The sequence below is a fragment of the Lolium rigidum genome, chromosome 4 (genome assembly GCF_022539505.1).
Source record: "Lolium rigidum isolate FL_2022 chromosome 4, APGP_CSIRO_Lrig_0.1, whole genome shotgun sequence".
Lineage (NCBI taxonomy): Eukaryota > Viridiplantae > Streptophyta > Magnoliopsida > Poales > Poaceae > Lolium > Lolium rigidum.
Window position 1 is genome coordinate 205,909,525 of NC_061511.1, and position 72,089 is coordinate 205,981,613.

Sequence of the window (72,089 nt, forward strand, 5' to 3'; positions counted from 1 at the left end):
TGGAATCGGTTAGCCATGGTTTGTGAAAGAAAGGTTGGAAGGAGTGCCACCCCACTAAAATACATGTATAAACAAAAGAGAAGGGGGATGATCTACCACGGTGGTAGAAATAACGTCCTTCATGGGAGCCGCTCTTGAAAGTCTGGTTGATAAGGTAGTTAGAGTACCCGCTACCAGTCGTTGACAACAACAAACACCTCTCAAAATGTTACTTTTATCGTCTTTATATGATTTCAAAACTTGAAAAGCTCTAGCACATGATTTAATCCCTGCTTCCCTCTGCGAAGGGCCTGTCTTTTACTTTATGTTGAGTCAGTAAACCTATTTCCTTCCATCTCAAGCAAGCATTTGAGTTGTTGTGATCGAACCATTATATTGTGATTTGCTTCATCATGTCTTTTATTCTTTCTTGTTTAGTACAAGTTTTATCTGAATGAATATAGCTTTGAAAATTATCCATGATCATTATGATTAAGTATGCAATATGAGCCACGGAAGCTTCAATATGAGAGCGCTGCTCAATAGATAAATATAATTTGTTAACTGTTCTCTGACCAAGAACAAAGTTTGCCATCACCAATTATGATTTCTTATGCATCTCTATTTGTGATTACCTTATACTTGTTTCAAGTTGAGTTATATGAAGAAGTTGTTTACTATAATGTCTTGTGTGAATGAATGTGATGCTTCTTGTCCGTATTTTATTGATCGACTCTTCACTCCATAAACATGTGGTCTTGTTTACTGAGCTCAGTTTCGCTTGGGGACAAGCGAAGTCTAAGCTTGGGGGGAGTTGATACGTCCATTTTGCATCATCATTTTATATCATAATTTGCTGTTATTCATTGATATATTTCGTATTGGGACACAATACTTATGTTATTTCATCTATTTTGCATATTTCATGATTATTTGGAGATTGCGCACCGGAGCCAGGATTCTGCTGGAAAAAGCACCGTCGGGATGCGGTATTTCGGAAGATCAGCTCCGGAAGGAATTTATACCAAAAATCCTATTTTTCAAGATGACGAAGGAAGCCAGAAGGAGGGGCCAGGAGGACCCAGGGTGGGCCCACACCCTAGGGCGGCGCGGCCCATGCCCTGGCCGCGCCGCCATGTGGTGTGGGGCCCACACGACCCCTTTCGCCTCCTTTTCTTCGCGTACTCCTTCGTCCCGAAAACCTAAGCCACAGAGGGATCCTCACGAAGGGTTACAGCCGCCTCTGCGGGGCGGAGAACACCAGAGAGAAAAGAGCTCTCCGGCGGGCAGGAATCCGCCGGGAAATTCCCTCCGGGAGGGGAAATCGACGCCATCGTCATCGTCATCGAGCTGGACATCATCTCCATCACCATCATCATCATCTCCACCATCATCACCGACGTCTCCACCGCTGGACACCGTCACCGCCGTAGCAATTTGGGTTTGATCTTGATTGTTTGATAGGGGAAACTCTCCCGGTATCGATCTCTACTTGTTGTTGATGCTATTGAGTGAAACCATTGAACCAAGTTTATGTTCAGATTGTTATTCATCATCATATCACCTCTGATCATGTTCCATATGATGTCTCGTGAGTAGTTCGTTTAGTTCTTGAGGACATGGGTGAAGTCTAAATGTTAGTAGTGAATTATGGTTGAGTAATATTCAATGTTATGATATTTAAGTTGTGGTGTTATTCTTCTAGTGGTGTCATGTGAACGTCGACTACATGATACTTCACCATTTATGGGCCTAGGGGAATGCATCTTGTATTCGTTTGCTAATTGCGGGGTTGCCGGAGTGACAGAAACCTGAACCCCCGTTAGTATACCGATGCAGGAGGGATCGCAGGATCTCAGAGTTTAAGGCTGTGGTTAGATTTATCTTAATTACTTTCTTGTAGTTGCGGATGCTTGCAAGGGGTATAATCACAAGTATGTATTAGTCCTAGGAAGGGCGGTACATTAGCATAGGTTCACCCACACAACACTTATCAAAACAATGAAGATTATTTAGCTACATGAAGCGAAAGCACTAGACTAAATTCCCGTGTGTCCTCAAGAACGTTTGGTCATTATAAGTAAACAAACCGGCTTGTCCTTTGTGCTAAAAAGGATTGGGCCACTCGCTGCAATTATTTCTCTCGCACTTTACTTACTCGTACTTTATTCATCTGTTACATCAAAACCCCCCGAATACTTGTTTGTGAGCATTTACAGTGAATCCTTCATCGAAACTACTTGTCAACACCTTCTGCTCCTCGTTGGGATCGACATTCTTACTTATCGAAGATACTACGATACACCCCCTATACTTGTGGGTCATCAGTTAGTCTCGGAAAATGCATAAAAACATTATAAAGTATGACTAAAACATGTTGGTATTGTCATAAAACTAGCATGGAACATAAGAAATTATAGATACGTTGGAGACGTATCAAGCACCTGCTGATACACAGGACGACTACCTTCGCATGAGTGAGTCTACTTCCATTGAGTGCATGTACAAGTTTTGCCGAGCGGTGGTGGGAAATTTTGGCAAATACTATTTGAGAGGGCCAACTGAGGAAGAGACTGCAAGGATCATGGCATAAAATGCTGCCAGAGGATTCCCTGGAATGCTTGGAAGCATCGATTGCATGCGCTGGTCATGAAAGAACTGCTCGTTTGCTTGGCAAGGTATATATAAAGGACGTCATGGATATTGCAGTGTGGTGCTTGAAGTTGTGGCAGATTATGACCTATGGATTTGGCATTCTTTCTTTGGCATGGCGGGATCACACAATGACATCAACGTGTTGCAGTAGTCTTCGGTGTTCAGCAGACTAGTGGAAGGGCATGCTCCACCATGCAACTATGAGATCAATGGCCACCAATATACCAAAGGATATTATCTAGCCGATGGTACATATCCAACATGGGCCACTTTTGTCAAAACAATATCGGCTCCATCAGGTCAGAAGAATTTCCATTTTGCTGCGCGACAGGAGGCTTGCAGGAAGGATGTCGAGCGGGCATTTTAATTTGAAAACAAGCTTCGCAAACATAATTATTTGAATGGTATATTTTAATAAATGGTTGTGTTTTCAAAAACCTTTAAAAAAAGTTTGGGGGCGGTGTTTGGGGGACACGACTGGGGAGCGACGTCCCCCAAACGCGGCACGAACAAAACACGTCCCCCAAATGCTCAATCCGGCGCCCTTTGGGGGACGTTTTGAGGGACACGACTAGAGATGCTCTTAATTTACTAATATCTTTGTTTCTTTATTTTAACAAACAATACCACACATATTCATAGTAACAAATAGTACATGGTAGAGATATATAAGTTGACTCTAACAATTATAAAATCGTTTTTTCTTCCGTACGTACCCTCTCCGGACTCGCCAAGTGACAAGGGATTAACTTGTCAATACCTACAAGTTGTACACTTGGGTTTTCGTGGAAGTAGAGGGCAAGTAGATCCCGAAGGTTTCAGCCGAAAAGGTGCTCGACCACTAAAAAGCTAGGATTTGTTGACAATGAGATTGATCCCTTCTTTGTCCCTCGACTCCCTCTTATATAGGAGACGGAGCCGAGGGTTTCGTATTACACAAGTTACAAATCCCGGGAGACTCTCAGAGTTCGACCCGTAAAGTTACAAATCTCTATATTCCTATTCTATCTCTTCTTGCCATAGTCGACAGTTTACTAGCTTCCGGGCTTCATAATCTTCGGGTTATGGGCCTTCATTAAACCTCGGGTACTATCTTCGGCAGGCCCATTCGGGATGCCTATGTCAGTAGCCCCCGAGATTTTGCTTCATTCGTAGAGTCGAGTAAAATCTCCATCGTACAATTCATCCATACATTCTTCGAGTCATTTACAAATAATTTAATCAATACACACATATCTTGTACAGGGATAATGGTAGATGGGGCTGGTTCTTCTGATGGATCAGGTACCAGTTAACTGCTCTCGTGGCAAACCCGCAAAAACCTACTTCAAGATCAAGTCCCTGGACATGACCCCGGAATACTGGTGTAATTCGATATGTGCCGCTTTAGGACTTACTCATAAATCGAGTTCCAGTCATATTTATAAAATCCATAGCGCATCCGCCAGGAATAATTCTGCGCATCTGTTGATACGAAAAAAGTAGCAGAGCGCATTCGGGTGCGATACCATGCCACTCAGGACAAAACCTGGGGTCTTACCTTCGTAAAATTTTACGGCATCTAGAGATTTTATCGCGACGGACGCACTCTAGGAATATCCAATTTTCGGCTGCTGGAATAGCCAATTTTCGGCTGCTGGAATAGCCAATTTTCTCGAGTTATATCATGATAATATCTTGACGCTCCCGATGGGAGTACATGTCGAGTTATATATAACTCGAGGATGTACGACGATAATCGCTCGTCTTATATTTTGTCTTTGTCAATCTCTTCCTCTCCATATTTTATCGGGTGCGCGACCAGCGCTCCCGATGGGAGTAGCCCCCGAGGCTACAGTCAAGTGTTTATACTTGGTTGTAGTCTCAATTTGTATTGTTGACTCATTCTATTTTTGAAAATGACGACTTCTGCTCGATCTTTACTTTATCGGGTGCGCGACCAGCGCTCCCGATGGGAGTAGCCCCCGAGGCTACAGTCGAGTATTTATACTTGGCTGTAGGCTCAATTTGCATCTTCTTTGAACAACCCTATATTGTTGTCTTCATACTATCCTCTTATCAGAAGTTCAAGTAACGCTTCTAATAAGAGTAGCCCCCGAGCATTTTGAACAAATACTTGTATTTAGTCAAAGGCTCCCGAAGTTAATTATCTGTACCACCTGCATTCCTCTGTCGCCATTTTTCAAAGAAGTCCAGTCGAGATTTCCCTTATAGTGACATCAGTGCTGACGAAAGCCACGAACGTTGTATTGGGAAGGTGCGTGTTCTGTCATGTCGCTGACCTGTGGGTCCCAAATGCTACGCCGCTTGACACATCACGCAAGTGGGGGACACACGTCCTCCGCTTTTTCCGGCACGCGCGCTGTAACGCATGTCCAGTAACTTCATAGTGAATTTACATTTTTACCCCTTAGACACGTGTAGGGCGTAGGATCCATTTTCCTTCATCCAACGGCGCGACGGTTCGGTGACTTGCTATAAATTCTCTCTTCGTCCTTATTCATCCCCTTCGCTGCGCCGCTCACCTTTCCTTTCTCTCTCCAAAACCACCATTGTTGTTTCCAAGCTCTTGCGCTCTTGCTCTCCTCCATTCTCCCCAATCGTTCACTTTGATGCCACCGCGCACGAGACTCACCAAGCACACCGCGCCAGGAACCAACCCACTGATGGATCCTGATGTCTACGTTCCCCCTCCTTTCCTGTAGACAGTGTTGGGCCTCCAAGAGCAGAGGTTTGTAGAACAGCAGCAAGTTTTCCCTTAAGTGGATCACCCAAGGTTTATCGAACTCAGGGAGGAAGAGGTCAAAGATATCCCTCTCATGCAACCACCGCAACCACAAAGCAAGAAGTCTCTTGTGTCCCCAACACACCTAATAGGTGCACTAGTTCGGCGAAGAGATAGTGAAATACAGGTGGTATGAATATATATGAGCAGTAGCAACGGTGCCGAGAAAATAGCTTGTCTGGCGTGCGGTTGATGGTGGTAGTATTGCAGCGATAAACAAGCGGTAGTAACGCAGCGAGTAGTAACGCGATAAAACAGGTAACAAGCGGCGATAGCGATATTTAGGAACAAGGCCTAGGGATTAGACTTTCACTAGTGGACACTCTCAACTTTGATCACATAACAGAATAGATAATGCATACTCTACACTTTTGTTGGATGATGAACACATTGCGTAGGATTACACGAACCCTCAATGCCGGAGTTAACAAGCTCCACAATAATGCTCATATTTTAGTAACCTTTAGTGTAAGATAGATCAAAAGACTAAACCAAGTACTAGCATAGCATGCACACTTGTCACCTTCAAGCATATGTAGGAGGAATAGATCACATCAATATTATCATAGCAATAGTTAACTTCGCAATCTACAAGAGATCATGATCATAGCATAAACCAAGTACTAACACGGTGCACACACTGTCACCTTTACACACGTGCAGGAGGAATAGAACTACTTTAATAACTTTGCTAGAGTAGCACATAGATAAATTGTGATACGATGCACATTGCAATCATAAAGAGATATAAATAAGCACTTCACTACGCTCTTCATAACGAGTGAATAAGTACTTCGTGAAATATAGCCTAAGAGACCCACACGGTGCACACACTCGTCACCTTTACACACGTGGGACAAGGAGTCTCCGGAGATCACATAAGTAAAACTCACTTGACTAGCATAACGACATCTAGATTACAAGCATCATCATATGAATCTCAATCATGTAAGGCAGCTCATGAGATTATTGTATTGAACTACATAGGAGAGAGATGAACCACATAGCTACCGGTACAGCCCCGAGCCTCGATGGAGAACTACTCCCTCCTCATGGGAGCAGCAGCGGTGATGAAGATGGCGGTGGAGATGGCAGCGGTGTCGATGGAGAAGCCTTCCGGGGGCACTTCCCCGCTCCGGCAGGGTGCCGGAACAGAGACTCCTGTCCCCCAGATCTTGGCTTCGCGATGACGGCGGCTCTGGAAGGTTTCTGTGGGTTTCGTCGTACGCCTCAGGGTTTTCGATCCAGGGGCTTTATATAGGCGAAGAGGCGGCGCAGGAGGGCTTCTGGAGGGGCCACACCATAGGGCGGCGCGGCCCCCCCTCTGGCCGCGCCAGGGTATGGTGTGGGGCCCCCAGGGCTCCCCTCTGGCGGCTCTCGGGTGTTCTGGATGGTTCCGGGGAAAATAGGAACCTGGGCGTTGATTTCGTCCGATTCCGAGAATATTTCGTTACTAGGATTTCTGAAACCAAAAACAGCAGAAAACAGGAACTGGCACTTCGGCATCTTGTTAATAGGTTAGTTCCAGAAAATGCATAAATATGACATATAATGTGTATAAAACATGTAGATATCATCAATAAAGTAGCATGGAACATAAGAAATTATCGATACATCGGAGACGTATCAGCATCCCCAAGCTTAGTTCTGCTCGTCCCGAGCAGGTAAAACGATAACAAAGATAATTTCTGAAGTGACATGCCATCATAAACTTGATCATATTGTAAACATATGTAATGAATGCAGCGATCAAAACAATGGTAATGACATGAGTAAACAACTGAATCATAAAGCAATGACTTTTCATGAATAGCACTTTCAAGACAGGCATCAATAAGTCTTGCATAAGAGTTAACTCATAAATCAATAATTTAAAGTATAGACATCGAAGCAACATAATGGAAGATTAAGTTTCAGCAGTTGCTTTCAACTGGTAACATGTATATCTCATGGATAATTGTCAATGCAAAGCAATATAACAAATGCAATATGCAAGTATGTAGGAATCAATGCACAGTTCACACAAGTGTTTGCTTCTTGAGGTGGAGAGAAATAGGTGAACTGACTCAACATAAAAGTAAAAGAATGGTCCTTCAAAGAGGAAAGCATCGATTGCTATATTTGTGCTAGAGCTTTTATTTTGAAAACATGAAACAATTTTGTCAACGGTAGTAATAAAGCATATGAGTTATGTAAATTATATCTTACAAGTTGCAAGCCTCATGCATAGTATACTAATAGTGCCCGCACCTTGTCCTACTTAGCTTGGACTACCGGATCATCACAATGCACATGTTTTAACCAAGTGTCACAATGGGGTACCTCCATGCCGCTCGTACAAGGGTCTAAGGAGAAAGTTCGCATTGGATTTCTCGCTTTTGATCATTCTTCAACTTAGACACCCATACCGGGACAACATGAACAACAGATAATGGACTCCTCTTTAATGCATAAGCATGTAACAACAATTATTATTCTCACTTGGAGATTGAGGATATGTGTCCAAAACTGAAACTTCCACCATGATTCATGGCTTTAGTTAGCGGCCCAATGTTCTTCTCTAACAATATGCATGCTTAACCATATGGTGGTAGATCTCCCTTACTTCGGACAAGACGAACATGCATAGCAACTCACATGATATTCAACAAAGAGTAGTTGATGGCGTCCCCGGGAACATGGTTATCGCACAACAAGCAACTTAATAAGAGATAAAGTGCATAAGTACATATTCAATACCACAATAGTTTTTAAGGCTATTTTGTCCCATGAGCTATATATTGCAAAGGCGAATGATGGAAATTTAAAGGTAGCACTCAAGCAATTTACTTTGGAATGGCGGAGAAATACCATGTAATAGGTAGGTATGGTGGACACAAATGGCATAGTGGTTGGCTCAAGTATTTGGATGCATGAGAAGTATTCCCTCTCGATACAAGGTTTAGGCTAGCAAAGTTATTTGAAACAAACACAAGGATGAACCGGTGCAGCGAAACTCACATAAAAGACATATTGAAAACATTATAAGACTCTACACCGTCTTCCTTGTTGTTCAAAACTCAATACTAGATATTATCTAGACTCTAGAGAAACCAATTATGCAAACCAAATTTTAGCATGCTCTATGTATTTCTTCATTAATGGGTGCAAAGTATATGATGCAAGAGCTTAAACATGAGCACAACAATTGCCAAGTATCACATTACCCAAGACATTTTAGCAATTACTACATGTAGCATTTTCCAATTCCAACCATATAACAATTTAACGAAGAGGAAACTTCGCCATGAATATTATGAGCTAAGAACACATGTGTTCATACGAACCAGCAGAGCGTGTCTCTCTCCCACACAAGGATGAACTTATACAAAACAAAAACAAAAACAAAAGCAAACAGACGCTCCAAGTAAAGTACATAAGATGTGACCGAATAAAAATATAGTTTCAAGAGAAGAAACCTGATAAGTTGTCGATGAAGAAGGGGATGCCTTGGGCATCCCCAAGCTTAGATGCTTGAGTCTTCTTGAAATATGCAGGGATGAACCACCGGGGCATCCCCAAGCTTAGACTCTTCACTCTTCTTGATCATAGTATATCATCCTCCTCTCTTGACCCTTGAAAACTTCTTCCACACCAAACTTTAAGCAAACTCATTAGAGAGTTAGTGCATAATCAAAAACTCACATGTTCAGAGGTGACACAATCATTCTTAACACTTCTGGACATTGCTCAAAGCTACTGGAAGGTAATGGAACAAAGAAATCCACCCAACACAGCGAAAGAAGCAATGCGAAATAAAAGGCAGAATCTGTCAAAAACAGAACAGTCCGTAAAGACGAATTTTAAAATGGCACCAGACTTGCTCAAACGGAAAAACTCAAAACTAATGAAAGTTGCGTACATATCTGAGGATCACGCTCGTAAATTGGCAGATTTTTTAGAATTTTCTACAGAGAACTGTGCCCAGATTCGTGACAGACAGCAATGCTGTTTCTGCGCAGCGATCCCAAATATAACATCAACTTTGACATAGAAACTTTACTTGGCACAACAAAACACAAAACTAAGATAAGGAGAGGTTGCTACAGTAGTAAACAACTTCCAAGACACAAATATAAAACAAAGTACTGTAGCAAAATAACACATGGGTTATCTCCCAAGAAGTTCTTTCTTTATAGCCATTAAGATGGGCTCATCAGTTTTAATGATGCATTCGCAAGAAATAGTAGTTGAAGCAAAAGAGAGCATCAAGAAGCAAATTCAAAACACATTTAAGTCTAACATGCTTCCTATGCATAGGAATCTTGTAAATAAACAAGTTCATGAAGAGCAAAGTAACAAGCATAGGAAGATAAAACAAGTGCAGCTTCAAAAATTTCAGCATATAGAGAGGTGTTTTAGTAACATGAAAATTTCTACAACCATATTTTCCTCTCTCATAATAACTTTCAGTAGCAACATGAGCAAACTCAACAATATAACTATCACATAAAGCATTCTTATCATGAGTCTCATGCATAAAATTATTACTACTCCCAACATAAGCATAATCAGTTTTATTAGATGTAGTGGGAGCAAATTCAACGAAGTAGCTATCATTATTATTCTCATCATCAAATATAGGAGGTAAAGTATCATCAAAGTAAATTTCCTCCTCAATGCTTGGGGGACTAAAAATATCATGCTCATCAAAGCCAGCTTCCCCAAGCTTAGAATTTTCCATAGCATTAGCAACAATAGTGTTCAAAGCATTCATATTAATAACATTCCCATTAGTTTGCATATAAAGTTCCATGGGTTTTTTAATTCTCTCTTCAAACACATCATGTCCTAATTCAAGATAAAGTTCATAAAGATCTCTCATATTTTTGTTGTTTTCCATTATGCCTTACTAGTGTAAACAAGAAACCAAATGTCGCAATTGCAGAGTCTAAAGGAAATAGCTTCGAGTACTTACAACGGCGAAAATAGCTTAGTAGCCGAGATCCGGAGTGTGAGTACCTTTTACCTTTCCTCCCCGGCAACGGCGCCAGAAAATAGCTTGATGTCTACGTTCCCCCTCCTTTCCTGTAGACAGTGTTGGGCCTCCAAGAGCGAGAGGTTTGTAGAACAGCGAGCAAGTTTTCCCTTAAGTGGATCACCCAAGGTTTATCGAACTCGGGGAGGAAGAGGTCAAAGATATCCCTCTCATGCAACCCCGCAACCACAAAGCAAGAAGTCTCTTGTGTCCCCAACACACCTAATAGGTGCACTAGTTCGGCGAAGAGATAGTGAAATACAGGTGGTATGAATATATATGAGCAGTAGCAATGGTGCCAGAAAATAGCTTGCTGGCGTGCAGTTGATGGTGGTAGTATTGCAGCAGTAAACAAGCAGTAGTAACGCAGCAGTAGTAACGCAGTAAAACAGTAACAAGCAGCGATAGCAGTATTTAGGAACAAGGCCTAGGGATTAGACTTTCACTAGTGGACACTCTCAACTTTGATCACATAACAGAATAGATAATGCATACTCTACACTTTTGTTGGATGATGAACACATTGTGTAGGATTACACGAACCCTCAATGCCGGAGTTAACAAGCTCCACAATAATGCTCATATTTTAGTAACCTTTAGTGTAAGATAGATCAAAAGACTAAACCAAGTACTAGCATAGCATGCACACTTGTCACCTTCATGCATATGTAGGAGGAATAGATCACATCAATATTATCATAGCAATAGTTAACTTCGCAATCTACAAGAGATCATGATCATAGCATAAACCAAGTACTAACACGGTGCACACACTGTCACCTTTACACACGTGCAGGAGGAATAGAACTACTTTAATAACTTTGCTAGAGTAGCACATAGATAAATTGTGATACGATGCACATTGCAATCATAAAGAGATATAAATAAGCACTTCACTACGCTCTTCATAACAGTGAATAAGTACTTCGTGAAATATAGCCTAAGAGACCCACACGGTGCACACACTCGTCACCTTTACACACGTGGGACAAGGAGTCTCCGGAGATCACATAAGTAAAACTCACTTGACTAGCATAACGACATCTAGATTACAAGCATCATCATATGAATCTCAATCATGTAAGGCAGCTCATGAGATTATTGTATTGAACTACATAGGAGAGAGATGAACCACATAGCTACCGGTACAGCCCCGAGCCTCGATGGAGAACTACTCCCTCCTCATGGGAGCAGCAGCGGTGATGAAGATGGCGGTGGAGATGGCAGCGGTGTCGATGGAGAAGCCTTCCGGGGGCACTTCCCCGCTCCGGCAGGGTGCCGGAACAGAGACTCCTGTCCCCCAGATCTTGGCTTCGCGATGACGGCGGCTCTGGAAGGTTTTTGTGGGTTTCGTCGTACGCCTCAGGGTTTTCGATCCAGGGGCTTTATATAAGCGAAGAGGCGGCGCAGGAGGGCTTCTGGAGGGGCCACACCATAGGGCGGCGCGGCCCCCCCTCTGGCCGCGCCAGGGTATGGTGTGGGGCCCCCGAGGCTCCCTCCGGCGGCTCTCGGGTGTTCTGGATGGTTCCGGGAAAATAGGAACCCGGGCGTTGATTTCGTCCGATTCCGAGAATATTTCGTTACTAGGATTTCTGAAACCAAAAACAGCAGAAAACAGAACTGGCACTTCGGCATCTTGTTAATAGGTTAGTTCCAGAAAATGCATAAATATGACATATAATGTGTATAAAACATGTAGATATCATCAATAAAGTAGCATGGAACATAAGAAATTATCGATACGTCGGAGACGTATCAGATCCTACGGAGATTTCTGGGTGGGAGAGATCCAAAATCTCCACACGGGAGAGCGGGTGAGGAACAAAATCGACTAGACCAGTATCGATATATTTACCTCTGTCCATCGCGTTGCTTTCCACCGAAGATGTTGACGATGTTGCCGAAGATGTTGACGATGCCATCGAGATCAATTCCTTGTCGCCTCTAGATCCCACATATGGCACCAACTGACAAGGGATTAACTTGTCAATGCCTACAAGTTGTAGACTTGGGTTTTCGTGGAAGTAGAGGGCAAGTAGATCTCGAAGGTTTCAGCCTAAAAGGTGCTCGACTGCTAAAAAGCTAGGGTTTGTTGACAATGAGATTGATCATTTCTTTGTCCCTCGGCTCCCCCTTATATAGGAGGCGGAGTCGAGGGTTTCATATTACACAAGTTACAAATCCCGGGAGACTCTCAGAGTTCGACCCGTAAAGTTACAAATCTCTAAATTCCTATTCTATCTCTTCTTGTCATAGTCGACACTTTACTGGGCTTTCGGGCTTCATAATCTTTGGGTTATAGGCCTTCATTAAACCTCGGGTACTATCTTCGGCAGGTCCATCCGGGATGCCTATGTCACCAAGTCGTCAAAACACATGAACGGTCAGGATGCAGCGATACCGGGTCGGGTCTGGGGGCGGGATCATCCTCCGGAAAAATACTGCGGGTTTGGGTGGGTTCCTATGGCCCACGTAGAAGCCCGTATGACGCGAAACGTTGTGTATTATACGCGTACGTCTACACGCGGCCACGACCGAACCGCCGCTCCTATATATTACTTTTTCCCCTGTCCTCTTAAGTCGAAACCACTCCCTACCAAATCAATCCCCAAATCGGGAAAAAACCCTAGGTCATGATCAGTAGAGCACTCTCTCTTGCTTTCGCTCTCGCTCGCGCTCGCGGTCGTCAATGCAGAAGGGGCAGGCGGAGAAGGGGAAGGGGAAGGAGGCGCCGTCTGAGGAGACGAAGTGGGCCGCACCATCGGCGGCTGGAGCTGCCGCAGATCTGAGCTCCTCTTGGGGCCCATCGCGATTTGGCTCCGCAGTGGCTGCCCTGGCCAAGAAGAAGCGTTCGTACGAGACGGAGGCGCAGATCCGCCGTCGCAAGAAGAAGAACATGAAGAACCGGGAGAGGCAGGAGAGGAAGGCTGCGGGGCTGAATATCAACAGCCCGGACGACGTGCCGATGTTCGACAAATCAGACTCTGACAATAGGTCCGATGACAAGGTATTAACTTGTCAATGCCTACGGATTGTAGACTAGGGTTTAGTTGGATGTAGAGGGCAAGTAGATCTCGAAGGTTTCAGCTGAAAAGTACTCGACGAATATGAAACTAGGGTTGTGTTGACAGTAAATTCGATCCTTTCTTTGTCCCTCGACTCCCCCTTATATAGGAGGTGGAGCCGAGGGTCTCGTAATACACAAGTTTACAGAGTCCGGGAGGGTTTCTAACCCGTCCCGCAAGATTACAAGTATCCTTTCCTAATACAACTCTAGCTTTCCTTAACAGTATCTTGGGTTTCCGAATCTTCTTATCCTTCGGGTCGTGGGCTTTCAGTAAACCCCGGGTACCATCTTCGGCAGGCCCATTGGGGATGCCTATGTCAGTAGCCCCCGAGATTTTTCTTGAATCGTAGAGTCAGGGAAAATCTCCAACTTTATATTCGTTCAATACATTTGCCGAATTTTATCACATATCTTTTAAATATGCAATTCTATATTGCACAGGGATAATGGTAGTTGGGGCTAGTTCATCTGACGGATCAGGTACTAGTTAACTGCTCTAGTGGCAATCCGCAAAAACCTACTTCAAGATCACGTCCCTGGACATGATCTCGGGATACTGGTGTAAACTTTGACAGGTGCCGCTTAAGGTCTTACCATTCTGTCGAGTCCCAGTCATATTTTATCGGGTACCTAACGCGTCCGTTAGGATTTTTCTTCGCATTTGTTGATACGGAAAAAAGTAGCAAACCGACGTCAGAGACGGCGCTACGCCACTCAAAACGGATCTGGGGTCTTACCTTCGCAATGTTTTGCAGCATTCAGAGATTATTCGCTACTTTGGCGCTCTGAGAATATATTGTCGAGTGCTTTTTCGGCTGCTGGAATAGCACATTTTGTCGAGTCAATGTATGACTTATTTTGTCTTCCCGATGGGAGTATATGTCGAGTTATTTGTATAACTCGAAATATGCTCACTTCTTCTTTTTTCTTCTTTCTCTCTCTTTTTTTTATAATTTCATCGGGCACGCGAACAGCGTTCCCGATGGGAGTAGCCCCCGAGGCTACAGCCAAGGACTTGTACTTGGTTGTAGGCTCAACACTTTATTGCCTTATGTCAATATATTTTCATTTTGTCTCAAACTTTTCATATTTATCGGGTGCGCGACCAGCGCTCCCGATGGGAGTAGCCCCCGAGGTTATGAACAAATGCTTGTATTTGGTCATAGGCTCTCGACATTTCTATTTTGTCATACTCGAATTTTTCTTTTTTCCAGAGTAGCCCCCGAGCATTTGGGCAAAAACTTGTATTTGTTCAAAAGCTCCCAAAACAATCTTCTCATTGTCGCCATTCTTACAAACTGTCGTATCCGAGATTTTCTCTTACCAAGGTGACATCATTGCTGACGATAGCCACGATCAATGTATCAGGAAAACGCGAGAACCTCTCTCTCTCTGGCTTGTGGGCCCAAATTTCGCGCCAGTTTGACACGTCGCGCAAGTGGGGGACACACGTCCTCCGCTTTTCCTGGCGCACGTACTGTAGCTGCTGCACTTTCTCGTCTATATGAAATTACCGTTTACCCCTTGTCCACGTGTACACCATCTGTCCCGCAATCTTTCAATCCAACGGCGTGACTTCACCGCACCTCTATATAAGGGCGTCGTCTTCCTCCTCTAGTCCTTTCGCTCGCGCCGCACTTCTGCTTCTTCTCTGTAAGATCCTCCATTGCTCTCCCTACTTCAAGCGCTCAACTACACTTCGCACTTTGCTCCGGCGCCGTTGTTGATGCCTCCGCGCAGACTCACTAGACATAGCATGCCCGAGTCGAAGATGGCGATCGAAGATCTGGGGAACACGGAGTGGGAGAGATCCAAAATCTCCCCTCAAGACATCAACCTGCTGAAGAAACTGGGGATCAGCAAGAAGCAGGACGCGCTTCGCTTCCCTAGCGAAGAAAGTTATCCAACCCCTCCGATGGAGTACCGGGTTAGTTTTGTCGACCACCTCATCCGTGGTCTTTCTGCCCCCATCCACAATTTCTTACGGGGGTTGCTTTTCATGTACGGACTGCAACTTCACCACCTTACTCCCAATTCCATCCTCCATATCTCCATCTTCATCACGCTTTGCGAAGCTTTCCTTGGAGTCCAGCCTAACTGGGCTCTATGGAAACGCATTTTCTTTTGTCGACGTAATGGCTCTGCCAATGTTTCTTATAACATTGGTGGCGTTGTTATCTGTGTCCGCCCCGACGTTAAGTACTTTGATGTCAAATTCCCTGACTCAGTACAAGGGTGGCGCAAAAAGTGGTTGTACATTCATGAGGAGAATCATGGCTCTGTTGAAGACAACATCCCTCCTTTTGATGGTACCGAGAAAATTTGTCGCCGTCGTTCCTGGGACGCAGAGGCTACCGATGAAGAAAAAGCGGCGACAGAGGCCTTGATGACGCGCATCCATCAGCTCCAAAACACCCGAGGACAAGAATTGTCGGGTGTCCAAATCACGGCGTACTTCCTTAGGATCAGGGTGCAGCCTCTGCAAGCCCGAAAAAATCCCCTTTGGATGTATGCTGGCAACGAAGATGTAGATCGCTTGTCGACAGATTTATCGGTCAAGGACTTAGAGAAAGTTGTCCGAAAAATCTCGTCGCTGAACAAGAAAGACACCGTTCCTTCAACTTGCCGCGTGACGCCATACAACGCCACCAACGCACTCCCTCAGGTGATATATTTTTGTCACATGTTTATTTATGGACTCCTTCTTTTTCCCCTTTGGTACTGCCAGTTCTTGGATTGCTATTACTGATATGAATCTATGTCGACATATTTATATTTTGTGCAGAACCATGACACTACATCACCTCTTCCTCCCCTTCCTGAAGGTGGAGATGTCGAAGAACGGGCCGTTGTCACCGACGACAACCAAGGTACTTCTCGCCTTGAGAGTGAAGTCGCGGGTTCTCGAAAATCCGCGGCATCCTCTGAAAAAGAGATTGAAACTGAGGCCACCGCATCAACACGCTCTTCTCTCCCAGCTGCTTCCCCGAAGAACAAGAGGAAAAGGGATGACGTTGTTGATTCCGGCACCTCCGAAGCCGGTGCTGCACGTGCCAAAGAACCTGCACCTGATGCTGGAAAGAGAGCCTTTGACCCTTACGAGGCTGCTCTTATCAGCTCGTAAGTTTTTGATACACTATACTTGTTTGTTTTTGATAATGCTCTCTTTTGTTTCTTATCTTGTCGCTTTATTTTTGTAGTGGCGACGAAGATGAGAATACACCTATTGACGCGACTGCTCGAACGAGCACGTCCCGTACTTTAGTTGTTTCTGAATCTCGACCCGATGGGGACGAAACTTCGCCTCCCCAACAAAACACCGAACATCCAACACCAGTTGAGAGCCCCCGAGCTTCTTCTCCAAAGAGAGCGAGGGTCGAGCCATCCAAGGAACCTATCCAATTCCCTGGTAGCTCTTCGACACCTTCATTGGATGATGTAAGTTCCAAGCCTTTCAATGCTTCCATATCCCTTTTGTTTTTTGCTAAGTGTTGTCGAATTTATACTAGCTATATTGACTTCCTTTCTCCCTTGGTCGTCTCTTCAGCCTTTGATGAAGGAATTTATTCGTCTCGGTACTCAATTCGTCGGGTACCGTGACCATACCAAAAAGCTGGAAGGTATTACTTTTATTCTCCTCTGTTGCATGTGTACCATTATTTTGTCATGATTTTTGACTGTCGTCTATTTTGCTAGGAGATCTTGTGGAGGCCAACAAGCGTACTGACGCTCTTGCTACCAAGTTAGAGCAAAGCGAGAAGTCCCGCAAGAAAGCTGAAGAGGATGCCAAGAAGGCCAAGGAAGATGCCGCCACTGTCGAAGAACTCCGAAAAAGACTTCACGAGGCGGAAACTTCTCTGAGTGAGAACATAACTCAACAGTCTGCTCGTGAACAAGAAATCATTACTCGCTTGGAGTCACAATGTCGACGTTTTATTAGTAAGTGCTCAGATCCTTGCTGTTTCCTTGTGTCGTTTTTGTTCCCTTTTTCATTTGACCAACTCTTTTTCACTTTATTCAGGGAGAACCGGTCAAGAATATGAGCTAGAAGGTGCCGAAGGTGACCAACTCCTTGACGCGCTTTCTCTTCTTGAGATCCATTGTGATGAGGCCCGTGATGGCCTTACTGAAGCGAAGATTGGCCTGTCGCGGCTTTTTCCATACTTTTTCAAGAAGAAGGAAGTGCCCGCGACTTTTGTCGCTCTCGCTAAGTGCTTCAGTTCTCAAGAAAACCTTGGACTCCAACTTCGCCAAGAGGGGTTAAAAGTTGGCGTTGAAGGTACCATTGCCTTGGTTGCTGACAGCCAGCAAGACGTCGACTGGGCAAAAGTTGGCGACACGGAGGAAATGGAGACGAAGAAGTGGCAGGCACTGATTAAGGCTGCCAAGCCCAACTCGAAGAAGATCCTTGCCTATCTTGGATACGATCCAGCTCCTGCTCCTAGCTCGTCGAAGCCGGAGGTCAAGTAGACCAACTTGCCTTTGCTTCTAGTTTTAACTCTCTTTTGGCGCTATTGCCTTACTATGTTTGGCGACAACTGCCTCAGTAGTTCACTAGGAATCCTTCTTTTGTAATAGCTATGTATATATTTTTAAGAATTAATGGAAATCTATCTTTGCTTGATGATTGATGTCAAGAATCTTTATTTTTCAGTTGATTTTTGACAACTATACTGCGACTCCTCCTTCCGATACGTTTCCTGCATCTTGTTTGAAGAAGAAACTTGTGGCTGTCGAGCATTTTGAAGATTCATCGAGTAAAGGTTTGGCACAAGACTTGGAAGAACTTCGCCAACAACTTCAATCTGTGAAGAAACAATCGCTTATGATAATGGAACAATCTCGAAAATCTTCCGAGAGGGAAAAAATTGCGCTTCAACAAGCTCGAGATGCTATAGCCGCTAAAGAAGCCGCCGTTTCTGAAGCTGAAAAGGCAACCACTCGAGAGAATTTTATGCTCAATTTGATGAATGAAGCCAGTGCAGATATGTCAGGTATGCTGTCTGATATCAAAACTTCTTCTGTTTTCCTGCTACGCCCTTTTATGTTGAGATTCCTGTGCCGTCGCCAAATAGGTTCCTTTCTCGACGCTGCTGCAGAAGACGAGAGGGTAAACACAAGGACCAATCTTCTTTTTAACCTTTCTCTTGACCATGGTTCTCTTTTCTGGGCCACCCCAGAACGTACTCAACAAATTGTCAGGTTTCAAGATCGCGCCTGTCCGGTTCGTGAGTTCCTTGATCTCTGCACCAGGACCTTGTCCCTGGTTTATAAGACGATGTTTCCTCGGAACGAGGCACCCGATACTCTTCTTGGTCTCATAGAAAAATTTCGGGATGCTCCTCGTATTCATAACTTTGTGCGAGCTCAACTGTCTGCTGGAGCAAGATTCGCCATGATTATGATACAGATCTGCTACCGAAAATTAGACCTGACGACGATTGTCTCCAAGTGCCTGGCCAAGCAATCGAAAAGAAAAAGGAACATCGACAAGATCAATGATATTGTGACTCCTGTAGCCGAAGAAATGATGGACGAGCTTCTTCAGATGGATTCTGAATTCTTTGTCAAAGGGAGTTATGCTGAACATACAACAACTGCTGGGAATAACAGAGGGCTATCCATAGATAGTATACTAGGAAGAAATTGATATTTCTTCTTGTAGCTTGTCGAACTTTCTCAAGAATTGCATCTTGTATGTTGTAATCATATTCTATATTGTAAAGCCAACAAATATATTTATTTTTCTTCATCAAGCCCCCGAGTGTTTCAATGGTGGAACTCTTTATTGTATATGCGAGGTTTTTAAACCAAGGAAATCGAATTATTATTGATTATACTATATTTGCGGGTATTAGCCCCTGAATGTTTTGCTCTGTTTTGATTGCTATTTTGTACCTTCCTTATCTGGCGAGGTATTTGGTACTAAGGCGAAATATCTTGGTCAGTTAGATTCATCTATATTGTATATATATATCGTAACCTCGAGGCGTAAATCCCCGAGCGTGTCGATGAAAAAATATATATCTCCACTATCTTTATTATATTGCAGCACCGCGAGCCCGCCTCATTAAAAACCTTTTCCGGCCCCACTCGGTGCCCCGAAAAAGGAAAAGAGTGCGTCTGAAAACTCGCGGGCGTTTCAGTACATTGTATTTTTACAAGGAGAGCTATATTTCGGCACTAAGCGTAGAAACGCCTTAGCTGCGCCACGTTCCAGGGGTTTTTCTCGAGAACCCCTGTCTTCTTACCTTTGATCCTGTATGCTCCTCCTTCGATTACTTCTGTGACGACGTAAGGGCCAAGCCATGGCGACTCGAGTTTTTCAGTACGATCTTGATTGAGTCGCAGAACTAAGTCTCCCGCCTGAAAGGACCTTGGTCGCAATCGTCGACTGTGGTAATTTTTCAGGTCTTGCTGATATTTAGTGACCCTTGACAATACTTCGTCTCGAGCTTCGTCGAGTGCGTCGACGTCGTCTTCCAATGCTTTCCTGGAAGCTTCTTCATTGTATTCCGTGACTCTCGGAGAGTCGTGCTCTATTTCTATCGGCAGCACTGCCTCTGCTCCATGGACCAGGAAAAACGGAGTCTCCTGTGTCGCTATATTTGGTGTTGCTCGGATACTCCATAGCACACTCGGCAGCTCCTCTGGCCAAGTATGTCGAGCTTTTTTCCAATGGCCCTAACAAACGCTTCTTGATGCCATTGCAGATGATACCGTTGGCTTTCTCGACTTGGCCATTGGTTTGAGGATGTGCGACTGACGCGAAGTGCAATTTGATACCTACCGCTGCACAATATGCCTTGAATTCCTTGGATGTGAAGTTACTGCCATTGTCCGTGACGATGCTATGAGGTACTCCAAATCGAAAAACAATGCTCTTCACGAATTTTATGGCTGACACTGCATCTGGTGAATTTATCGGCTTCGCTTCTATCCACTTGGTGAATTTGTCGACAGCGACGAGCATATAATCGTATCCTCCTGGCGAAGCTTTGTGTAACTTTCCCACCATGTCGAGACCCCACTGAGCAAAGGGCCAAGATAAGGGTATTGGCATCAGCTCTGCTGCCGGAGAGTGAGGTTTTGCGGCAAATCTCTGGCACGCATCACAAGTTCGCACTATCTCCTTCGCGTCCTCAATTGCTGTCAGCCAGTAGAATCCTGCTCTGAAAACCTTGGTTGCGATAGCTCGACTGCTTGCATGATGACCGCATACTCCTTCATGTACTTCCTTCAGAATTACCCTTCCTTCTTCGGGTGTAACGCATCTTTGTAACACACCCGAAATACTTCGTTTGTACAGCTCTCCTTTGATCACAGTGAAGGCTTTGGAACGTCTAATAACTCGCCTTGCTTCAACTGGATCGTCGGGTATTGTTTTCCTTAGGATATATGATATGTACGCCTGCATCCATGGGATTTGTACCATTAGTACTAGATCATGTTCCTCTTCTTCTTCCAGTGTTTCTTGCATAGCCCCCGAGGATTTTTCATCCTTCTCCTTCTTTTTTGATTTCTTCGGCTTTGTGGATCTCTTTGTTATCTCCTCCCAAAACACACCTGGAGGAATCGCGAGACACTGCGACCCGATGTTTGCAAGAACATCGGCTTCGTCATTGCTTAACCTGCTGATGTGGTTCACCTCGCATCCATCAAACAGTTTCTCCAGCTCGTTATACATTTCCTTGTATGCCACCATGCTATCATTGACTGCATCACATTGGTTCATGACTTCTTGGGCCACCAATTGTGAGTCGCCGAAGATTTTCAGTCGAGTTGCACCACAAGCCTTCGCCATCTTCATCCCATGTATAAGAGCTTCGTATTCCGCCTCGTTGTTGGACGCGTTTGGGAACGTCATCCGTAAGACATACTTTAATTTGTCGCCTTCAGGTGATATGAGAATCACGCCTGCTCCAGCTCCCTCTAACCTCTTGTATCCATCGAAGTTCATGGTCCAAGTTCTCGATAAGTCCGGAGGTCCTGTATTTTGCAACTCCATCCACTCGGCGATGAAATCTGGAAAAATTTGCGACTTTATTGCTTTTCTTTTTTCATACGTGATGTCCCGAGGGGAAAGCTCTATTCCCCAAAGGGAGACACGGCCTGTAGCTTCTGGATTGTTTAGTATATTGGATAGAGGCGCCTCGTTGACCACTATTATCGGATGCGCCGAAAAATAGTGTCGCAATTTTCTTGCGGTTGTAAACACTCCGTATGCTAGCTTCTGGTACTGCGGGTACCGCTGTTTTGAAGGAGATAAAACTTCACTGATGAAGTATACCTGTCTCTGCACTCCATGGAGTTTTCCTTCTTCTTCTCTTTCGACAACTAGCGCCGTGCTGACCACCTGGGGTGTAGCCGCAATGTACAACAGGAGTGGTTCCTTCTCTTTTGGCGCCACCAAGATTGGTGATGTCGAAATTGTCCGTTTGAGATCCTCGAAGGCCCTATCTGCCTCTTCGTTCCACTGGAACTTCTCTCCTTGTTTGATTAAGGCGTAGAACGGTAGCGCCTTTTCTCCCAGCCTGGCGACGAATCTGCTTAAGGCTGCGACTCGCCCAGTTAATTGCTGTATTTCCTTCAACTTTGTTGGCTTCCTCATTGTTACGATAGCTTGTATTTTTTCGGAATTTGCTTTAATCCCTCTTGCTGAGACTAGGAACCCAAGAAGTTCTCCTGCAGGGACGCCAAAAGAACACTTCGTCGGATTTAGCTTGAGACAAAACTTGTCGAGGTTGTCGAAGGTTTCCTTCAAGTCTTCGATTAACGTTGCCCCCTTTTTTGATGTTATGACGATATCGTCAATGTATACTTGTACGTTTTTTCCAATCTGTGTTGCTAAGCACTTCTGCATCATCCGCTGATATGTTGCTCCCGCATTTTTCAGACCAAAAGGCATTGTTCTGTAACAAAACACGCCATACGGTGTGGTGAACGCTGTCTTGGCTTTGTCATCTTCTTTTAATCTGATCTGGTTGTAACCAGAATATGCGTCCAAGAAGGAAAGATGTTCGCATCCTGCCGTGGAATCGATAATTTGATCGATCCTTGGGAGGGGAAAGTGATCCTTTGGACAATGTTTATTGAGGCACGTAAAGTCGACACACATGCGAAGGACTTTCGTGTTTTTCTTCGGCACCATCACTCGGGTTAGCTACCCGGGTGGCTTCTGTAGATATCTCTTTAATGAAACCAGCTTCTCCGAGTCGATCAATTTCGACGAGCATAGCTTTGCGGTTTGGTTCCGAAAACGCCGCAAAGGTTGTTTGATTGGTCTCGCTATTGGATCCAAGTTTAGGTGGTGCTCGGCAAGTTCCCTGGGTACTCCTGGCATGTCAGCTGGACACCATGCGAAGATTTTCCAGTGCTCACGGAGGAACTCGATGAGCGCGCTTTCCTATGCGAGGTCCATGTTTGTCGCGATGGACGTCGTTTTCTTCGGATCTGTCGGGTGGATCTGCACTTCCTTGGAGTCTTTTGTCGTGTTAAAGGTCGATTCTTTGTTAAATCTCCCTACATCTGGTAGCACATCATAATCAGTCATGAGTCTTGACGCCGTGTACTCTGCTTGCATCCCGAAGGTTTCTGATAGTCGATGAAAATCTTTGTCACATTTATCGACTAGCGCGAAGCTTCCTTTAACTGTGATTGGTCCCTTAGGTCCAGGTAACCTCCATAGCAGATATGTGTAATGTGGTACCGCCATAAACCTTGCATATGCTGGTCGCCCCAACAAGGCGTGATATTGCAAAGGAAAATCCACAACTTCAAACTCCAACCTTTCTATCCTGTAATTTTCTCGGGTTCCAAACTGAACGTCGAGATGAATCCTTCCCAACGGATAACTCGGCTTCTCTGGTGCGATTCCATGGAAACGCGTATCAGTTGGTTTTAGATTTGCCAGTGATATGTTCATCTTCCTCAATGTATCTGCATACATAACGTTTAAACTGCTGCCTCCGTCTATGAAAACTCGAGATACGTCGAATCCTGCGATCACCGCTGGCAAGATGAGTGCTGATTGCCCTGGTCGAGGAACTTGCTGCGGGTGATCCGCAATTGTGAAGCCAATGTCCTGTCCCGACCAATTTAGGTACTCTATTGTTGGTGGAGGCATCTTCTCTGCCATGAACACTTGTCGCGATATTACCTTCTGAGCCCTGTTAGATGGTCTAGCTTTCTGAATCATCGAGACCGCGCCATTGGAGTTAGGATCAACATACGGAGGTGGGTGTGGTGCTGCTGCTATTCTGAGCTGGTGTCGATTTTCGTCCGTGATCGCGGGAGGAGGTGGTAGGTGAATCTCACTCCTAGGCCCTTGTGGGTTTCTACTTGCTGCTTGAGCATTGGCTATCCCTGCTACTCGTAGCATTGCTTGAAAATTTCGGCAGTCCTTCTGCAGATGTCCCGACTGCCTTCTTCCATTGTTGTCGAGATAAAAATGCATCTGGCATGGCCCGTTCATCATATCTTCGGGAGTTACAAAAGGTCTTTGAAACCTTGACCCGCTATTTTTCCTGTTATTTCGGGAATCATCTCTATTGTCACTTCGCTGCTCATTACTTCTTTGATATTCATCTCTATTGTTTCCTCCATTGTTTCCCCGAAAACCAGCCGATATTTGGCCAGGAGCATCGTAATTCGAGAACTGCCGAGAAAATCGCCTTCTATTTTGAAAGTTTCGGCTACGGTCCTCCTCTGGTGACCTGTGTTGCTTATTGTGAACAGCATCTTCTCCGTCTGCCCATCTGTTTGCTATCTCCATCAATGCTGACACTGTCCTGGGGTTAGTTCTCCCCAAGTCCTCGACGAAATCTCCTCGCCGAATTCCTGCCACGAACGCATCTATTGCTCTTTCGTCAGATATGTTCTCTGCCGAGTTTTTGATGATGTTCCACCTTTGGATGTACTTTCTCATCGATTCATCATGTTTTTGTTGACACGACCTCAGCTCTTCAAGTGATGCTGGTTTTTTGCAGGTTGATCGGAAGTTCTTGACGAACACATCCTCAAAACTGTCCCAGCTGTCGATGGATCCCGGAGGAAGTTTTTTTATCCAAGATCTTGCGGCTCCGCTTAGGTGTATCAGAATACTCTGCATTGTTGTTGCCCTGGTACCACCTATCAATTTCACCGTCTCTAGATAATCGACTAACCAATCCTCAGGATCTTGCAGGCCGTCAAATTTCTTGAAACTATCGGGTAACTTGAACCCTGACGGGACTCGAGTTTTTCGAACCCATCTCGTAAAACATGGGAGTCCACACATATCTTCCTCGGCAACTTCTGGTGAATGCCGATGTTCTCTTCTTTCTTGTCGCGCTCTATCCACTCTGGCCTGAGTCGTTGTGTCTCTAGCTCCACTTGCTCTCGGTGGATCTTGCACTGCTGTAGTAGGTCTCGGACTATTTTGCCTTGGAGTTCCTTCGGGAGGTGTAGCTGCGAACGCTGCTCCCATGGCGCCACATCCTGCCATGGCCATGTTATACAACGCTTCTCTTGGATCTCCGGGAGGTGGTTTGGACGCTAGGATGAAAGCTTGCGTCGCCATATACCCTGCTTCCGGTGTTTTTGGAATAATATTCCCCCTCGTGTCGATTGACATAAAGGACATGTCGAGGTTTTGGATTAGAGTTTCTCTTTCTGCTTCAGGTATGTTTTGCAGCCGAGATCTTGCTCTCCTACGAGCTTCTCTATGACTATCTCCCGAAGTTCCTGACTGTCGACTTAGCTCCGCTCTTCGCCTGCTTGATGCGGAAGCTGCCTCCCTTCTTCTGTTCAAAGCAGCTGTCTGTTTTTTCAATTCCCTTCCTGCTCTGGCGAGCCTATATTGATATGCTTGCAGTTCTTCCACCGTAGCAGTTGTCTCCATTGGTTCAGAACCATCCATAGCTTTCGCAGCTCTATCCCATGCGGCTTGTGGAAGTTGAACTCTGACGCGTGGTGTAGGCCCGACATATTTAGTGCCCAAACCTCGCCTTAGGTCCGAGGGATCGACATATGGATTTCCCAAATCGTCGAAAGCCTCTGATGTTTCCTCCTGATCACGACTTGCTTCTCCAATGTCATAAACTTGATGATATTTTGGATTTTTTACTTTATTGGGTTTGGTGACACCATCATATAGATTGGTGAAGACCTTGCCTACAGATATGGATCTGTCGATGAAGTTGAAGCTGTCGACGCTACTCGAGTCATCGCTTATATCTGAGTCCGCGGATGACCCGAAGGATATGTCGCTGAAGATCTTGGCGAGTTTTTCACTTGCCCTGGTGCTGATGAAGCGTGGCGACGAAATTTCTTCATCGCTTGATTCTGTTGACGATGTTGAGTTTGAAATATCGGGATCGACCGCCGATAATCCCGACGAGATCGGAATTTCGAGACGATATGATCCTTCCTTCTCGACGCAGAAGTGGAACTCTCCAAACGTCATCTCCATGGGCTCCTCCAGATACGCATATGCATCCAAATGGGAGGGCGAGTGAGGAACAAAATCAACGAGACTAGTTTCGATCTGTTTACCTCTGTCCATGATGTTGCTTGCTACCGACGAAGTCGACGATCTTGAACATGCCATCGAGATCAGCTCCTTGTCGCCTCTAAATCCCACAGACGGCGCCAATTGACAAGGTATTAACTTGTCAATGCCTACGGATTGTAGACTAGGGTTTAGTTGGATGTAGAGGGCAAGTAGATCTCGAAGGTTTCAGCCGAAAAGTACTCGACGAATATGAAACTAGGGTTGTGTTGACAGTAAATTCGATCCTTTCTTTGTCCCTCGACTCCCCCTTATATAGGAGGTGGAGCCGAGGGTCTCGTAATACACAAGTTTAGAGAGTCCGGGAGGGTTTCTAACCTGTCCCGCAAGATTACAAGTATCCTTTCCTAATACAACTCTAGCTTTCCTTAACAATATCTTGGGCTTCCGAATCTTCTTATCCTTCGGGTCGTGGGCTTTCAGTAAACCCCGGGTACCATCTTCGGCAGGCCCATTGGGGATGCCTATGTCATCCGAGGCATATTTCTCAACTTCTCAACCAATTTTTTTCTTTAGATCTCAACTGTCTTGTCATGGGGAGGTTTTTTTTAGATCCACCGGAGTGATCAAACCGGTTCCATTTCGTGCTTGGTTGGTTCGTCTTAGCGTTTTTTTGCTCTTGTGCGTTTTAGTTTAGGGGACGACCACGGTGCGGTATGTTGGAGAATTTATTTGGATGCGGCTTGGATTGTTTTGTGATGTTGCTGATGTAGAAATGAACTAGCTTCTGTTAAATGAAATTGCGGTGCATCCCTTTTCATCAAACTTATCATGAGGGCTTCTGCTGCATGTATGCAAGGGGTTAGCATTAGGTAAAAATTTATGTAACCATGTGAGCCCTTTTTTCCCCTTGCATAAGGTTTAAAATTGTTGGCCGTGAGCATGGATACTGAATTTGCTAGGTTTGATCAGACAGAGTTGAGCAACAGGGTTGTCATAATAAGGCACTGCTCCATTGTTTAACACTGTCATGATATGTATAAAAGAATCTTGCTAATTTTGCTCACTTGAACTTTCTGTTTATGATATTCTTGATAGTTGTATTAATTGTTCAACTGAATAACCGTGTTTACTGCGGCCATTAGTTGGTATATGATTTTCAAAAGGAATGTTAATGAATTTATTTAACCATGTGATTAAGAGATGCTTCTCATATTAATTTAACACTTATTTCCATCAATTCGAACAACAGTTGTTAACTGGTTAATTCACATTATTGCTATAATGTTTTATTATACAAGTTTTATATTGCAGATGCTATCTGCAGTTAGTAACTAATGTGCATTATTGCTTTACTTACTTATTTATAAGATTTAAATTAGATATGCTATCTATAGTTAGTAACTAATGTGCATTTCTACAAATAATTACTTTGCATTGTTTTCATTCCATTTCTATTTAAAGTCATTACATTGTTTGTATGCAATAGCAGCTAATTAACCTACTTTACTTCATTTAACAGGAGGATCCTTCGGATGATGTTTGTTCTGACCGGGAGGATAACCCCCCCCCCCTAGGATGAGGTGGGGAGTCACCCCGGAGATGTACCATGCAGCCGTTGCCACATCCAGGATAGCATCCAAGGCATCGACTGCGAAGTCGAAAAGAATTGGGGAGAGGGGGTCTCACTGATGCACCCGTCGCCCATTCCGGAAGAAGTTACCTACTTCTCCGTTGATGGCAATGGTTGTCTGGCCCCTCGAGACCAGAACCATCACCCTGTGAACCCAACCGGGATCTAAGCCTTTGCGGAGCAGGACCTCCCGAAGAAAGCCCTAGTCCACTTTGTCATAGGCTTTTTTGAAATCCAGCTTCAGGAAGACTCCCCGAAGTCTCCTAGCTTTGGTCTCATGAATGATCTCTTGAAGAGATACAACTCCTTCATGGATAGTCCTGCCTTTGATGAAGGCAGATTGCGCTCTACTGATCGCGCGGTGCGCTATCGGTGAAATCCGGATCGCACAAGCCTTCGCGACGAATGTAAAGATAACATTGATAAGCGCAATAGGTCTATACTGCCTAATGTCATCCACCCCTTGGACCTTCGGAATGAGAGTCACTATGCCAAAATTCAGCCTCGCCACGTCTACTCTCCCCAAAGCGTAGCCGTTCAGGATGGCCAGGATGTACGGTTTAGTGAGCGCCCAAAACCGCTTGAAGAAGATCATGGGAAGACCATCCGGCCTAGGCGACATGTCTACCTTCATGCTAGCAAGCACCTCGTCAAGCTCCTTGGGACTGAAGGTAAGCATGAGGTAGGCATTATCGACCTCTGTCACACGCCCCGACGTGTGCCAGACCCCAGCGTCAAGATGGAACCACCGTGGCTCGCTTGCAGCCCCCATAAGGCCCCGGTAGAACTCATAGACGTGGTGTTGGATGAGTTTGGGATCCGTAATCACACCCCCCTCCGAGTTCAGCCAAGAAATCGCACACTTCCTTCGTCTGCCATTCGCCATGGTGTGGAAGAAAGCCGTGTTGGCATCACTCTGGACCAACCAGTTTTGCCTACTGCGTTGTCTCCAGTAAAGCTCTTCGACCTTCGCAAGGTGGGTGAGCTGGTGGTCCGGGTGATAATGGAGGGCCCATCCCTCATCGTCTAATCCCTGGGAATCCGCTTGAAGATCAAGCGTCTGAATCTGGGAGAGAATGTTTTTCCTTGATCTCGCGTTCATTTTACCTAGGTTGGCCCCCAGCCTTTGAGGAATTGTCGCAAGCCTCCACAGACAAACTGCCACGCGTCGATTGAGTCGAAGAAGACGCCCTGATGTCTACGGGTGCTTCTATTCTTGTAGACAGTGTTGGGCCTCCAAGAGCAGAGGTTTGTAGAACAGCAGCAAGTTTCCCTTAAGTGGATCACCCAAGGTTTATCGAACTCAGGGAGGAAGAGGTCAAAGATATCCCTCTCAAGCAACCCTGCAATCATGATACAAGAAGTCTCTTGTGTCCCCAACACACCTAATACACTTGTCAGATGTATAGGTGCACTAGTTCGGCGAAGAGATAGTGAAATACAAGTAGTATGGATGTGTATGAGTCGTAATAGCAATCTGAATAAAATATGGCAGCGAGTAAACATGCAACAGAACAGTAAATAAGCGGTGTTTGCAGTATTGGAAACAAGGCCTAGGGATCATACTTTCACTAGTGGACACTCTCAACATTGATCACATAAATAAATAAGTTCTCTTCCTTTGTGCTACATATACTCTTGTTTGATAATGAACACCATTCGTTGTGTAGGGCTACAAGAGCACCTCAATGCCGGAGTTAACAAGCTCCACAACATTCGGTATTCATATTTAAGTAACCTTAGAGCATAATAGATCTTTGCAATTTAAACCGAGTACTAACATAGCATACACACTCGTCACCTTTACACTATGAAGGGGGAATAGATCACATCAATACTATCATAGTAATAATTAACTCCATAACCTACAAGAGATTATGATCATAACCTACGCCAAGTACTTCACGATGCACACACCTGTCACCATTACACCGTGAAGGAGGAATAGACTACTTTAATAACATCACAAGAGTAGCACATAGACTAATAGTGATACAAAGCTCATATGAATCTCAATAATGTAAGGCAGCTCATGAGATCATTGTATTGAAGTACATAGGAGAGAGATTAACCACATAGCTACCGGTACAGCCCTTAGCCTCGATGGAGAACTACTCCCTCCTCATGGGAGACAGCAGCGTTGATGAAGATGGCGGTGGTGTCGATGGAGAAGCCTTTCGGGGGCACTTCCTCGTCCCGGCAGCGTGCCGGAACAGAGACTTCTGTCCCCCAGATCTTGGCTTCACGATGGCGGCGGCTTTGGAAGGTTTCTCGTACGTGGCTTTTCCGTCTCGAAGATTTAGGTCAGGGACCTTTAAATAGGCGAAGAGGCGGCCTCGGAGGAGCCAGGGGGTGGCCCCCCATAGGCTGGCGCGCCCAGGGTCCAGGCCGCGCCGCCCTGTGGGGTGGGGCCCTAGGGCTCCCCTCTGGTGCCTCTCTGACTCTCTGGATGCTTCCGGGGAAAATAAGGTCCTGGGCGTTGATTTCGTCCAATTCCGAGAATATTTCCTTACTAGGATTTCTGAAACCAAAAACAGCAGAAAACGAGAACCGGCACTTCGGCATCTCGTCAATAGGTTAGTTCCGGAAAACGCATCAAAACGATATAAAGTGTGAACAAAACATGTAGGTATTGTCATAAAACTAGCATGGAACATAAGAAATTATAGATACGTTTGAGACGTATCAAGCATCCCCAAGCTTAGTTCCTACTCGCCCTCGAGTAGGTAAACGATAACAATGATAATTTCTTAAGTGACATCCTACCAACATAATCTTGATCAACATTATTGTAAAGCATATGAGATGAATGCAGCGATTCAAAGCAATGATGAAGACAATGAGTAAACAATTGAATCATATAGCAAAGACTTTTCATGAATAGTACTTTCAAGACAAGCATCAATAAGTCTTGCATAACAGTTAACTCATAAGCAATAATTTCTTAGTAGAAGGCATTGAAGCAACACAAAGGATGATTAAGTTTCAGCAATTGCTTTCAACTTGTAACATGTATATCTCATGGATAATTGTCAACATAAATCAATATAACAAGTGCAATAGGTAAACATGTAAAAATCAATGCACACAGTTGACACAAGTGTTTGCTTCTAAGATAGAAAGAATAGGTAAACTGACTCAACATAAAGTAAAAGATAGGCCCTTCGCAGAGGGAAGCAGGGATTAAATCATGTGCTAGAGCTTTTTAAGTTTTGAAATCATATAGAGAGTATAAAAGTAAAGTTTTGAGAGGTGTTTGTTGTTGTCAACGAATGGTAGCGGGTACTCTAACTACCTTATCAACCAGACTTTCAAGAGCGGCTCCCATGAAGGACGTTATCTCTACCAGCAAGGTAGATCATCCCTCTTCTCTTTTGTTTACACATGTACTTTAGTTTAGTTTTTCTTTATTTATGGATGACACTCCTCCCAACCTTTGCTTTCTCAAGCCATGGCTAACCGAATCCTCGGGTGCCTTCCAACATTCACATACCATGGAGGAGTGTCTATTTGCAAAATTAAGTTGCTTACTGATAGATCAGGGCAAAGCATGTGAAGAGAATTATTAATGAAAGTTAATTAATTGGGGCTGGGAACCCCATTGCCAGCTCTTTTTGCAAAATTATTGGATAAGCGGATGAAGCCACTAGTCCATTGTGAAAGTCTGTCCGAAGTAAATGACAAGGTTGAAAGATAAACACCACATACTTCCTCATGAGCTATAAAACATTGACACAAATAAGAGATAATAGATTTTGAATTGTTTAAAGGTAGCACATGAAGTATTTGCTTGGAATGGCAGAGAAATACCATGTAGTAGGTAGGTATGGTGGACACAAATGGCATAGTGTTTTGGCTCAAGGATTTGGATGCACGAGAAGTATTCCCTCTCAGTACAAGGCTAGGCTAGCAAGGTTGTTTGAAGAAAACTCAAGTATAAAACGGTGCAGCAAGACTCACATATGAACATATTGTAAGCATTATAAGACTTTACATCGTCTTCCTTGTTGTTCAAACACCTTTACCAGAAAATATCTAGACTTAGAGAGACCAATCATGCAAACCAAATTTTAACAAGCTCTATGTAGTTCTTCATTAATAAGTGCAAGGTACATGATGCAAGAGCTTAAACATAATCTATATGAGCACAACAATTGCCAAGTATCAAATTATTCAAGACATTATACCAATTACCACATGCAGCATTTTCTGTTTCCAACCATATAACAATTAACGAAGCAGTTTCAACCTTCGCCATGAACATTAAAAGCTAAGAACACATGTGTTCATATGAACCAGCGGAGCGTGTCTCTCTCCCACACAAGCATTTATTCAGAGAATGAAAATAACAAAATGAAAATAAAAGCACACAGACGCTCCAAGTAAAGTACATAAGATGTGACCGAATAAAAATATAGTTTCAAGAAAAGAAACTTGATAAATTGTTGATGAAGAAGGGGATGCCTTGGGCATCCCCAAGCTTAGACGCTTGAGTCTTCTTGAAATATGCAGGGATGAACCACGGGGGCATCCCCAAGCTTAGACTTTTCACTCTTCTTGATCATAGTATATCATCCTCCTCTCTTGACCCTTGAAAACTTCCTCCACACCAAACTCGAAACAAACTCATTAGAGGGTTAGTGCATAATCAAAAATTTCACATGTTCGTAGGTGACACAATCATTCTTAACACTTCTGGACATTGCACAAAGCTACGGGAAGTCAATGGAACAAAGAAATCCATCCAACACAGCAAAAGAGGCAATGCAAAATAAAAGGCAGAATCTGTCAAAAGAGAACAGTCCGTAAAGACGAATTTTTTAGAGGCACTGGACTTGCTCAGATGAAAATGCTCAAATTGAATGAAAGTTGCGTACATATCTGAGGATCACGCACGTAAATTGGCAGATTTTTCTGAGTTACGTACAGAGAACCCCGCCCAAATTCGTGATGTACGTAAATCTGTTTCGCGCAAGTAATCCAAATCTAGTATCAACCTTGCTATCAAAGACTTTACTTGGCACAACAATGCAATAAAATAAAGATAAGGAGAGGTTGCTACAGTAGTAACAACTTCCAAGACACAACAAAACAAGTAGCAAAATAAAGACATGGGTTATCTCCCAAGAAGTTCTTTCTTTATAGCCATTAAGATGGGCTCATCAATTTTAATGATGCACTCGCAAGAAATAAGAGTTGAAGCAAAAGAGAGCATCAAGAAGCAAATTCAAAATACATTTAAGTCTAACATGCTTCCTATGCAAAGGAATCTTGTAAATAAACAAGTTCATGAAGAGCAAAGTAACAAGCATAGGAAGATAAAACCAGTGTAACTTCAAAAATTTCAGCATATAGAGAGGTGTTTTAGTAACATGAAAATTTCTACAATCATATTTTCCTCTCTCATAATAACTTTCAGAGGCATCATGAACAAACTCAACAATATAAGTATCACATAAAGCATTCTTATTCACATGCATAAAAGTATCATTACTCTCCACATAAGCATAATCAATATTATTAGTTGTAGTGGGAGCAAATTCAACAAAGTAGCTATCATTATTATTCTCATCATCAAATATAGGAGGTATAGTATCATCATAATAAACTTTATCCTCCATAGTATGCGGCACCAAAAGACCACTATCATTATAATCATCATATATGGGAGGCATATCATAATCAACATAAACTTTGTCCTCAATACCCGGAGGGCTAAAGAGATCATTTTCATCAATACCGACCTCCCCAAGCTTAAATTCTTCCATAGCATTAGCAACAATGGTGTTCAAAGCATTCATACTAATAACATTCCCATTAGCATGCATAAGTTCCATGGGTTTTTTAATTTTCTCTTCAAACACATCATGTCCTAATTCAAGATAAAGTTCATAAAGATCTCTCATTTTGTTGTTGTCTTCCATTAAGCCTTACTAGTGTTTAACAAGAAACAAAAAGATGCAATTGCAGGATCTAAAGGAAATATCTTCGAGCACACACACAACGGCAACAGAAAAGTACTTAGTTACCTGGGACTGGAGTATGAGTGCCTTTTACCTTTCCTCCCCGGCAACGGCGCCGTAAAAGTGCTTGATGTCTACGGGTGCTTCTATTCTTGTAGACAGTGTTGGGCCTCCAAGAGCAGAGGTTTGTAGAACAAGCAGCAAGTTTCCCTTAAGTGGATCACCCAAGGTTTATCGAACTCGGGGAGGAAGAGGTCAAAGATATCCCTCTCAAGCAACCCTGCAATCACGATACAAGAAGTCTCTTGTGTCCCCAACACACCTAATACACTTGTCAGATGTATAGGTGCACTAGTTCGGCGAAGAGATAGTGAAATACAAGTAGTATGGATGTGTATGAGTCGTAATAGCAATCTGAATAAAATATGGCAGCGAGTAAACATGCAACAGAACAAGTAAATAAGCGGTGTTTGCAGTATTGGAAACAAGGCCTAGGGATCATACTTTCACTAGTGGACACTCTCAACATTGATCACATAAATAAATAAGTTCTCTTCCTTTGTGCTACATATACTCTTGTTTGATAATGAACACCATTCGTTGTGTAGGGCTACAAGAGCACCTCAATGCCGGAGTTAACAAGCTCCACAACATTCGGCATTCATATTTAAGTAACCTTAGAGCATAATAGATCTTTGCAATTTAAACCGAGTACTAACATAGCATACACACTGTCACCTTTACACTATGAAGGGGGAATAGATCACATCAATACTATCATAGTAATAATTAACTCCATAACCTACAAGAGATTATGATCATAACCTACGCCAAGTACTTCACGATGCACACACTGTCACCATTACACCGTGAAGGAGGAATAGACTACTTTAATAACATCACAAGAGTAGCACATAGACTAATAGTGATACAAAGCTCATATGAATCTCAATCATGTAAGGCAGCTCATGAGATCATTGTATTGAAGTACATAGGAGAGAGATTAACCACATAGCTACCGGTACAGCCCTTAGCCTCGATGGAGAACTACTCCCTCCTCATGGGAGACAGCAGCGTTGATGAAGATGGCGGTGGTGTCGATGGAGAAGCCTTTCGGGGCACTTCCCCGTCCCGGCAGCGTGCCGGAACAGAGACTTCTGTCCCCCAGATCTTGGCTTCGCGATGGCGGCGGCTCTGGAAGGTTTCTCGTACCGTGGCTTTTCCGTCTCGAAGATTTAGGTCAGGGACCTTTAAATAGGCGAAGAGGCGGCCTCGGAGGAGCCAGGGGGTGGCCCCCCATAGGCTGGCGCGCCCAGGGTCCAGGCCGCGCCGCTCTGTGGGGTGGGGCCCCCAGGGCTCCCCTCTGGTGCCTCTCTGACTCTCTGGATGCTTCCGGGGAAAATAAGGTCTTGGGCGTTGATTTCGTCCAATTCCGAGAATATTTCCTTGCTAGGATTTCTGAAACCAAAAATAGCAGAAAACAGGAACTGGCACTTCGGCATCTCGTCAATAGGTTAGTTCCGGAAAACGCATCAAAACGATATAAAGTGTGAACAAAACATGTAGGTATTGTCATAAAACTAGCATGGAACATAAGAAATTATAGATACGTTTGAGACGTATCACGCCCCCAAGCTCCTCTCAATCACGCCACTTGAGATGAACTAGGTCAGTAAACTCCGGTCTCTCAAGACACACTTTCTCAAAAAAGAAACGAGGGCTACGCCTCCTGAGTTCCTCCCCAGAGGATAACACAAGAGGGGCATGGTCCGAACCAATAATTGTCTCCGCGACCAGGGAGCACAATGGGAAGAGGGCTTCCCAATCAGCCGAGACGAAAACCCTATCGAGCACACATCGAACCGGGTTAAGCTGCTTGATGGTCCAAGTGAACCTAGATCCGCCCCGACGAATCTCACGGAGAGCCAGACCCGCAATGCATACATTGAAGGTGTGAACTCCTGGCCAACAAATAGTGGCATTGTTCTTGTCCGCAGCGCCCCTCAACAAATTAAAGTCTCCTCCAACCACAAGAGGGAAGGGGTACGCCTCCACTGCCTGTGAGAGCTCCTCCAAGAACTCCAATGCCCTGCGATGGTCGGCCGGGCCATAGACGACAATGAAGGACCATTTCTTCAAATTGTCGAGTTGCTGCACATCCACTCGGATGAAGAACTGGCCGGAGATCCACTCCAGAACCTCAAAGGTATCTTCATTAACCCCGAGTATCATGCCTCCCGACCGACCCGGCGCCGGGGTGAAGTGCCAAGCAAACTTGCCTCGCGGGTCCACCCCCAGTAGATCCGCAGTGGTAAAGGATGTCATCATGTTCTCCTGTAAGCCCACAAAGTCCAGGTGTTCCTTCTGCATCAGCTCAAGGACTTGGGTCCGACGCTGGCGGTACCCGCGAATGTTCCAGATGCCAGCCCCCATCGCGTCGCGCCGCTGCGACTCCGTCCACGACGGGATGCCACTACGCTCGTCGATCTACCCTAGTAGTAGCGCGAGGGGCAACAGCCTGCGACAAACTCGGACCCGACTCAGGGTCCGGAGGGGGTTGTGCTGATACGACCCCAACCATATCAGCACCCGCGGTCTCATCCTGCTCCGCCGCACGGCGGAGCAACTCCACCTTATGAAAGGCCGCACTGGCCAGCACCTCTTGCGCTTCCTCCTTCGCTCTAACCAACGAAAGGATATCCGACATCGATCCAACCTCATGAGAGAACGCAAGACCAGAGTTGTGCGCCACCGAAGCAAGGTGGGCGTCTTGACAGTTCTTCAGAACCACAAAACCGTCAAGACAAGAAGAAGGCGGGACGGAAACCGTACCTGGGTCCTCAAGGTTCTTCACCGCCGTGTGGGACTGCGCCCGCTCCAACACCGGCATGGCCGCCTGCTGCCCGTGAAACCTCGAGCTCTTGCGTGCCGGCGTGGTCGGGACGGTCTTCGTGCGCTTGCCCTTCGGGACAGGTGTGGAACCCATCTCCAGGTCCGCCGCGACCGATGATGCCGCCCTCGGCAGCAACTCCTCCCGAGCTGCGAGAGTGGCCTCCCCCGTCGCCTCCTCCTCCCGACAAGTAACGACTTGATCAACTGACAAGTCCAGCCAAGCAATACAGTTGCAATTAGGGGGCACCCGGCACTTTCAGATGCAGGGCAGCTTTAGCTTCTGGTGTGTGTCGACGAGGCGCAGGAGCTGTTCTTGGGCGCACGCATTGGGAGGCAGATGCTGCGCGCACGGCCGTGGCGAACCGGGCACCGTCAAGGCAAGCACGCCCATTCTCGAACGAAGACTTGAGGACGGGTTATACGGCCGGCCGTACGTGTCCGGTTGGTTAGTTGGGACGGGTTATACGGGCTAGCTCACCCGGAACCGCTTTGTATGCCTCGTCGTCTTGGCCTTCTTAAGGATTCCACAAGACGCTCGGCAGCTCCCACGGCGTGACGCCGCCGGCCGGGCACCAGGTGTTGGCCTTCTCCACGGACACACCATATATTATTGTATTGTGATTTAAATTTATTTTAAAAGGAGGCTAATTGTTTACGACCGAAGCGAGGACGCCTGCGAAGGGGGGCGCGGGCAGTAGCCCCCGCGGTACGGGTGCCACCGTCTATATATACTTCTTGTAAGCTGCGGGCTACGGTTGATCAGATTTGAACCCACGACGGTTGTAAACACTCACTCGATATAGTAAAGTTTTGCTGGCTATCGTCCGTGGTTATTTACTTCTCTTTGTTGCAGAGGATTTTCCACGTTAAAATCTTGTGTCCACTGCGTATATTCTTGTTTCGTTCTTCGTTATTTGCGTGTCTCGTTTATAATATATATCCAGTTCTCGTTCGCGCCCACGGCAGACGACCATCTCGCTCGTCCGCGTCTGGTTCGATCAACCTCCCCAAGGCACATTGGCGGCTGTGGGACCTTCAAACTTTCACAAACTTGTTGTGATGCCTAACCTCTTAGGAGACGCGGAGTTTCCAAGAGTAAGAAGCAGATCTTTTTGGCTACAACATGCTCTTGTTTGGCGCTCTACCGAATTTACTCAACTCTCGGAGAATGTTGCTCAAGATATATAGGCTAATGTTGATTCCGAGATCCGTGACCGGATTACCAAACTACACAAATGTTTAAAGGATCTTGGGGGGTAAGGCTCCACTTGGTGATCCCTCGGTTAACTCCTACGTTGGAATGTGTTCCCTGGAAATTTTAGATAGATCAAATATGGAATACCTAGATATTACAACTAGCAAGCCGTTAGAACCGGGTGAGGTTGGCAATGTGGATCCCGCTCAAACGAGTGGGAACTCAAAGCCTCCGGATCTTTATAGTCAATTTCCTTTACCTACCCTAAGTCTAATCCATTCATACCAGATAATATTTATTACATCAAGGCTTCGAGCTGGCTTGCAAGTTTCAACGAGCAGGCTTGTTAAGACTCGATCCTAGGTCAGAAGGTTTAGGCTTAGCTTGTTCGACCTCCGAGCCAAGACGAGCCTGAGCTGAGCCTCGAGCCTTGAGCTTCCAGTCCACCCCTGTGCAAGGTTCATAGATAAGGATAACTATGTTCTTATACAAAGACACACTTGGTCTGAGCCGAGAGAACAGGGTGAAACATTGGCACATTCTCTAAAAGGGGGTAAACAAGGTACCGTTAAATAGGCTAATTAGTATCAAACTATGAGATAAGAAACAATCGAGTTCACTTTAAAAATTGATTTGAGTACGAATGGAAGTACGCGACAGCCAACCACAACAAGGTACTGCTCAACACGTGTTGTGAAATTTGACATGCAGAGCTACCTGGAAATTATAACATCCATCCATCAAATGATTTTACCGGTAGAACAAGGTAGCAAACGCTAGTCAAAACGCTAGTCAAAACATAAACAAACTAACAACGATAGCACCCATACGACTTCCTCTATCGAGGCATTGGAGGTTCCATTAAGTCGACAAACCAAAACATTCAGATATTGACTTCCTCTATCGAGGCATTGGAGGTTCCATTAAGTCGACAAACCAAAACATCAGATATTCTAGGAGCTAGAAGATTCTCAACATGTTCTCTAGCAAATGAAAAATCCTAGTTTCTAAGGACTAGGATGATTCTTGATCATGGCATCAGGACGTTGGTGTGGATTCTTTGGCCTTCCCAACAATGTTTTCAATGATTGTACTTTTAGTATGTCTGTACTCGTGTTTCAACTAATAAATTTTTCTATCTTTAGTGTATTTGATGCAGTTTTTTCCCTTTACTCGGTACTGCACTCGCTCGTGTGCGTGAACCTGTACTTAGCACACGACTGTACCTGCTCGTGTGCGACATTATACTTATGTACATGTATCTGCTCGTGTACATGACTGTACCTACTCGTGTGCGCCACTATAGTTGTACTCGTCCGTGTGTTCAACTGTACTCGTGTGTGTGCACGACTGTACATGCTCGTGTGTATGATTACTTGTACTCGCCAGTTCAACTTTACTCGGGTGTTGTACGCAAGTGTACGCGTATGCATGGTTCGCGCGAGAGTACTAATCATGGCGCGCGGGGCGAGCACGCGGGCCCGAACGTGCTGGCACGTGTCATTATGTGGTGGTCTAATTTTACCTCGGCGAAGATCGGTCTTTATCTAGCCTCTAGCCGTGGCCGGGATTGCATCGTTTATACTCTAAGATTAGAAGATGACCGCTACTATGCAAAATGGAATAATTACGTCAATGGAGTTTCTAAAAAAGAACTGAATAGAAATTGAAACGGGCCGTGGGCTTTGTTTCCGCGGAGCCCGTTATGGTACAATTGGCCAGCTTCTCCAGAACCCTATCTGACCAGTCGGCGACGAAGAAACCTTTAGGATGGCGGCGGCGCTCCGGAGACTCGCGGGAAGCTCGTCGCTGGCGGCGGCGCGTGGACTGGCCTCCGGTAGCCGCGGGACCCACCCACCGGCGGCGGTTTCCAGGATCCAGGCGCAGCGCCTCCGCTCCGAGGCACGACACCCATCTCCAAACCCGGCAACTTCAGAGACCCCTTTTACTGCCTGTGAGAGCTCCCCCCAAGAACTCCAACTGACTGTCTCTCTCCCGATGCAGGCCACGCCGAAGAGCCCCCTCGTCCAGATCGCCGAGACCAAGGAGGAGCTCTACCGTCTCATGACCGACAACGCCGAGCTGATCGGCCGCGAGAACCTGGGCCTTGTCAAGCAGCTCGCTCTTCACGTCGAGCCGAAACCCCATGACCCCACCTGGTACAATCTTGGCTCCGAGCTAGCTCTCCCTCTGTTCTAGCCATGAACTTTTCCCATTTTGGTACTGTGCTGTACATGAATTCCAATCTTTCTGAATTTACCCTGCAGGCGCTTCTATCGCAGAGCAAAGATGGTCAACACGACTTTGTTCTATTCCTGCTTCTTGTTTGGTGGCGTCATTTCTGCGTATCACCGGTCCGAGGAGTAAGCTTAGGCTGCGAGCAAGCGAGAGTTGGCTGATCGGCACCTTTTCTGACAGAGACGACTACTGATAATCCCCTATGTGTATTATGTCCCCCATCCATCCATCCATGTGTTGATTTAGTGCTCTATCTGGACCTTCTTTGACTGCTTGGTAAGACTAGATTATCTGGGATGCTGGCTCAAGTGGCATGCTATATGCGTTTGCTGCCCCCTGGTCTGTTGTATGTTTTGTCAAGGATATGTGGGAATCATGATGAATCGTTGGAACACATGCAGTTTGTTCGATCGTGTTTTTTTCTTCTTCTGTCAACTGAAATTCTCGTGTTCGTCGACAGAACTTAGTCTGCTTTCGTGACTCTAGGGGTTCGTGTGGTTCGTTTCCAGGCATCAGGCGTCTGAACTTTGATATACACTCCAGGAAAGTCAATCCTCGTGAATCAAACCTACTTTTTTCCCAAATCTGTTTTCCTAATTGGAATTGCAACCAACAAAGTGTTCCAAATTCAGATTGCAGCGCCCGAATCCTTTGATAGCCTTATTATCCGTTGCAAAGCATTATTTCTTTCTACCGGGATAATAAACCATGACTAAGACAACTGTGGCTGTATCAGAGATACTCTATGGTTAGATTAAGTTGACTGTAAAAACTAAATAAACAATGATTGCCATGGACTTTTTTAAAATGAATCTGGTTAGCTGTATCAAATTATTCTTAAATGTAATAAGTTGCGAATTTTATGTTTATAAATATAGGTTGGCAATACCAAAAAAATTGAATATCAGTTAGGTTTCTATTACAGGGAAAACTTTTTAATTGAGAAAAAGAGGTGTACAGATAAACAAAAGCTAAAAGAGTTAGTACATCAAGAAGGAAAGAATGGATCAAAGAATAAAAAAACATTGGGGTTACACAAAAAAAATGGAATTGTGGGGTCCAAGAGAGGTTCGCGCACTCTGTACCCGCCTTGCTTCCCGCCAACTCGCGCCCATCCGGCGCCCTCGCTAGCCTTTCCGAGTTTGGGTTCAGCTTGGGGGCACCGAATAAGTTGTTGGATCGCGCCAGCACCAAAATGAAATTGTGGTTCAGTTAGGCTCGATTTTTTTCATCAGCACCCTCGTTGCTCTTTAGGGAGCCTTTAGGGCCCCCCGAGTGGAGATGCCCTGAAAGGGGTAGGGTGGTCATCAGTCACAGTTGGAGGAAAGGACAATGGAGTCGGGGTGTTTGCTGCGGGCGACCGGACGCATCCCCAAGACAATCTGATCTATGAGATGCTTGACTTGATTTATTTCAGAGTTAGAGTGGCTCCCCTTGTACCTGATCATATGGATCAGTGTCTGAACTGGAGCCGATGGTTAACAGTTAGCTGACCAAGTGATCAGTTTCAGAACATTGGCTTCGAAGGAAAAAAATCACAGAAGTCTGCATGACGAGCACTAATGGGGTGGCTTAATATTTATGCTTCTGTCTTAGAAGTATTCTAGTAGTATAATTATATGTGGCTTTGATCTAGAAACAACTCTTGAGAAGATGGCTGATTGCCTGTAATAAATATGTAGGAGGCAAGTTTTCTCATCGAAGCTTCAGCATACAGGCATGTACTGGACATCAACCATCCAAGGTCCAAGTTTCCATAATACTGGACACAAGGTCCAAATGGACTATGAAAATCGACAGCATGCATTCGTGCATGCTGCACAAGCCACAAGCCAGCAACCACAACCCTTTGCCTAAAAAAAGGCACCAAACTGCACGGGCAGAACATTTGACTGCATGTACAGGCTGCAGCCAGCCGTTATAGAATACATAATAATTGGAGCACCCTCCAAGGGATTTCTAAACAAAACAACATCTCATACTATATAAAAAAGAATGCACCATCTGCTCATTACCAAAAACGACAATAATCAGTCATACCACATACTTCTAAATTTGACGGCTCCAGCAACACCCAGTTATACATATTATGGTAAATGACTGCAAGAAGTAACATCCAAGATAGTGAATTTTCGATAAATGCTAACTGAAGATACATGACAACACAGGACTACAGAATCTTGCGCGCCATTGTTGTTGAAATGTGCCGACACCATCTTTCAAGAATAATAGCTCCTGCTGTTTCAGAAAACTAGATAAATGCTAACTGAAGATACATGACAACACAGGACTACAGAATCTTGCGCGCCATTGTTGTTGAAATGTGCCGACACCATCTTTCAAGAATAATAGCTCCTGTTGTTTCAGAAAACTAGATATAAGCAAGTGAACTAATAAGACTGCGACTCCTAGTTAGTTAGTTCACGAACAAGCTGTTAATTTAACAGATAAAATTCACACGAAATAATCATGGGACTTGGAACACAACCAGGGAGGTATTTTCTAGTTTATTCTAACAAGGGTTCAGTTACCAACGTGATGAACTAAACATTGGTATTAAATGACCAGCTCGGATGTCCAATATTAAGGTTCCTCAATTAAACAAGATCATTGTGCAAAAGAGTAGATGATGAGAAAACTATTTTCATAGCCTTAAATCATTAAATTAGTTTTTTCAATGAGCATACTAACTGTGAAACTACTGAAAATATGAGCAAGAATGTAGCAGAGCAGACATACATATGCGGCTAATTCTCTTCTCCACGCAATCTGTCCCTGGTGGTTTTGAAGACGATCCAACTCCCATAGAGAGTCACCACAGGACTGGCGCACATACATGCAACATATGCTGTATGTGTTAATCGAAGAAAGCACCTGAAAAGATATAAAAAGTTACACTTCTCGGTCTACAAAAACAATATCACAAACGAGATGTTATGTTTATATACCAAGCAAGATCGCTGGGCCTAGGCTTGACTTGTGCGGAGAGATGACGCAGGAGCTCAATGTTTGGCAGGCATATCTTGCCATTGACCTCACAGCCGTGTTCGCAGATAAGGTTGTAGAGCAATTCCTTCTTCTGCTGCACTTGCATCAATAGATTGGCCTTTTCGCTGCCGTGGGATTGGAAGTTCTGCAGCACAGCAGGGGAGGCAGGGGTGGCGTCAGCACGGCACAGATTTGTTGCTGCAAACTGAATAGAACTAGGAAACTGAATGTGTTTAGGAGGAACACCTGGGTGAAATCTGGGCGGCCGAGACCGGCAGGGGTAGTAGACACAGGCCGGCTGGGCTCCTGTGCAAGCCGGCCACCGCCGACGAGCCTCCTTCCCGCATGCCGAATAGTGGCCATCGCTGCCATCTCTGCTGGATTCCAGGGGAGTTGCTCAATTTTAGACCATCGCGAATGAAAAAAAGAACAAAAAGGGAAACACTTCATGACAAGCTTTTGAGACTAGATGCCCGCACACGCAACGCCGACGAGCTCCCGCAGCTTCATCTCATCGGAGCCGCGAGCTCCCGGAGCTCCGTCGCGGACAGCGGCCACACCAAGAAAACCTAGGGAGGAGGAGAAAAGGGGCGGAGGCGCGAGGACTCACCGGGGACTAGCCGCCGGAGGAGGATCTCTTCGGCGCCTTTTTGATTTGCTCCTTCTTTCCCCGCCGTCGTCTCCTTTCCCCGCCGCCGCCGTCTCCTGTCGCCGCCGGTCGCATGCTCTCTCCCTACGCGAGGGTGAACCGGTGAAGGTTAGCGGATCGGGAAGTTCGTGGATGGGCCGGAAAATTCCCCACAAATACCTGAGAAGTAAATGGGCCGTTCAGTAACTTTCGGCATTGGTTGTGGGCCAGAAATTTTCCCTCCCAACCCCCAAAAAACCTGAGAAGTAAATAAGACCTTAACGAAACGACGGTAGGAAACGCACAGTACCCAGCAGTTTCCGCTCTTTACACCTCCTCAGGGGTTTTTTAGAAAAAAAAATAAGAACCCTTCTCCGGCGGCAGCTGTGGCACACGGCGGCTACGGAGATGAGCACATGGAACTACGTCGTCACAGCGCACAAGGCCACCAGCGTCAACCACTCCTGTGCCGGCCACTTCACCGGCCCCCGGCAGCTCAACCTCATCATCGCGTATGCATACTCCCTCTCCCCTCCTGTGTCTCGGATCATCGGGATTAAATAATATGTATTATATGTTAATTAAACAAATTAATATTAAATATATATATTTATTGATAAAAATGTGCATCCCACCTTAATGTGCCTCTCTGAGAGAGGCCCACTAAGTGGCTACCCCCTAGGGTTTTATGGGGGTGGCTAGGGTTTGAGCTGGGGGCAGGTGGGCCTTAAGGGGCCCATCCAACCAATCCTAAAGAGGTCCCAGCCAGCCACCCCCTCCCTTGCCCCTCTTTTAGTCCCACATTGCCTAGCCAAGGCCTCCACTCATACCCTTGCCCCTATATATAGTGGAGGGATTTGGAGGAGAGCAACACACAACCAGAATTAGGGTTTGGGAGAAAAAGGAGCCCATTTGAACGCCTCATCTACTCTTCCCTTCTCTCTCTCTTGTTCTCTCTCCACCCGTGGCTCCTCGAATACATGTGCACGGAGGGAGTACTCCACCAGGTGCGCGGGAGCGCTGCCGAGATTCGGATCCAGAAGATCTTCTTCCGTAATCTTGGATGGATCTGAGGCCGAGAGCGTCGTTGAGTATCGTATGTGTGCGAAACTACGAGGTGTTGCACTTGCGGTACTGAAAGAGCATGGAGCCCCTATGTGTGGTTTTGGTAATTAATGACAATCCATATGGACTAATGTTTGCATTGAGTTATATGTGTAGGAGTTATCCATAAGAAATGCTTGAACCATATGTTGAGTTCAAGGTTGCAATAAGAAGAAATGAGGTGCAAGTTCAAGATGAGCCAACTCGAAGAGGTCACATGCTTGAAGCTTGCCAGTCATATTGTGTTCATGGATATGTGAAGATGCATCAAAGAATAAGCTCACCCATAGTGGAGTATGTGGGAGCAATCCGCAAGACTTTATCAAGAAAGCACAATCAAGAAAAGGTGTTCCATTTTGTTGCGGTCAAGATGGTCATCATCGAGCTCAAGTGGAATACGCAAGGTTAAGGTTTGCTCTTGATAGGATTTCTTTCAAAGTCGATCGTGGACGTCTGAGGGACGATGGAGTCGATCACGGGCGGCGGAGGTACGTCGGAGTCCATCGCGGGTGGTGGCGCGCGTGGGGGCGAGGGACCTAGGCGGGGCATGCAAATCGGTGGTAGCGGTAGTGAAAGAGAAGGGGGGTGAAATGTCCGTGCTCCATCCCTATCGACGCGTTGCAGAGAACCGAATCGATCGGCCAAAAAGCTGCGATGGGGTTTGCTGCAAAAATAATTTTGGCTACCGCGTTTTTACCATATCTATTTGGGACGTTTTTTCGGTTGGATACCTCTCAGTTATTTTTTTTTCGATTGAGCGCCGCGACTTATACAGCGCCGAAATATGGCGCGCGTATTGGCATCGAGCTGGCAGCCATTGCCGTCGTGCAGCCCAGCCCAGCCCGGCCCGTAGGAGAAGCCAATACAAATGCACGCGAAACAGGCCTCTCTAGTCTGCCTGCCTGCCACCAACGTCCTACTACACAGAAGAAAACGACCGCTCTGCCCATCTCCCCCGTGCCCCCCTCCCACAACCCTCCGGCGGCGGCGCCGGCGCGCGGCGGAGATGAGCACCTGGAACTACGTCGTCACGGCGCACAAGCCCACCAGCGTCAGCCACTCCTGCGTCGGCCACTTCACCGGCCCCCACCAGCTCAACCTCATCGTCGCGTACGCACTCCGACTCGCCCCCACCTCTTCTCCCCAAAATCCCCAATTTAATTAAGGTTTAGCTCCCCGCCGCCCGCGCATCTCGGTTTCAGCGCGCCGCCGCTCCCCGGCCCTGCCGTGCCCTGCCCTGCCCTGCAGGGTTCCCCCCTTCCGCGAAGGGCCCGCGGTGGCCTTCCTAGGGTTTACGGAATGCCGCAGGGTTGTTTCCCCGGCTGGTGTCTGGCTCTGCCGCCCCACCGGGGTTTCTCTCCGGCGGATGGTTCCCCTTCTTGGTTGTCTGCTGGGAGGATCTGGTCCGCCCACTCTACCTAGTCTAGTCTAGCGTAGTGACGCGGCAGTAGGCAGGGCGCTCCTGCGTGTTCTCCAGGTCTATCCTGTCAAGCTAGAACGAAATGGCGCCGCCTCGACACAGTATGCACAGCCTGAAGAAAGGGATTGGTATAACTTGTGCAGATGCAGTGTACACTTGACGTTGAGTTCATCATGGGATATGTGTTTAAAAGATTTGCCTTTTAGGGCATGCACATTGCAAACCAGCGTCTGCCGCTAGAGGAGACCCCTATTTTGTCGGGAAGGATCCGGTTCTCTTGCTCTAGCTAGCCTAGTCCAGTGTAGCGACACGACGGTAGGCGGGATCCCGCAGTAGGCAGGGCTCCTGCGTGCGTGTTCTCTTGGTCTATCCTGTCGAGCTAGAACGTGCAGCCTGAGAAAAAGGGGTTGATATACTTGTCCAGATGCAGCGTGCACTTGACGTTGAGTTCATCATGGAATATGCGTTTAAAAGATTTACCTTTTAGGGCATGTACATTGCAAAGCGCCCGAGCAGACACTTAAAAGCTAGAAATCCCAACCTGCACTAGCGTCTGGCGCTAGAGACCACTATTTTGCACGCGTTTCTCAAGCGCCCGGCTCCAGTCTCTGCGGGGATGTCAAATTAATGGCCGGGAATATCGTGGAAACTGCCAAAACAGCCGAGATATCTTTCGTAGCGCCTCTGGCTATTTAGCGCTCGCGTTGTACCTGCCCTTACTAGTGTTCGATTGGGCTCCAGTCTTCTGTGTATGTTGGTGGTTACCTGCCAAAACTTTTTTATTTTGCTAACATGCACGTGCTTGCCGAACTTTCAGGAAATGCACCCGCATCGAGATCCATCTGCTCACGCCGCAGGGCCTTCAGGTCAGTTGATCCGTGCCACCAAGGAGGGGCCACATGTGTTGGTTCTGTATTGTATCTGCTGCCTGCTATGTTCGCATGGTGGGCCTGCTACCGTGAGGCTGTAATCCTTTTTTTTTCTTTTTCTCGCAGCCTATGCTAGATGTACCGATATATGGAAGGATCGCGACCATCGAGCTCTTCCGACCTGGCGTGAGTTCATGTTCTGTTGCTTAATATGTCATGTTTCTCTCTAAGCGCGGTATCCCTGTCATAGTGATTTCCTACCTGTTTCTCCCCTTCAGAATGAGGCCCAGGACTTCCTTTTCATCGCCACAGAGAGATACAAGTTCTGTATTCTGCAGTGGGATGCAGAAAAGTCGGAGCTTCTAACCAGGTATCTACTCTTTATGCTCTTAACCTTACAGGACAAGCACATGAATTGGCATGTGTCCGTGGAATAATGTTGGTTTTAGACCTCCTATGGAATTGGATAGTCAAACGTGTCCTGTTCACTGTCATTGATCTTGTGTGTTGCGGGTCCCATTGTTACCAAGGTGACACGTTTCCATCCAGGCAGGCTGGGGAAGTTGCCATGGGGAACTATTGTGTCTAGACAACAGTGTTCTAAAAATTGTTAGCAGCTAGGTGGGCAGGGTGGCGCCTAGTTGTCTTCAAGGTGGTTAGACAAGCAACTCGAGAATACGGTTTAGTTGCGCCTAGTTGGGTTAGGCGGCAGCCTGTTAGAACAGTGGTAGAGAGAAAGGTAGATAGCCACGGTCAGAGCTACCGTCAGCAGCTCTGGCATCATGAGATATAGAGATGTGTGCGTTTGCGTGTGTGGTAGCAGGTAGTTTGTTGGTAGAGCAAAAACACATAGTCGCTCTATGTCTTTATGATACCCTCCTCCCTTAATACCGTGTTTTGGATGTAATTATAATTTATTTTCTATCATTTAGATCCATGGGCGATGTTTCTGACCGCATTGGCCGCCCTACGGACAACGGACAGGTACCACACTTTTCCATTTTCAAACTCCTTTTCTTGGTTGCAAAATGACGAATGTCGAGGAAATTGTTGACTGGTAAATGCTCGGTCGGTTGGCAAGTAGAGGGTTAATAAGCGAATCAGCTGGGTAACCGGTTGCTTGGTGACCCTCCGAGCAGGTGGGTTAATCAGCGGTTTTTTTGAACAAGGAAAATGATAATAAGTTCTTCCTCATTTAAACTTCACCTTTCCCATATTCATTTTGTATCGTGACACATGTACTGAAGAGAGAGTTATCTATTATGTTTAAAGCTAGAGCAATGATACTACCAGATGATCTTTGATTTATAATGCAGATTGGGATCGTCGACCCTGACTGTAGGATTATTGGCCTTCACCTGTACGATGGATTATTTAAGGTAAGCCTATTGTCTGTTACTTATCTTCTTATGGACCTTAAGCATTTATCCTTGGTCCCAGCTGTACATTTGCACCCCAGAGATTTTTGTATATTGTTCTGATTTCTTTCCTTGAATTGAATCTTTCTTTGTCAGGTTATACCATTTGACAACAAAGGACAACTGAAGGAAGCTTTCAATATCAGGTACCAGTATGGCAGTGACTAACAAAATGCTTTCACTGATCGAAAGGTTCATTTAGTGACACTCTCTAGAAATTTAGGTGGCACTGTATTCTGTAACTAGAACTATTGGAGCATGATTGCATGCTTTTGCTGGGTTGCTCGATGGGAGGAATTCTTACAAGGATCTTAAATTTTTTTAGAGTCAGAGGCAAACTGTAATGCACTTTGTTTCCATTTCTGAACTTTATATTTATATTGCTTGAACTTTATCAATGTAGAGAATGTACAAATGATTGAGGTTATTTTATTATATTTATATTTATGTTGCTTGACCTGCTATCATCAATGTATAAAATGTATAAAATGATTAAGGTTATTTTATTAGTTCTGCTTCACATGCTTGTTGGTCAAGACAAAGCTGCTATTTCTCATGGCGGATTGGAAATCGTACAGTTATTTCTGTGCCTACTTCCTATAGCTTATACAGTTGCTGTTGGATGTTCATGACGGAGTTAATGTTTCATGAAGGATAGTCTTTATTAAAAATTCTGACCTGATTAACTTAGATGCCTTCCTTTTCTTATCTCAGACTAGAAGAGCTTCAAGTATTGGACATCAAGTTCCTGTATGGCTGTCTCAGACCTACGATAGTTGTCCTCTACCAGGTTTGCTCAAGCTTCAATCTTTTCTACAATGTTTATACCATCACAAAATTGAAATCCAGCGGTACAAAGTATTGAACTACAGCAGTCGCAAATCACTAGTTTAATGATGAATATGAGCTTCCTGTATTTACATGTGTTCGCCATTATTCTTGACTTGAGGAAATAATACATGTTTGCTTACACCTGTAATCCTTGGTGTTTTCTTGTTTACTTTATATGTGTAGTCTGTTCACAACTTGTAATGCTTAACTTATAGGTAGTGTATAATTAATTACTCATGGATGTTCATAGGAATCATTCTCGAGATTTGTGGCTCTATTGTCCAACTATTTAATTTTTATTTAACACTCGTAGTGTGTTTTTGCTTGGGAAAAAAAGGCTTGGATGTTGTTGTGATTCACAGTGTCTTTTTGCTATATCATCTGTACTACGATATTGCTCTTCTGATTCTACTTTCGACATGGCAGCACAGTACAATACTGCTGGAATAATTACTTAGTTCTCTTTGTGCAGCAATATAAATAACACTAAGTCTAACATCTCTTCTTGGTTCTGGTACTTAGTGTGAAATCTTGAGTCATCTCTGTAATACATTTACATTGATTTTTTACTATTAGCATCAAGCTGTGCTGTTGATGTACCAAAATAATATTTTTTTGATCTTTTGAACACTGACTGCATGCATTCTCTCCTTATGGCTACCCTGCCCGACCTCTTTCCCTTAGGTTTCTTATTCTGTTATGAATAACTTGGCCATTAGTGAAATAGTAACAGATCTTGATGATTTGCACTTTCCATGCTATGTGTCAGGATAACAAAGATGCAAGGCATGCTAAGACATATGAAGTTGCACTTAAGGACAAAGACTTTGTTGAGGGTCCTTGGTCACAGAATAATTTAGACAATGGAGCTGGTCTTTTAATACCTGTACCGGCTCCACTTGGTGGTGTTATAATTATTGGCGAGGAGACGATAGTTTACTGCAATGCCAATTCTACATTCAAAGCTATACCCATCAAACAAGTAATACTTCTGCTTACATTTGCTGTATTCTTGTTGTGCCAATTACATGGTCTGTATTTTGACATGCTGTACTTATCTGCCATTTATCTTCCATTTTTTGCTCAGTCCATCATAAGAGCTTATGGACGGGTTGACCCAGATGGTTCCCGCTATTTACTTGGTGATAATACAGGCACTTTGCATTTACTTGTGCTTACCCAAGAACGAGAAAGGTATTTCTTGTATACCATTCTGGAACTAAAGGAATTGTGATCTACTGCTTACATATTTTGTGTTCTCATGTATCGATTACGTTCTAGGGTAACTGGTTTGAAAATTGAGCACTTGGGAGAGACGTCGGTTGCATCGTCAATATCATATCTTGATAATGGCGTTGTCTATGTTGGTTCTCGATTTGGTGATTCACAGGTGGGTCAATAGCAGATTATGTTACAGGCTACCACTTTTGCTTCCTATTTCATGCTAGATAGGACAACTTACACCAGTTTTGGTGCCATGTAGCAATTCAGTTACATGTTACTCTTTGACAGTCCATTCAGACAAACAATCCTGCATCTCCATTGGTTCCTTCTACTTGTTATGTTAAAATGCGTTGAAGTCAAGCTACTCTCAGCCCCACCCACTAAAAAGGAAAAGAAGGAAAATCAGCAACAACTGAAAAAAGAAAGGAAAACCAGCAACAACAAACTAGGCACTGCACCCACACAAAAGCATGCATGCATGTCGAATCAACTGTGTGCACTTACTGGAAAGTAGAAAACTTTCATTCATCCTTTCTGTTATGATTTTCACTGAAATATTCATTGGTCTTGACAGCTCGTAAAGTTGAATCTCCAACCTGATGCAAGTGGTTCGTTTGTTGAAGTCCTTGAACGATATGTGAATCTTGGACCCATTGTGGACTTCTGCGTGGTTGACCTTGATAGGCAGGGCCAAGGTCAGGTTGTCACTTGTTCAGGAGCATTTAAAGATGGTTCAATTCGGGTGGTTCGTAATGGTATAGGGATTAATGAGCAGGTATTGATTTAAAACATAACCATTTTCGTGCTAGGAAATTACTAGTCAAACTTCGCAAACTTTATACTGTAGGAAGTTGACTTGTACATCTTCTCTCTTCAATTAGGCTTCAGTAGAGCTGCAAGGCATCAAGGGATTATGGTCATTGAAATCTTCCTTCAATGATCCGTATGACATGTACCTGGTGGTGAGCTTTATAAGCGAGACACGATTCTTGGCTATGAACATGGAAGATGAATTAGAAGAAACGGAGATAGAAGGTTTTGATGCACAAATCCAGACTTTGTTTTGCCAGAATGCCATCAATGATCTGCTTATACAGGTACATTTCAGATGAATCATTTTTTTTCCTTGCTTCATATGCCGTAACTGGAGTATCCCAGTGAAAGTAGGTTTGTGGGTTAGGGAAGCTGAACGAAACACTAGATGGACATGGATGAATCCTGTGTAAAGAATGATATTATTGTGGATGATTCTAATGGTATTTAATATCTAGCCTACCTCAACTAGCTTGAGAAAAAGGCTTTGATGTTGTTGTATTCTAGTGGTATTTAAAGTGTGTTTTGTTGGTGCACAATGCATCCGTACCAAACATGGGCAAGAATTGGCCTCCTATTTTTTTTGTTTTGTCAAAGATTCATGCGCCTGCATGTTGCCAATCATCTGGTAGGCATCTGTGAGAGGGATGGGTGAGTTCTCGTGGGCAGCCAAAATATTGGCAACAAACCAAGCAAGAGAAAAGAAAACATTGGTTTTCATTTTTTTTGCGAAAAGTGTATTTGGCACATGAGCACCAGTGCTCCTGATTTCTAAAAATCTTATTTTTTGGATTTCAAAAAATATGAAATTAAATACCCACATACATACAAACATTCTGAAGGTACGGTAAAAATTTTGGAGAAAAATATATTATATTTTAAGCTATACAAAAAAGACAAATTTCTGACAAATATATACCTCTATACGTAGCCACAAATTTGTTTTTTTTCCTGTAGCTCAAAATACAATCTAATTTCTACCAAAACTTTGCATGAATATTCAGATCATGTGTATGTATTCATGGAATAAATTTGATGATTTTTTGAAACGCAGAAATACAGTTTTTAAATATTTTAAAAACTGAGAGCACTGGTGCTCATGTGCACCAAATTTGCTTCCTTTTTTTTGGCATTGCTAATATGGGCAACAAACGAAAATACTCTTGAGCCAGTCTGTAGCAATTTATACGTTTCAGTTTTCTTTTCAGCATCTTAAATGGTTACACGACTCCATGAGTACCGCTTTAAAATCAATATCTTATCAGGTAAATTTTTTTTGCGGATAATCTTATCAGTTAATTTTAATTTGCAGGTTACTGCTAATTCTGTTCGGTTAGTCAGTTGCACTTCACGGGAGCTAGTGGATCAATGGAATGCACCAGAAGGATTTTCAGTCAATGTTGCATCAGCTAATGCCAGTCAGGTGGGTATCTTCATGGGACCCACCCTTCTTACTCTTTGGGCAAATATTATCCTGTTTCTAGACTTCTAGTAGGAATTGAGCTATTCCCAACTATAACCAGCCTAGAAAACATTTGTGTGAGATAATGCAACTTTGCTGTATTCATGTTTTAAATCCTCATCAATACAATGCATAGTCAGCACATACACACTGGCCAAATACACACAGAAGGGGCTCAGAGGAGAATCATAAGAAATAGAATAGAGGGAAATTGTCACATGTCTTACTGTTCATATGACTTCCCACTTTCAATGACTGTTCATTGTGTGTTTGCCTTCCAATTTGTCTCCATATTGTCCTTGAAATTCTGTATATCGCCATACCCTAATTTTGTATTGTTAACTTTGTTTCTTGACTCCAAAACTTTGAATCCTTGTAATCAACCATTTTGTAGATTTACGCAGTGTGACATGTTTATTAGCTCTTTACCTACAAAGTAATCCTGGTGTGTTAATTTCAGCCTCCTGTGTCTAAAGTCTGAACTTGAGAAGCACTAGGTCATAAGTCAGACTCTTAGATGCATACCAGCATACTCTGTTCTTGAAAATCGTAAATACCATGTATTTGAATTCACCTTGATACTTACCTTCCATTCTAACTTCAAATACACATCATCTTTCTTGCAGGTCCTGTTGGCAACCGGTGGTGGCCATCTTGTTTACCTAGAGATTAGGGATGCTAAGCTGGTTGAAGTGAAACATGCACAGCTAGAACATGAAATTTCTTGTGTTGATTTGAACCCAGTCGGCGAGAACCCACAGTATAGTTCTCTGGCTGCTATTGGGTTGTGGACTGATATAAGTGTTAGCATATATTCACTTCCAGACCTTGAATTAATCAGGAAGGAAAGTTTAGGCGGAGAAATAGTTCCTCGGTCTGTTTTGCTATGCACCTTGGAAGGGGTATGTTTCTGACCTCACACTTATCATGCAAAGATAGCTAATATAAGTGGCTTATGCTTGCTGCTTTACCTTTCAGGTTTCATATTTGCTCTGTGCTCTTGGAGATGGTCACCTGTTTAGTTTTCTGTTAAATGCAAGTACAGGTGAACTAACTGATAGAAAGAAGGTCTCTCTTGGTACCCAACCAATCAGCCTTCGTACATTCTCATCAAAGGGAACAACCCATGTGTTTGCTTCATCTGATAGACCGACTGTTATCTATAGCAGCAATAAGAAGCTGCTGTATAGCAATGTCAATTTGAAAGAAGTCAATCATATGTCTCCTTTCAATACAGCTGCTTTTCCTGACAGGTCTCTCTCTCTCTCTCTCTCTCTCTCTCTCTCTCTCTCTCTCTCTCTCTGACTTGTTTATCTAGTTCAGTAGTTTATATGTGTGGTCTACCTGTATGAGCCTTTGTTTACATGTAGGAAGGAACCTGGCATTTACATGTACTGAACCCAATAGTGCTAATCATTACCTCGTCTTCTCATTAACATTCAGTTACATATAACACCATAAAAATAGAACAGATTATTGACCTGATAGTGTCTTCTAATATGCTAATTGAATCATAATCTTTGCTCGGGCTGTTCTACTCTTCCTATGGGCTTCTCATATTGTCTTCATGTTTCAGTAGTTTCTTGGCAGCATTTATTTGGAAGCCACACTATTGTGGGAAGGGTGTTTCTGCACCCGGGTGCATCTGCACCCTTTATTTGAAATGCATTTTGAACTTATTTTATAATGTCAAAAAAATAAAAAATGTCTCGTGTATATCTTGACATGTTACATGCTCACAAAGTTGTTTCAACAAAAACCGACATGTTTTATGCCCTGTGTAAACAAGACAAATTTGTGGTGCTAAAATAGTCTATTTCTCGAGACATTTTTTTGTCTTTTTTACACAAGGCATAAAAATTGTTGGTTTTATGTGATACATTACGTGCACACATAGAACATGTTCCTTTACATGCAAAAAATTTTCGTAATTTTTTTTAACTTTTTGAAATATATTTTGTACATACCGGGTGTATATGCACCTAGGATCAATTTTGAGTTTTGCCACTATTGTCTTTTCTATGTTCTTCTAATTTACTTTTTTTGGTGTATATGACAGCCTTGCAATCGCTAAAGAAGGTGAACTTTCGATTGGAACTATCGACGATATCCAGAAGCTTCATATCCGGACGATTCCCTTGAATGAACAAGCACGGCGTATCTGCCACCAGGAACAGTCCAGGACACTAGCGTTCTGCAGTTTCAAGTACAACCATGACAGTATGGAGCAAAGCGAGGCACATTTTATTCGTCTGTTGGATCATCAAACTTTTGAGTTCCTGTCTACACATCCTCTTGATCCGTATGAGTGTGGTTGCTCCATGATTAGCTGCTCATTCTCAGACGATAATAACTTCTATTACTGTGTGGGAACAGCGTATGTTTTACCTGAGGAGAGCGAACCAACAAAGGTAATAATGAGAATAGCTTGGTGTTTCCTTAATGGTTTGTTTTGCCTTTTAGTGCCTGATCGGTTTTACTACCTCTTTTGGCTCATGTTTCAGCGATTATAATTGATTTTTCCTGCACATAGTACTTACATACATATGCTTCTTGGTGCAGGGCCGGATCCTCGTTTTCGCAGTTGAAGATGGAAGATTGCAATTAATCGTAGAGAAAGAAACAAAAGGAGCTGTCTACTCTCTAAATGCATTCAATGGGAAATTGTTGGCGGCTATCAACCAGAAGATCCAATTATATAAGTGGATGACACGGGATGATGGTTCGCATGAGCTGCAGTCCGAGTGTGGCCATCATGGACACATACTGGCCTTGTATACCCAAACCCGTGGCGATTTTATTGTGGTCGGTGACCTGATGAAATCAATATCCTTGCTTGTGTACAAGGTAAGTATTTGCTGTTTACTTATATGCTTGACATCTAATCAGATGACACTAGTGTTCCAGTCATGTAAAGAAAGACTAATTTCCTTATTTCTTTTGAACAGCATGAGGAGAGTGCAATCGAAGAGCTTGCTAGGGATTACAACGCAAACTGGATGACTGCGGTGGAGATGATCGATGATGATATCTATGTTGGTGCGGAGAATAGCTATAACCTTTTCACTGTCCGCAAGAACAGTGATGCAGCCACGGATGAAGAGAGGGGCAGGCTTGAGGTTGTCGGGGAGTACCACCTTGGGGAGTTCGTGAACAGGTTCCGTCACGGCTCCCTTGTGATGCGCCTTCCAGACTCAGAGATGGGCCAGATCCCAACTGTCATCTTCGGAACAATAAACGGGGTCATTGGCATCATCGCATCCCTGCCCCATGACCACTACGTGTTCCTTGAGAAGCTCCAGGCCACCCTGGTGAAGTTCATAAAGGGCGTTGGCAGCCTCAGCCACGAGCAGTGGCGGTCGTTCCACAATGACAAGAAGACCTCAGAGGCCCGCAACTTTGTGGACGGCGATCTGATTGAGTCTTTTCTCGACCTCAATAGGGGCAAGATGGAGGAGGTAGCCAAGGTGATGGCGGTCCCCGTGGAGGAGCTGTCGAAGAGGGTGGAGGAGCTGACGAGACTGCACTAGATAACGTCATGCCATGTACATCTTTGTTTTTACTGTTGTACTTTTTGGCAGCTCAAGAATAATCCTGTGGAGTTCTTAGTAACATTGTTTTCCTGCTTTAATTGTATTTTTTCCCTCTGCTGATGTTGAAGTTGGTGGTTCAATGGCGTTGTTTACGAGTGCAGCCTTTTAGAGCTTGGGCTAAGGGTAGCACTTCATTAAAAAAACCCTCAAAACTTGACTTAAGTTTCAAAAAGTTATGAAAGAAATCATAGATGCAGTCAATGAAAGCATCCACCAACTATGCCAAAATAAAAACAATGTGAAATATTAGTATTTAGGCCACACTAAAATGATAAAATTGTGGAGCTAATAACTTTTTGGCAACTTTATTTTGCAAATTGTTGACCTTGCCTTAAATTATACTATAAACTTAATTTTATAATCTTCACCATGACGTACACCGCAATTTACTTCGGTCAGAGCGAAAAAAAAATGCAGAGTAGGGTAGATTATCACTTGCAACTTCCGCACAAAATGTTACCGCTGAGCAGAGCATGAACATGACGACAATGCTGGAGCAGGTGATGTTTTTCTTATTTCTAGAACAGAAACGAGCCACTGATAGCACACCAGCGTAGGTGATGGAGCTACTGATCGTACATTCGTGCTCTGGTACTGCGTTTTTCTTCAAAGGGCATGCTAACGGATATCCACCATAATTTTTTTTTTTTGACGTGTATCCACCAGACAGCTTGGTGTGGTACAACAAACTGCAATTTTCTGATCAAATTAAGTAACCAAGCTAAACAACATCGAATTCATAGAATGACCATTTCAATACTGCCATTTTTCCGAACGATTGGACTCACATGGTGGGATATATGTCGAGGCAGTACCGTCGTACACCGTTCGACTCGAGCCGTTATTTTCACTTAGGGGTAGTATTGTGGGTAATTTTCTATAACTTTGGAGGCACGAAAAAATGGATGTCGAAACACTTATTTCCTTTGTTATTAGTATAATTAGATATACTTTCTCCGATTCATATTAATCGACTTAACTTTGTTTAGATACAGATGTATCTAGTCAAAAACACATTTAGATACATTCGTATGTAGATAAAATTGAGTCAATTAATTCAAATCGGAGGGAGTACCATAATATGTGATATACCTAAAGCGATTGGGGGCGATTGACGGATTGAGCTACAAAAAAAAAATGATGATCGCTGGATTAAATCTCAGGTTTTACATTTTGATGTCTTAGAGAAGGCGTAATATTTGTCGGTGGGAGGCGACGTTTTTGCCGATAGCGAGACGTCTCGGTATTCGGTATTAGAGAGGCTTATAAGGGTAAAATGTGCGCGTGTGAGTTCGTAAAGATGAGGATATGTATGTATTTGTGACCATCGAGTTGGGATGAGAAAGGCTAGCTGGTCACGTGGGTGGGTCTGCTCCGTTAACAAATAAGTGTACATGTAAATTTTTAAAAATAAATTATGAAGTGGAGTAAAAAATACATTGGAAAATGCATATCTCCTCTTTAATTATTTCACCTTCAATAAGCTAAGTGCATGTGGAAAACAAAAAAATATATGCTTAATATTGTTTGGTTTGATTTTCGTGCGATGAAAGAAAAGCAATTAAAGTGCATTGAAAAGATAGAAGTATACTTATTTAAAAACGGAGGAAGTAGTACATACCATGAACTATGGCCGGTATTGGTATGCCGCTCTCCTCTCCCGACCCCTCTCCTCTCCCGACCCGACCCCAACCCTAATCGCCGTCGTCGTCGGTAGCGCCGGCGGGGCAAAGACCCACGGGGCGTGGCGGCGGCGGGGGCCCCTTCCTCGTCGACGTGGGGGACGGCGGACGGGAACTCCTCCTCGACGCATACGGCGGATCGACCGGCGCGGATGGTGATGGGCGACGGCGGCTCTGCGCTGCGAACACCCTCCTCCCGTAGGCTCTCCCCCGCAGCACACCGGCAGGGGCTGGTGGTGGGCGGCGGCCAGGCCCATGGCCTGCGCCATTCCCTCCCCCACCTCTTGTCGGTGAGTGGAGGCGATCTCGGGCTTCTTCCGCGACACGAGGTCGCCCGAGGCAGCAGCCTTGGGTACGACAGTGGAGGTGGCCCTCTTCTTCGCCGGAGAGGGTCGGCGTGCGGTTGGTGGTGGTGGATCTATCGATCTATCACTGCGTTCCGGCGGCGAGATGGAGAAGCATGGAAGCCGGCGACGGTGTCGCCGGTGGAGTGTTGGAGTGGCCAGCCCGGGATGGTCGCCGACGTGGGGGTCCGACCTGAATAAAGGCGGCGGTCCTAGGGTCTCTCTTGCGTGAAGAAGAAGACCTACCGGAGGCCTGGACTCGCGATCTGGCCGGTGTGTTGAGTTCCGGAAGGCTCCGCCGGCGAATGTAACAGTGCTTTTTTCCTGGTGTTTGCTGGATCGGTGGTATTCGGTCATGCGCACCCATGCTTTTATTCCGACCGATTGGTTCTGGAGGGAGCGGCGCGAAGCTCTTTTCTATGTTGACATCAAGTGACTATGGATCCATGATGAAAGTCTGAAGAAGATAATTTCATGAAGGCCGGATAGGACGACTAGCTAAGGGAGGTTCAAGTATCCGCGCTGTTGAGGAACTTGCTTGGTGTTCCGGGCTTCACAGCAGCGGTATGAAAGTGGGGGCGACAACATAGGTGAAGTTCAGAGTCCTACCTTTCAGGGTGAAAACCCAAGATCCGGCCTTAACTTGTTGTGCCTAACATGACCTTGTTGGAGGCATTGTTTTGAGAGCGGGGACTACCTTCAGGGTGAAAACCTAAGACCTTTGATCGGGCGACGACGGTGTTAGAGCACTGTTCCCTTCTTGGAGGCGTCGTTTTTGGAGAGTCTGTTTCAGGTGTTGTCTTGGTGGTGGATGTATTGCTGTTGTTAGGCCCGAGATACTGTAGCGGGACTTTTGTTTCTTAGTTTTCTTTTCCTTTTTTTGCTGTGTGCATCCGTAGTGCCATTAGGGTTGTGCGTTGTTGCAGAGGCTGAGTGTAATTGGTACTACCTCCGTTTCAAGGAATAAGGCGCACGCGCGTTCCAAGACGAACTTTGACCATAAAAATTGAGCAACAATATTTTGATTATATTATATGTATTTAGTATTGTTGGATTCTTATTGAAAAGCACTTTTTAATGATAATCATACAAACAATCTCTATCTATTTAAAGCAATTTTTGATCAAACAAAAAACACGTAAAACGAGGGCGCCTTATTCCTTGAAACGGAGGTAGTATCTTTTGATATTAATATATTCCCTTTATCGAAAAAAATTGGTATGCCGCTCGGACTGCAAAGCTTCCCGATCATGTAAATGATGAACTATGGCTGGTATTGGTATGCCGCTCGGACTGCAAAGCTTCCCAATCGCATCCGACGCCGATGCGACTTAATTTGGGCAGCTTATATTATCTAGGCCGGGAAACGAGCCCCGTGAGAGAAGCCGAATTAGCCATCTATTTTCTGTGTTGCCTATAAATCGATTGTTATGGTGCCACAGAAGCGTCGTCGAAAGATTCTGCCATCATCAGCAGCGCTACCGGCAGATCTGCTGCTCGAGATCGTCGCGCGCTCGGACCTTGTCACCCTCATCCGCTGCGCCGCCGTCTGCAAGCCCCTCCGCCGTGACATCCTCAGCGCCTCCTTCGTCCACCGCGTGACCCAACATGGAGGCATCGTGCCGCCAAGCGTCGTCGTCTACCTCCACACCCGCCCCATGCGCAACCGCAACCGCGCAATGGGGCCATTGGTCTCACTGGTGCACCCGCCCGCCGCGTCGTGCTTCGTCGGTGACAGCCTCGAGCCGTACGTGTCGCGGCACGCCCTTGACCTGCTCCGCCGGTTCGACCCGCTGGTGTCGCGTGGCGGCCTCGTCCTCCTCCGCCGCCGCCCTAACATCAACAGGACCAGAGAATCCGAGCGTGACAGTGACCTGTGCGTGTTCAACCCCATGACCGGAGACCGGACCTACCTCCCTGGTCCCCGCGGAGGATATTGGAGCAAGGTTTAAAATAGTGTGCTAAATGAAATAGCGTCAGCCTCTTTCAAATGCTATGGATGTTATATCATGCTAATTAGGTGCTATATTTCAATAGCGTTTTGAAAAAAAAAACAAATATAGCCTAAAAATAAAGGATTTCGCTAAAAAGATTGGATATTTTGTCCAAAAATAGCTGAAGCATACATACATAACCACATACAACAAATAGATCTCCAATTTTTCAGAAGCCTAACATCAGCATTCCACAAGGCAACAACATAGTATAAATTATTTATAAAGAATCATCGGTATTAGCAATATTATTTTCTAATCTAGAAGAGGAACCAAGAGATTGCAGTTCATCACCACGGAAAAGTGAAAGCAACTTGGCTTGAAAAAATAGCGCGCTAACGCTATGAAGTTTTAGCGTGATATAACAAGCTATTTCACAAATAGCGTCATAGCGAGCAAAATTACTAAAATTTAGCGTGGACCCTCCAAATATGCTATAGCGTGATATTAGCGGAGAAATAGCGCGCTATTTTAAACCTTGTATTGGAGCCATAAGTATATACTGATCACCGCGGCGGACGGTGTCGACTGCTCCTTCCTATTGGTTGCCGCCGACGTGGGACTCTATAACCGCAACGGTGGATGTAGTATTAAAGTGCAGACCTTTAGATCGTCGAGCACGAGCTGGGACCGGGTGACTTCTAATGGCCACCGTCGCCTCCCGTATGGGAATCTCGAACACGGCCGCGAGGCCGTCGTCCTCGGCAGAAACATCGTCCACTGGCTACTCTCGGATGCCAACAAGATCCTCACCTACGACATCCGCAGAGAGTGGCTGGGCTCAGTGAAGCTCCCACCCACCAACAACGGCGTAAAAAGCCAGAGGATCCTAGGGACGTCAACGGACGGTAGGCTGCGGCTGCTCACCGCCGAAATCTGCATTGTATCGCACTAGTAGAAAATCTCTCATCAGTACCGGTTCCAGAGGGGCTTTCGTACCGGTTGAGCAACCGGTATTAATTATCCGGCACTAAAGCCCCCCCCCTTTCGTACCGGTTGCTTACGAACCGGTATAAAAGGGGCCTCCACGTGGGCCACCAGGAGAGCTCAGGGCTAAGGATCTTTGGTACCGGTTGGTAATACGAACCGGTACCAAAGGTTCCCCCCGCGGCAGGGAATTTGCCCAAATCTCTGCCGCGGCAGAGAATGGGTTTTTGGAGGGGTTTAGGGATATCGGTTTGTTTCATATCGCGTCGATGCACCAGAAACGCGTTTGGGTTTAGGTAGTACATGAAGATCAAGATGATGCATAGCAAGTTGGTGCATATAATATAACACACATGTTATTGCATAAGATCGCAAATTAAGTAGCACTATGCATGAAGATCGATCTTCATGCATAGTGGTACTCTCCGAGGCGTACTCTATATATGTCTATTACATGTAGCATAGTGGTACTCTTCGAGTCAACTATATATGTAACATGTACATCTTCATTCATAGTGGAACTCTGCGAGTGGTGGTATGACGTCCCGAAGGAAAAATCCCGCCAATTCCTCGCCTATTGCTATGAAGCGGTCATCGATTGAGAGCTTGTTCCGCTTTCTTGCCAACTATAAAAGAATAAGATACAAATGAATACATGAAACAACTATTACTGAAACTCAACACAACTTATGATAACAAAACAAATTTGTGAAGATTGTTTTTGTACCTCTTTATTTCTTTCATTATTCGTTCTCTCGTTGACAATTCTACGGATGTACTCGCAAACGAAGAATCCACAGAGATCGGTCCCCGGAGGTTGTTGCGGGCATTTCTTTACAAGAATATAATTCAATCAAACAATAGTCAAGTATGATAATTAAAAGGTGTGTGGACCTAGGTAGTACTACTTACTTTCGCACGCCATCGCAGCTTCGGTGTCCATTCACGGGACGTATCTTCCTTGATGAAAGTTTGCCATACGCTGCTCGACAAAAGAAAATGCATAAAAGAGTCATCAATTAGTTCAAAGCAGGAAATTAACGAAACAAACCGATAAGAATTAAAATTACCTTCTGAACATTAAATAACAAGACACGTATAGATCCTTTTTTTGCTTAGTGAGTCCAAGACTTCAACTTCTCCAATTTCCAAATTGATGATGAGAAGAATAAAGTGAAACCTACGCATGTTTCAATATGTAGTGTCATATATATAAGTCATTAGTTAAAATTTTGACATACGGTGAGCAAAATATAATGTGTTATAAGACAGTAAGACTCACTCGAAGTTGTAAGGCCAAAGTATTAGCTTTTTGTCACGTTGTCGCTTCAAAAACCTTAGCAAAGTCTGCGGTGTATCCTTGTTATAGAGGGGATCCTCTATGGTTTTAACATGCATTGTGTTCGGGTCAATGAACTCAATGTCTGTGATATCGTCCCTTTTGCATTCGAGCATCTTCGATCTGCATAATATAGCGCACAAAAGATTATAATCTGCAGACAATGAACAACTTCTCAAATTAAATAAATAAATCACTTACAGACAATAGCAACTGATGATTGATTTGTCGAGGCTCCGGAGATTGTATAACTGAAAGAGTTCGGCGAAGTCAACGTTCACACAGTACTCCTGGAAGTAGTGCTCTTCCCTAACTCGCACCATGATAGTCTCGATCCCTTCCTTTGAGGCATTAAGGTACCACGAATGGAAGTTACGCATACGTGTTGGTAGCTTCCTGAGATTCTCGACCAAATCTTTCCCTTGAACAAATTGATATGCTCGTTCAGCCAAGCCGTAATCGGTTGTGTCTTGTCGAGAACTTTGAACGGGCTTCCCGTCAAACACCTTGAGAGGGTCGACCGATTGAACGGGTTGTTGTCCGAGCTGGTAGACTTGGTGTATCCCTTTTATCTCCATGATACCCGATTTAACGGGTTTTGTCGCCTCGATCATCTTGTCATACGACCTTTCAATAAAACGCCTATAGTCAGATGGCGGCGATGGTACAGGGTCATATAGATTCTCAACGGTACGCACAACTTTCACCGGATCTAGTGTCTTCTCGAAAGGTATCTCTGGCACTTTCGGTGCAAAAAATTTCTTCACCTCGGCCTGAACGGCTTCCCTGTTTTCCTCGACACTTTTTTCCCAAGGTAACTTCTCAGTAGGCGGCAGTTGTTTCTCCTTTCTAGCTTTCTTCCTAGGCGGCGTACCGTTCCGCTTAACGGACGCTGTCTTACGCGGAGGATCTCGAGATGGTGGACTCACGCTGGGGTCCCTCTCGGGTAGGTGTGGACTTGGCTGCTCACCGGGACCGCCACCGGGAGGAGTCGATGGCATTTGCTGCTCATGTGTAGGAGTCGGTGGCCTTTGCAAAAGGACGACGTACTTCTTCGGCCATAGGGCGAAACCGTGCTTGACATCGGCCGGTGTCCTCTCATCTTCACCTCTAGGAATATCAAGCTCCACTTTTTCAAAACCCGAAACAACTTCATCCACCCCGACACGAACACAACCAGGTGGAATGGGCATATGATGGTGCATTGCTCCATCTTCACTTGGGTACACATAGCCGACCGCCACCTTAACGGACGCGGTCCCGATTAACATATGTAGCTCGCAATCTGTCTTCTCCGTGACATAATCCACGGGGTAGCTTCCTCCACATCCGTCAAGATGCGAGGAACCGACACAGCTTCTTCGCTGAGATGGGGCAGCATCGGCTTGTGGATCCTGTAGAAACAGCGGCTGATCAGGTGCCCTCTGATTTCTCTCAAGAGCCTCCACCCTAGATAACAACTCCGTTACAATGTCGGCGTCCTTCTTCTTCTTTCGCGAACGGCTTCTATAAGTGTCAGCGCTGTCCAGCCACGCTTCCTTCATGGTGAGACCTGGGCGAGCTCGTACCCGTCCAACATGTTCAGGGTTGCCCAGAGCGAGTGTCAGCTCGTCATTCTCTCGATCGGGAATGTACTCTCCCTTTCTGACCTTGTCAATTGCATCTACAAGCTTCGGTACAATTGTCTCAATTTTTTCCTTCCATTTTCCCTTCGCAACGATCAGCCCTGTCTTTGGGTCCAACCCTGCCCCATGAGCGAACAACCAGAACTTGGACCGTTCGGGCCAGTCCCATGTCTGTGGAGTGATTCCATGTTCAATCAGTTTATTCTCAAACGCTGTCCACTTCGGAATGGCACTCGTGTAGCCACCTGACCCCAAATGATGCGGAAGTTTCTTCTTTGCAGCATTTTCGGTATTTTTCTTCGATCGGGACACAAAAGTAGACGATTGCTTATACTCCTTAAATTTGTCCCAGTGATCTTTTATCTTCACTAGATTATCATCGAATACTGGATCTTCATTCTTATATTTGTCCCATAAATTTTTCTTGAAGGTCTGGAATTGTATGGCCATCTTCTTCCATGTCCATTCCTTGACTTTATTCTTCTGGCCTTCCGTCATGTCTTCCGGTAGGCTGAACTTTGTCATGAGCGTGTCCCAAAGAAATTTTTTCATCGCGTCGTTGACATAACTAGCACCACTCTCCGGGTTCTTCGGCTTATGCCACTCTTGAATGCTGATCGGTACATGGTCCCTAACAATAACTCCGGATTGACTTGTAAATTTGCGGCAAAACTCCTTGGGCTCCACTGGTTCACCATTATCCTTGAATGCCGTGAGGGCTAACCTGCCCTCGCCCTTTAGCACCCGCGTCGGGCCTCGTTTTGATCTAGCAGACTTGCTCGATGATCCAGAAGGCTAAAAGAAAAAATTATTCGTTAATAAGTGCAATACAAATAAATGAATGCATCTAGGGATGAACATATAGACTAATTGATACATAGATATACACCTCGCCGGAGTTTGTGATGGACACTTCGTTGTCTCTTCTAATTTGTTCAGACTCAAGTCCCTCGCCGAAATCATTCAGAAAGTCTTGGAAATCGTTGTCATCTCCATCGTCGGGTTGCGGACCACGGGCACTCTCATAGATCAATTGCTGCACCGCTTCTTCCCCTCCTCATCTCGGACGAAGGTGCCGTCCTCCATACCTCAATGTCACTACAAAATTAAGAAAGCAGTTGTATTTCATTCATCATGTCATGATCATATAACAGATTGCTAGATGGATAACAATTGAAATGAAGAAAGCAAAAAAACCCTAACGGACCGCCATGGCCACGGACACCGCTCCTCCTCTCGCTCTTCTCTCTATGTCACTTAGGTTTTTTCACTTTCTTCCCTTTTTCTTTGATTTTCTTTGACCCAAATGGTGTTGTCTTGTGTTGAAATGGCACGGCAGCGGCACGGCAGCGACAGGGCAGCGGCACGGCAGGGCACGGCAGGGCACGGCAGGGCAGCGGCACGGCAGGGCACGGCAGGGCAGCGGCACGGGCACGGGCACGGCGCACGGGCAGGGCAGGGCAGCGGCACGGGCACGGCACACGGCAGGGCAGGGCAGCGGCACGGGCAGGGCAGCGCAGCGGCACGGGCAGGCGCACGGCAGGGCAGGGCAGCAGCACGGGCACGGCGCACGGCAGGGCAGCGGCACGGGCACGGCGCACGGGCAGGGGCAGGGCAGCAGCACGGGCACGGGCACGGGCACGGCGCGCCATGACCATGCCGCCGGCGCCTACCCTCCACACGGGGTAGATGGCCGCGGCGCGGCGTGGCTTTTCGTCGACCGCGGCCGGGCAGGTGCTGCAGGGGCGCGCTAGCTGGTGGCGGCGCGGCGCGGCTTTTCGTCGAACACCCTGCGGGCGTGCGTGAGGGGGAGGCCGGCGGCGACCGTGGCGCGGCAGCCGACGCGCGCGCGGGCTCCTCCCGGCGAGGCGCGCCGGCCAGGGAGGCGACGCGAGGGAGGCGAGGGAGGCGAGGGAGGGAGAGGAGGGGCCGGGTGCTCACCTCGGTGAGGGCGACGACGGCGGGGAGAGGTGGAGCGGCGCGGGCGACGCGGCGACAACGGCGGCGGCTTCAGTGAGGGCGACGGCGGCGGCTACGGCGAGGGCGACGGCGAGGGCGGCCGCTACGGCGACGGCGACTGCGGCGGCTACGGCTACGGCGTCGGCGACGGTCGCTCTGCGAGGTCTGGCGCGCGAGCTCTGCGAAGGAAATTGGGGAAGAAGAATTTGCCCCGCGCGCGCTAAGTCCCTAACTAGGGGGAAACACCTTTGGTACCGGTTGGTACCACCAACCGGTACGAAAGGCCTTTCGTACCGGTTGGTGGTACCAACCGGTACCAAAGGTTTTTTTTTTGTTTTTCTTTTGCTGTTTCTTTTGTTTTTCTTTTTCTTTTCTTTTTCTTTCCTGTTTCTTTTCTTTTTATTTTCTGTTTCTTTACTTTTTATTTTCTGTTTCTTTTCTTTTCTGTTTCTTTTCTTTTGCTTTTCTATTTCTTTTTTCTATTGCTTTTTTTTTCTGTTTCTTTTCTATTCCTGTTTCTTTTTTCTTTATTTTCTATTTATTTTTTCTATTACTTTTCTTTTTCCTTTCTTTTCTATTTCTTTTCTATTTATTTTTTCTATTGCTTTTGTATTTATTTTTTCTATTGCTTTTGTTTTTCTTTTCTATTTATTTTCTCTATTCTATTTCTTTTCTTTACTCTCGCCACGACGCCGTCCGCACAGGAAACTTTCCCGCCCCGACGTCGCGCGGGAAACTTTCCCGCCACGACGCCGCGCGGGAAACTGAAAAAAAGGCGGAAAAGAAAGGGCGGGAATGAAATTTTATTACGATTGAACTCGAATTAAAAGTACATAGCTTAACTGAAAATTAAAGATACATGGCCAAATTCTACTGTTGGAGTCATTCAGTCATACTCGTGACTAGCCCTGTAGTAGTCGCCACTGTAGTCGTCGTAGTCGCCGTCATCATCGTCGCTGGCATCGGGGTCGCGGTACTCGAACGTCGGCGGGTGAGCACACGTGGGCTGGGACTGAGGGTAGCGCAGGCGGGGGCCACGGTAGGCCATGACGCCACTGGAGAGTCCGGCCGCGCCACCACGGCCGACGGCCGGCCTCGTTGAAGTTCGGAGGAGGCGGGTCGCCCTCCTCGTGCTCGGCAAGCGCCCTCTCACGCCGATTGATGAAGAAGCTTTCCCAAGTCGGGCTGTAGTCGGGATGCCACCGGGGATTCCTCCGCTGCTCCGGCGTGAGCTCGAAGTAGTAGTGGTTCGTGATGGCCATCTCGCGCGCCACACCTAGAGGGACTGGAGGGACCGGTACGCCTCCGACGCTTAGCAACCAGCCGGTCGGGACGCGGTAGCCCGGCGGGCAGGGGTAGTTCGAGGCGCAAAGCGCCTCCGCCTCCCGGGGGGTTAGAGATATTGCGATGGAAGCCATGGGAGAGAATGATGAGTCTAGATGTGATATGTAAATGGTGGCCAAGCCTACATATATATAGTGAAAAAATGGCGGGAAGACAGAGGCGGGAACCGGTGGAAAGCGCGGGAAGAAAATAGGCGGGAAGACAGATCGAGGCAAACCTTTAGTACCGGTTGGTGGGTGCAACCGGTACTAAAGTTGTCGGTGGGATAAGGACGCGTGGGTAACCTTTAGTACCGGTTGGTGGGTGCAACCGGTACTAAAGCTATCGGCGGGATAAGGACGCCCTGCTCGATGAGATAAAGTATGTAGCGCACGACGCCCTGTCGGTGGGATAAGGACGCGTGGGTAACCTTTAGTACCGGTTGGTGTCTGCAACCGGTACTAAAGCTGTCGGCAGGATAAGGACGCTCTGCCTATAAAAGGAGCATCGATAGACCATGGGAAGCAGCTCAACAAGCCAACATGGATGGAGAGTTTTATCACCATGGATGGAGGAAAGGGTTGGGAAATCTCCCGTGACGGAACTTGTCGAAGATGCCCTTGGTGCACACGCCCTATGGCATCTTCGGAAGTTCCGCCTCGGAAAAATTTCCCTGCAAGCCCGTGGAAGACTCCATCTCCTCTAACAATGTTGGGGAAAGGGTTGGGAAATCTCCCGTGGCGGAACTTCTCGAATATGCCCTTGGTGCACATGCCCTATATATGGCATATTCGGAAGTTCCGCCTCGGAAAAATTTCCCTGCAAGCCCGTGACTTAACTAGTAAAACAAGCCAACCATCTCCATTGTTAATATCTTACATACAGTAACATCATTACACAAAAGTGATTTCCATATTGAGATACACAAGTTATACTCCATCTGCTCTAGTCTTCTGAGTTTTCTTCGCCCGTTTCCCTTTCTTCTTACTGCGACGCAACCATGGACAATCTTCATTGTTTAAGATGATGCTTGGGTCAATTTTTACCTTGAAGGGTGGAATATCGTCAAACTTATTATAATCTTCTGACATGTCTGTCTTGTCCTCTACTCCCACGATGTTTCTTTTTCCTGAAAGAACTATGTGCCGCTTTGGCTCATCGTATGATGTGTCCTCTTGCCTTTCTTTTCTTTTTTTCGGTTTGCTAGACATATCCTTCACATAAAAAACCTGAGCCACTTCACTGGCTAGGACGAATGGTTCGGTGTCGTACCCAAGATTCTTGAAATCCACTGTAGTCATTCCGTACTGCGGGTCTACCTGTACCCCGTCTTTCAGGTTGAACCATTTACACCGGAACAAAGGGACCTTGAAATTAGGTCCATAGTCAAGTTCCCATATCTCCTCTATGTATCCATAATATGTGACCTTGTTCCCATTGCCATCTTCTGCATCAAAGCGGACACCACTGTTTTGGTTGGTGCTCTTTTTGTCTTGGGCGAAAGTGTAAAATGTGTTCCCATTAATCTCGTACCCTTGAAAAGTCGATATAGTAGAAGATGGTTGCTTGGCCAACAAGTACAGCTGCTCGTCATCGGTGACATTCATGAGACGTGTTTGCAACCAACCGCCGAAAGTCTTCATGTGTTCTCCATCAATCCAATCTTCACGTTGCTCCGGGTATTTAGAGCGTAAGATCTCCTTGTGTTCCTCTTTGTACGGAGCCACCAAGATGGAATTAAGTAGAACTGTGTAGTGTGCTTGAGTGAAAGAATGTCCGTCCATACACGTTGCTGATTTCTTTCCTAGCGTGCCTTTTCCACACAGTCTCCCCTCATAGCGCGATTCAGGAACACCGATCGGCTTAAGGTCAGGAATAAAGTCAACACAAAACTCAATGACCTCCTCTGTTCCATAGCCCTTGGAGATGCTTCCTTCTGGCCTAGCACGGTTATGAACGTACTTCTTTAAGACTCCCATGAATCTCTCAAAGGGGAACATGTTGTGTAGAAATACAGGACCGAGAACGCCAATCTCTTCGACCAGGTGAACTAGGAGATGTGTCATAATATTGAAGAAGGATGGTGGGAACACCAACTCGAAGCCGACTAGACATTGGACCACATCCTTCCGTAAATTTTGTAGAGTAAGTGGATTGATCACCTTCGAGAAATTGCATTGAGGAACGCACATAGCTTCACAATGGGTACTCGAACATTTTCCGGCAGAAGCCCCCTCAATGCAACCGGAAGTAATTGTGTCATAATCACGTGGCAGTCATGAGACTTTAGGTTTTGAAACTTTTTCTCCGACATGTTTATTATTCCCTTTATATTCGACGAGAAGCCGGACGGGACCTTGATGCTACTCAGGACTTCAAAAAGATCTCCTTCTCCTCTTTGGTAAGAGCATAGGCTGGCAGGACCTTGATACTTCTCTCGGATTCAGGTTGTTTCCTTCGTGGATACTTTGTCTGGTCCTGCCGTGCATCCGGTGTATCTTTTGTCTTCCCATACACGCCCAAGAAGTTTAGCAGGTTCACGCAAAGATTTTTCGTCACGTGCATCACGTCGATTGCGAGTGAACCTCTAAGAATTTCCGATAGGGTAGCTCCCAAAATATCGACTTCTTCTTCCACATGGGTACGTGTCCGTCAACATCATGCGGAACAGATTGTCCGCCGGGACCCTTTCCAAAGATCACTTTTAAATCCTTGACCATATCATATATAACTTCCCCATTAGGGCGGGTAGGCTTCGTTCGGTTATCTGCCTCACCTCCGAAATGCTTTCCTCTCTTTCTGACGTGATGTTGTTTTGGAAGAAATCGACGATGCCCCAGGTACACATTCTTGTTTCCCAAATAATTACTATCAGTCTCACCTAAACAGTGTGTGCATGCATTGTATCCCTTGTTTGACTTCCCTGAAATGTTACCAAGAGCAGGCCAATCATTGATGGTTACAAATAACAACGCTCGTAGGTTAAATTCCTTTTGTTCGTGCTCATCCCACACAGGTACACCTTCGTCACGCCACAACTCTAAAAGTTCTTCAACCAATGGCCTCGGGTACACATCAATGTCGTTGCCGGGTTGCTTCGGGCCCTGGATGAGCACTCGGCATCATAATGAACTTCCGCTTCATGCACAACCAAGGAGGAAGGTTATAGATACATAGAGTCACCGGCCGGGTGCTATGACTGGAGCTCGCTCCCCGAAAGGATTAAAGCCATCCGTACTTAGACCAAATCTTAAGTTCCTTGCGTCATCTGAAAATGACTTGAACTCTCTCGTCGATTTTTCTCCACCGCGACCCGTCGGCGGGGTGTCTCGAGCATCACATCTTTCTTACGGTCCTCTTTGTGCCATCGCAACAACTTGGCATGCTCTTTGTTCCGGAACAAACGTTTCAACCGTGGTATTATAGGAGCATACCACATCACCTTCGCGAGAACCCTCTTCCCGGGGGTGGACTCACCCTCAACATCGCCGGGGTCATCTCGCCCGATCTTATACCTCAATGCACTACATACCGGGCATGCATTCAAATTCTCGTACTCCCCGCGGTAGAGGATGCGGTCATTGATGCATGCATGTATCTTCCGCACCTCTAATCCTAGAGGGCAGACAACCTTCTTTGCTTCGTACGTGCTAGAGGGCAACACGTTCTCCCCGGAAGCATCTTCTTTATTATTTTCAGCAACTTTTCAAATCCCTTGTCGAAGTACCATTCTCTGCCTTCCACTGCAAGCAATTCCAGCGTGGTACCCGGCTTTTTCGACCATTTTCGCAATTTGGGTACAACAGTTTGTTGTGATCCTCTAACATTTTCTCCAACTTCAACCTCTCCTTTTCATTTCCGCGAGTTCATCTTCGCATCAAGAATGGCCCGACCCAAATCGTCATCCGGGTCATCAAAAATCGGCTCATCGAAAATGAGCTCTTCTTCACCTTCGTCTTCCCCCATTCTACTACCACCGTCTTCAGTGAATAAGGGATAGTTGTCACTATCCTCTTCTTCTTCGTTGTCTTCCAATATAACCCCTCTTTCTCCGTGCTTGGTCCAACAATTATAGCTGGGCATGAAACCATTCTCCAGCAGGTGGACGTGAAGGGTCTTCGAGGTAGAGTAATCCTTCATATTCTTACAGGAACTACATGGACAATACATGAAACCATTCGATCGCCTGTTTGCCCCAGCCACGTTGAGAAAATAATGCATGCCAGTAATGAACTCGGGATGGCACCGGTCACCGTACATCCATTGTCGACTCATCTGCATTTTATATGTATATCAAAAATCATTAAGTACACAACATCATGGATATATGAGTGACCAACTTAATTAATATTCAAGTTCATCACATAAAACTAAGTTTATTTTATAAAAAAGAAGAGGCTCACCGAGGTTGTACGGTGCCGGCTAGGGGACGACGCTAGCGATCGACGGCGGTGAGGACGGGGATGATACTAATTAAAACCTACAAAATATACCATAATTTCAGCTCAAATTGATTATAAAAAAAGTAAAATCCCTAACTTAGGCATTTCATCAAACACCTTGCTAGCACTAGAAAAATAGTACGAGTTAAACTACCAAAGAAATGAGCTAAATTAGTAACGCCGGAAGAAA

The 72,089-nt window shown here is 45.4% G+C and overlaps 1 protein-coding gene and 1 long non-coding RNA gene across 3 annotated transcripts; one reads left to right on the top strand and one right to left on the bottom strand.

The window, feature by feature from the left end:
* Positions 1-41,941: 41,941 nt before the first annotated feature.
* LOC124649207 lies at positions 41,942-43,631 on the bottom strand. Of its 2 annotated transcripts, none has more exons than XR_006986581.1 (5): positions 43,513-43,631; positions 43,149-43,276; positions 42,863-43,047; positions 42,654-42,788; positions 41,942-42,269 (listed from the first exon to the last, which is right to left on the bottom strand). It is a non-coding gene; the product is annotated as an uncharacterized LOC124649207 (long non-coding RNA). The 2 variants fall into 2 exon arrangements; XR_006986582.1 differs by having other exon boundaries at positions 43,149-43,279.
* Positions 43,632-45,601: 1,970 nt separating this feature from the next.
* Positions 45,602-56,302, top strand: LOC124706914 (DNA damage-binding protein 1). Its single transcript, XM_047238589.1, has 19 exons — positions 45,602-45,744; positions 46,872-46,920; positions 47,050-47,109; positions 47,202-47,293; positions 47,856-47,907; positions 48,240-48,302; positions 48,438-48,487; positions 49,056-49,131; positions 49,942-50,154; positions 50,260-50,366; positions 50,454-50,562; positions 50,971-51,171; positions 51,278-51,493; positions 52,522-52,632; positions 53,298-53,573; positions 53,650-53,924; positions 54,731-55,082; positions 55,234-55,518; positions 55,620-56,302. Exons 1-19 carry the CDS (start codon positions 45,641-45,643, stop codon positions 56,199-56,201), a joined length of 3,273 nt encoding a protein of 1,090 aa, XP_047094545.1. The 5' UTR covers positions 45,602-45,640; the 3' UTR covers positions 56,202-56,302.
* The last annotated feature ends 15,787 nt before the right edge of the window (positions 56,303-72,089 follow it).

What these genes read in the sequence shown, in the direction of transcription:
- LOC124706914 (XM_047238589.1), top strand. Translation starts at nt 45,641, where the DNA reads ATGAGCACCTGGAACTACGTCGTCACGGCGCACAAGCCCACCAGCGTC. An exon ending in AAGGAAGCTTTCAATATCAG is followed by an intron (nt 48,488 to 49,055) that starts GTACCAGTATGG and finishes TTCTTATCTCAG; the next exon opens with ACTAGAAGAGCTTCAAGTAT. An exon ending in CTCGATTTGGTGATTCACAG is followed by an intron (nt 50,563 to 50,970) that starts GTGGGTCAATAG and finishes TGGTCTTGACAG; the next exon opens with CTCGTAAAGTTGAATCTCCA.